Here is a 72,089-nt window from a genome sequence, read left to right as displayed (position 1 = left end):
GTGGTCAAAATTGATTTTTTGCGTATTTTCACTGCTAAAGTATAATTACATCACTTAGTTTTAAATTTTCCAGGTAAACAATCTGAAATTGTAACTTGTTCTTCATAAAGTAAGTTAATTGTATGGCTAAAAATAATGTATTAAGCATTTAAGAAGTATTTGATATTTAAGGAATGTTTCTAGTAAAATCCTGCGTATATATTCGGATTGTTTCTGTGTCAGTAAAGGAAAGGTCCAGCTAAAATGACTCCGTGAAGGGGCGTGGGACCTGTAAATAAACTCAGAACAACACAAGTCAGTAAAGGAGAAATGCTGATCGGTAATCTCCGTAGAGTGCGGAGGGAATTCTGAAACGTCGGTAGTTTCCGGATCGTGACTTTCCGTCGTCTAGGCGGCGCTCCGTTCGCCACTATATAAAAGCTTGTCTCTTGGTGAGTGGTCAGTTCCTCGGTCAGCTGCTGGAGCGTGCGCGTCGCGACCGAGGCGAGAGTCGCCCGCAGAAGATTCTCTCACCTGTACATATTTCCTTATAGAGGGAAACTTCTGCGGGTGGCTCTGCTAATCCAGCAGAGTCCGTCACCCTCGAGCCGGACGTCTTCTACACTGCTGGGATTGCTGTCTTCTCCAAGATGCAGCGGACTTGTCACCCGCTGTTTATCGTCGAGAGTTCGCCGGCTCGGACCTGCCAGAGGTCCCGTCTGAAGAGGGCCGGGGACGGCGGGACAGCAAGACCACCAGTGTGGGGGACATACGGGACGGACCTGGGTCTTGCGCTTCTGCGCGGGGGGGGGGAACCCAAGAACATCGAGGGGGGTGGCTTTAAAGAGGGACCCCGGGGCGGCGGTACCTAGTGCGCTCAACGCGCTGGGGAAACCGTCTCGGGGATGAAGACGACGGCTGATGACAACAAGTGGGCCATAAAGGCGGAGCTGTGTGCTGCAGCGGTGCTGCGTTCAGACATGAATTTTTCTTTTGAGATTGTCTAACTACCAGTGCACATTAAGGTCTCATTGGCCACCGTGTACTGGTCTATTTGGATCTAAATTATTTCTTTGGCGAATACCAGGGAAGCCGGGGTAAATTTGACCTACTATAGCTCTAAATTAATCTTTCTCCCCTGAAAGGTCACAGGGGCAGGTCGGGCTACTATAACCTCGTGAAGAGGCCAGTAGGACCTGTAAATAAACTCTGAAATACACGAGTGGTCAGTTCTCCGGTGTATGCGAGCGGATCAACATTTGAAGAAAAGGGACATTACTATAAAAGAACAGTATTCTGGAGCAGTTGGGTATTTACGTTGGCTGCAAGCTTTAAACGGTGCTGCCCGGGCTGCAGAGTTCCTGTTTCTTGGAGAGGGTTTTCAGAGTGTTGGATACTACGGACGTCGTACAAGGCAGTGACGAAAGCTTCACCTAAGGCCTTGGGGTGACGTGAGCCAGTGTCTTCGCGGTAGCCAGTAGCCTCACGGAGGCGATAACCAGTAGCTTCACGGAAGCCGGAGGACTCATTGAAGGCATCAGTCCCCTCTTTGGTCGCATTGTATATATCTGAAGCGACTCGATTATTTTAAGTTCATAATCAGAAGGCAGGTAGCCTAAGGAAAATTATAATTACATTGTTATTTTGTAATTGGCCTTCCGAGGGTTTCGGAAGGAACATCGGCATTGTGAGGCCGCGCACATAGCGCTCGGTGGAGGTCTCAGGTAGTCGGCGGCTCGCGCTACACTTTTATTTATGGATCAAAGCTACACTTTTATTTATGGATCAAAGCTTTTCTCAGAACACATCAATTAAGTGTACAGTATCTTTTAGCCGTAACATGTGTTTAAGTGTTTACATCCTTTTTGTCTCGAAGTGTATTCTAGTATAATATGTATTTCAATAGTTTTTACAGTTTCAGTTGATGGTTTCAATGAATAATGTTAAAAATGGACTAAATCTAAAATTATTGACAACTTCGTTAATAAACTTACATGCATACATATTTTATCAGCTTAACGAAAAGTAATCATCATCTATACAACATACATTATCAGACTTCTCAATGCAAAACTATGCTTGATATCACACTCGCATTTTCACATATTATCATTTTGTCAGGAAAAACGTTTAAGCTGATTATTTTATGGTTCTAATTGACAACCACCATTTAATATGACATTAAAACAGTATTATGTGACATTTTGTAATTGCTATGGCTATAACACGACGTATTTGTCTAGCTAGTTAATAAGTGCAAAATGCACAATGCCATTTTCTCAACGCTCTATTTTACCTCAACGTTAACGTTGCATTGGACACATAATGGTATTTGATGGCATTTTAGTATGGAAACGTATATGGTACACCCTGATACTGTGATGATGTCAACATTCTATGACGGCATAATATGAAAAAGGTGTCATGTCGCCAAAAATAACCCATCGTGTCGACTATAACTACAATGGCAAGTCATTTTCAAAAGAGCATGGCGCCTAAAATTATTATGATTTTTCGACATAAGATAAGTTGTCAAGACTTAAACAACCCGCATGTTGACATAAGAGCCTAAATCTCTGACGATATTTTAACCTTTAACCATAATGTAAATTTATCTATTTCTGTGTTGTTTACTGTATGACGGCATATATCTTGATGACTTGCAAGTAACATAATGTTGACATGGCGATATAACTGAAGGAGTCGATATAATTTATGTGGACAAAGGCCGTGGTTTAAAAATTATGGAAGCGTATATGGTGCCCAAATAATATGGTCATGCCGGATGAGTTTATATCGGCTTACTGTAAAATAACATTTCTAGTTCAGTTTTTATTGTGCTATATTGTTATGTTTATTTTTGCTCATTTTTAGGTCAGTTTTTATCGCAAATTTTCTATTGAGCGTACTTAAGTACTTTCAGTACGATTCATCCATACACTATATACTAGTGCTGTATGGCTTTTACATAGATAGTGACACTTTTGTTCAGTTCTTTCAGATAAACCAAATTGAGGGACACTTTTTTAAGTTAAAACATGATGTGTCTGTTGTTAATCTTGATTTTGTTATCCCCCGTAATAGGCGGAGGGATATTGTTTTGGCGTTGTCCATCCGTTCGTCCTTCCGGCACTTTTGTGTCCGGAGCCATGCCTTGGAAGTGCTGTGGCGGATTTTATTGAAACTTGGTATGAGTATATATATATATATGGATAAGAGGATGATGCACGCCAAATGGCATTGTACACCATCTGTTAATAATGGAGTTATGGCCCTTTTTTATCTTGAAAAAATGCTTTTTAATATAAGCTTAGAGCTTTATCTCCATTAACACATGAGTCAGAGCCCTGAAACTTGCCATAGTTGATCTCAATCATCTGAGGGTGTTCACATTCAACACCCATAATCCTAGGGTCAAAGGTCAAGGTCACACATTGAGGTCAAAGGTCACAAATTTGATTCATTATTAGGTTATTCCTTTACTATGCATCAAAGGATTTTGTAATAACTGCATTTTATTGTCTGCAAACCAATCAAATGAGTTATAAAAAATAATTGAGAAAAGGCACAACCCTTCACGTATATCTTTTCTTTTAGTTCTACACCCATCCATAAACACAATTTATTTGGCAGGGATATCAATTCAAGTAATTTGCTTTTCATCTTAATGTTTGTACGTTTATGATATATTATTCTTCAAATGATGGAGGTCAAATGTTGTTTATTTTATGCCCCGAAGGAGGGCATATAGTGATCGGACTGTCCGTCATACTTTTTTGAAAAATGCTCATTACATCTATGTCACTTCAGATGTAACCTTAATATTTGGTATGCATGTGTATATGAACAAGGCATTTCCATACGCACACAAATGTTGACCCCTTTGACCTTGACCTTGAACTTAGGGTCCGCGTTTGGGTTTTAAAATCAGTGTTTAGGTTTCGAAAAATGCTCATAACTTCTATCAAAGCATTTTTCAGGGGCATATGTCATTCCATGGAGACAGCTCTTATTTATTCAATTTTAACCATTTCTATAATTCTCAAAACATTTGAATGAAAGTACGAACACTGTTTTTCATGCCAATGTAATCATTCTGATGCGATGAGTAATTTCCCATAATGTTTGTATGTTTATGATATATTTTTCTCCTGATGATGGACGTTCAAATGTTGTTGTTGTGTTTTTTTTCAACTTTAACCATTTCTATAATTCTGAAAACATTTGAATGAAACTTCAAAGCAATGTTATTCATGTCAATGTTAACCATTCTGATTCGATGAGTTATTGCCCTTTGATGCCATAGGCACTATGAGGTATAACCTTTTAGTTTTCTGCACTCAGCAGCCACTTATTGAATTTATATTAAAAATATAGAAGTACCAAGATGCGCATATGGTCACATACACACATACATACATGCATGCATACATACATACATACATACATACATACATACATACATACATACATACATACATACATACATACATACATACATACATACATACATACATACATACATACATACATACATACATACATACATACATACATACATACATACATACATACATACATACATACATACATACATACATACATACATACATACATACATACATACATACATACATACATACATACATACATACATACCTATACATACATACATACATACATACATACATACATACATACATACATACATACATACATACATACATACATACATACATACATACATACATACATACATACATACATACATACATACATACATACATACATACATACATACATACATACATACATACATACATACATGCAGCGCTCCGTCCTTCAACAGCTATTGAACCTTTCAATGTCAACAAATTGGCTGCCCAGTGTTTAGCTCACATAAGCACTTTAGTGCTCATGGTGATATTTGATTGACCTGTGTCCGTCGTGAACCTTTGCATTATGAACACTGGAGACCGCATTTCTTGTCCGATCTTCATGAAACTTTGTCAGGACATTTGCCCAAATCATACCTCAACTGAGTTCTAAACAAGTCATGTGGGGTCGAAAACTAGGTCAAAAAAATAAAGACCTTGTGAATACTCTAGAAGTCGAATTGACTTTGCCTAAATGTTTGTGTAAAGGATATGTCACTTCTTGAGTTCAAAAATGGTTTTGGTCGGTTGAAAAAACATGGCCGCTAGGGGGCGAGACAGTTTTCCGGACATGGCTATAAAGTGTAGGTTCCAGCTGGTGTCAATGGATTTATGAACACAACAAGAAAATAAAGACTTCCAAAGCCCAAGAAGAAAGTGGTTAATATGGTGAAAACATGTTATTATTTACTTTTTTTGAAAGATTTCATTAGAACTGGTTCATGTATCACTGAAGTATATGTTATTTTAATTGTGCACATTGTTCCAAACTTCATAATAGAATGTTAATATATGTAATTACATTACCCCACCCACTTCTGACCATTTCATATGTCCTTTACTTTGTTTTCATTTGTCTTACTTTTTCTGAATAAATACTGAAGGACGGGTTGTAACTCATTAGCTGTTTTGTTGTTTTATAACTCATCTTTTTAAATTTGATATTTAGAATTAAAGATTTATAATTTAAATTATCAGTTTCTATGCGAAGATTTGAAGCTTAACTTTTGTTAAATCTGAATAAAGTTTTTATTGAATCGGATTTTAATGCTCACCATTATAGTATCTGATTGATACTTCACTGTAGCTATTGAAGTGTTATCTTGAACGCGCTTTTCGGTCTTTTAAATGTAAAATGTTCAGTTGTCTCTAGTTGAAAATGTGCATGTTTTTTTTAGTGAGGAACTAATTTGCATAAAGCCGAATTAAATACCAAAACTAACCTACTTACATCGATGAAGCAAAAAAAAAGAGCGTTTCAATTCTTATACATGTAATTGCAATATCATTCTGCATGTGCATATGTTTTCAATGGTTTGGCTAAAAGACAATATAATTTGGGATTTATTCGTGCATGAATTTAGTAAGCGCCTAATTTTCCAATACGCAGTTTCGACTGTGTACATGACGCATATGGCATAATTAATCCAAGTAGTCCCACGCTTGATTTCCTCGTGCGCTTCGTGGAGGCAACTCGCTTCATTGAATATTAAAGCCCAGTCAAATGATATACTATAGCCAATCAGAATAATGTACACTAGTGAAACATAGGGCACTTGTAATTATGTAATCAACTGCAAGAAAAATAAAATGCCATTAAAGTCAAGCGTTACTTTTATATTCGCCGTTCATTTTTGTCGTTTGACAATGATGACTGCACGTATAATTGGCGATTAAATGCATAATTCGCTTTCAATAACACATTTATAATCCGGTTGAGTATATATATATATATATATATATATATATATATATATATATATATATATATATATATATATATATATATATATATATATATATATATATATATATATATATATATATATATATATATATATGTGATATGTAGGGTCAGACCATAGACCGATCTAGTCAAAGGGTACGTGTATCACAACTCATACAAAAACTATACCGGCTCGTAAACAAATATTTCAAATTTTTGAAAATAGTTTGATAAATAATGTGCGATGTGGACATAATATGGAAATAAAAGCAAACTGCAACCTTACTAGCTTTATAGACTGTTCATGTTTTGGTATTATTGACACAGCCGAGTAGGTGAGTTCGCTTTAGTGAAAATTTTGACGGACGACGAAGAAAGACCGATCACATTAACTAACCCTAAAATTGATCTACAAATAGCCCAATTTTGTGTCACATTTGAATAATTTTCCATTTCCTAAAAAACGAATTATTTGACCATTCAAAAAAATAAAGATCGAATTGCAGTATGAACATTTATTTCAAACATGTACTACATACACTAGAGTTTCAGGAACAGCAAATCAAGTAAGAAAATACAAAATAAACATATCATATATCTGCACCCGTGTTAATATTAAATATAAGTTTAACAACAGTCGTTTCGTTCAATATATTGACGTTTGAAATGAAATGTTAATAAATCTTTTGAAAGAACCATATTTTGAAAGGAACATTTCACAATTTATGAGGATAGCATAACTAAATGACCGCCATGTTTTCAAACAATTAGTGACGTTTCATTCATTTTTTTGAAATCTAACAAGGAAATGATGAACATGATTAATCTGTGTTTGCCAAGTTTGCAATGTCTGTAAATGTGTACAACAATATCAGTGAATTTATTTTAGCGAAGAAAAAAAAACAACGTTTAACTACTCCATGATCAATTCCAATTACAAGAATATCAATTTTGTGTTTCTTATCGACACATTGTAAATAAAACTCGAAACGAAATTTACTGGAACGAAACTAACTTAACGATTACATTTGCAAAATATAACCAATTTTTAAGCATATATTTTTGCATATGTAATTAGTAAAGCCATCCAATATTTCAGTCAAGGCCAAGAACAAAGAAGTTGCACTTTCAATCGATTCAGGAATTGGCAGTTGCTCTCGCTGCATTTAACACACATGTTCTAGGACGGGTATGAAGTCATCTTTACATCCAAACTGCGGTTTCTTTACAAAGTATCTCTCTTGAATACGATCAATGGTTTCCAATACGCAAGGAAGCCGAAATAAAAAATCTCGGGTTCCATACGCCTTAGGCTGGTAGGACATTACTATCGGTATCCCATTTGGTGCTTCCACATGTCTTTGCTGCCGAATCCGATGAGAATTCTTTAGATGGGTGAAAGATTTCAGATCACGTTGTATTAATGGTATGAAACAGAATCCCAAGCATTCTAAATGCACAGGATCATCAATCCGAAGCAAGCCGCTGTCTACCATATCCTTAAAATAGTTCCTCCAAAACACAGTAAAACTGACTCTTAAATTTACCCAAAAACGTTCAATTCTTTGATTGCCAGTGGATCACCCAGTCATGTAACTGTTCATTCCAGACATGTTATCTCTGTCATTAAACCTAAAGGCTATCTGCATAGCTCGTACCCAAACGTTTTCTGTCCCTGCATCGCCACGAACCAGACGTAGAAGGCGACCAATACGTTTCACAAAGTTAACAACGAAGCCCGCGATAATTCGAGGGTGATTAGTCGAATAACATGCCTCCAGCCATAATATGCAACTGGAAAATCCATCCACCGCAACGTGTATAGCAATTCCAAAAGGCTTTAGCTTATCATACCCATCAATGTGTATAGTAAAGACTAAATAGTATTAGGACATTTATTGGTTTAGACTCTGCCTCGCAGGCGATGTGCAGACGTGAGAGCAACACCCTCAGGATCAATTACCTTGCATACACACCTTGTTGTTTCTTGGGTTACTTTGACATTTGTGGTTTTGTTGACCAGTTTCAATATAGTTTTATAACCACATACAGCCATCCCTCTTTTATATACTGAGCGAATTGCTCGTATAACGTCTGGAATAGGAGATGACGCGTTGCGTCTTTTGAGACCTTCGCAGTATCCGTTTCAGTTGACTCAAACTGAGAGCAGTGTTGTGTAGGAAAAGCAAGAATCCACATATACCCAGACGCGTATAGCCCTGTTTGTGATAACGTGAAATCCAAACATCCCTTTCTTGATTTGAAAGTACAGCTAACGATGAGTCAACATATATCAGTGCCACTAAGACAAAAATCTGCAATATAAAAAAGTTGTGAGTCGTTAAACACACGTTTTGAATGTATTAGTTAAAGAAAAATATCTAAATGAATCAATCGAGATTTAAGCTCTCTAAATGCACATAAAACCCAACGAACACATTAATATTTATTGTTTGCAAACACTGTATGTTATTTTTACATTTATACCAAGCATTCCTGCTGTAAAAATGGACTGTCTGAGGTCTTGCGTGTTTCGAAAGAATATACCAGAAACTAAATATCTGTTCGACGCCGGAAGTCATGAACCAATATAGCAATACTGTGATGATGTCAAAGTTCTACAACGACATGATATGAAAAAGGTGTCATGGCGTAGAAAATAACTCATCGTGTCGACTAAAACTATGATAGCAAGTCATTTTCACAAGAGCATGACGTCAAAAGTTATGTAGATTTGTCGACTTAGATCATGTCGACCAAATATATTTTCGGGAAAAGCCGGAAACATTTACGTCGAGACTTCAACTTAATGTCGTTATGACGAGTAAAATTAAGGTGGGAAAAGCTACAAAACTATGTCGACATACCATGTTATTTCACAGTAAGTCGATATAGATTATTCCGGCATGACCATATTATTGGGGTGTACCATATACGTTTCCGTATTTTAGTATGAATTATATAGTTGCAATCAATTATTTATCAAGATGCAAAAGGTTCACGTGTAAACCTTCTAAACAATCAGTTTACCGGTTACATCTTTCTTGTAAATTGTAACAAGAAACTTAATTTAGGTAAATATAATGCATGTTTCCCCTTAATAAATTAAACACATTTCATTTCTCGACATATTGCAAACAACATATCACGCCGACAATGGGAATCAATGATGCGTCAATAAAAAAAGTAAATTAGTACCTGTGATTTTAAAGTATAGTTTTGTCAATTGGAAGTATCGTTTTGTTTTTGTCGCCGGAACAATTTAAATTGTGACCTCTTAGGAAGGGGTTTATTAGCGGCAATTGACTAGTTTATTCAACTCGCGATAAAAATCAGAACATGACAGACTGAAAAATACTTGTTGTTTTGCTTTGTGCAAACATATCATTATGTAGCACCAATTTGTGATGACTTTTCATAGAAACATTTTTTGAACTTTGTGGTCGAAATTTAAATGCTCAAAAATAAGTATGTTTTATAACGTAATTTCAATATAATGTTTGTGTTATCCTCTTAGTTGCATTCTTAAAGGAAGGTTTATAATTGTGAACCGTGACAGTGTCGGACATAATTAAATGCTTGCCTTTGTAACAGATGTTGGATTCTGCAAATCAATGTCTACATGAAAACAACTAATGTGTATATTCTCTTATCAATCCCAACCGCCAACAAACCCACAGACGGTTGGTGCGAAGATTAAATGCAGTCCTTTTGGGTCATATTATAATATATTGCCCTTCCATAGTAACGTTTTGAATGTCTGGTATATGTTTTGCATGCAATACATCTTGTTATTATCAGTTATTTGTAAATTATGTTTTTCCTCAAAATGACGCTTATTATGTGCAACAATGTTAACAAGATCGAGTCAAGCAAATAAAAGTCTTATATGAAACCAAAATATGTGTCGGCTGAGGATGCAACACAAATCCTTTTTTTTTTTCAAATTAAATCATCACAAAATACAAACAAAACGTTATCGATAACACAAATCAGTAAAACATCTTAAGGTTCGTTGAGTATAAAATAACATTTTCAAAATTACAATAATCACCATCTACAGTTTAAAACAATAATTTACGTAACACAACGTAGGAAGCGATTGTGTGAGCAACTTAATTAAAAAGGTATGCTTGAGTAATTATTTGCTGGAAGCAATTATACAGCTTGCGCAAAACTATTATCATAGGTAAACTAATTGAGCCGACAAAGCAACATATGTTTCACATTTAAAAACCATCCATGTTCTGTTTCGTGGTTTAAATCGCGTAATCATGTCCGTGAATAAAAATATTTGTTCTCTTTTGATCTGTATAATGAAATCGAAAGAAATCTGTCGATTTGTTTAGGATTGCGGTTACCCCCAAGCTAATCAAGCAAATACGATCTTATATAAATTTGCATTTATATATTTGGAACCAATAATGAAAGCCATATCAGGTTCAGTATTTTAAAAATGATTTAGTATACAATAATGTATTGCTCACCAGAAGACAGAAGTTGGTCGTTTATTCGCTTAGAAGGTCAAATATGTGCAACATGCAAACAGCTTGTTTTATTATTTACGTAAATGATGATCATGATTTACCATTTCCATACGAAGACTATTCTTAACATAAAAATATCAAACGATTTAGCACATTGTTATTATTATCCAAGATGGCGGAAAATTCAGTTGCAATCGACTTCATCCGCTTGTTTATCGACCAAGCGTGAGCATTACCGGTTTTATCCCTGTATGGTTATTGACGGTTGTAGGTATTTCTTCAAGGGTAATATGATGGAATACACGCCCCAAAAATAACGTACTATGTTTCAGTTAAGGCTGTTATGATTGGATTCGACAAACAGTGACAATGGCTACTTCTACGAGCCATAAACAGACAAATTAGCGAATACTGTTTCTCTTATTAGAATGTTAAATATCAAATCATATTAGTGGCAAAAGCACAGCATATTTTGTATAGGAAATACTTTACATTGATGTAAAGAAATATGTTAAAGATAACGAATGCATGAGGAACGCTACGAATTACGTTGGAACGATACAGAGATCTTACATTAACACAGTGCTGTGATTCGTTCGGTTTGATTATGAACTACAAGTTGTAAACAGTGATTGTTTCATTAAGAAAGATATGGATTTTTAATTGTTAGTATTTTAGAAATCAAATGGCAGTTACGGAGTGTAATATTTCAGACTATAATCTATCAATTTCGTCAAAATCATGTACTACGGGGCTGACTTACAACCAATTCTGTTTGGAACGTTATTGTCTCCAATTTTAGTTCTTGGAATTGCTGGCAATATATTATCCATTCTGGTGTGGAATAAAGGTAAGTGTTGTGTTTTATTTGCAAATGCAAGTACTTGTAAGTTAACATCTGCTTTTTATGACATTTAAAAAGTAAATCGCGTTATTCACGAAAACAATCTGATTATCAAAATTCGAAATAAGGATTTAAGGCGTTAGTTGAGGCAGCGATATAACATCTCCTATGCAAAATCGAGTGGACTTTTAACCATTCTGAATGCATAAATGATACTCGTCACGGCGCAAGCAGACACAAAAAGCTTGTGGTATCCACGGACACAGCAAAATATAGAAGACTTCAAATGCGAACAATAATGCATTTAACAATAGCTTATTATGGTTAACTGTTCGAAGTTTTGTTTTTTATTTAGATGAAACGTTACAGATACCTTACTATAAAACCTCAAAGCTTTTTTTTTCGATATCATATCCTCTTCAAAGCAATGTTGATATGATGCTGCAACAATGCGTAAACATTATATTTAATATGTATTTCCAAATATATGTAACACCTTTATAAAAAGCACAATCATCATCAGGGAACAGTATCCAGATTAAGTTTGCAAATCCAGATTATTTGCAAACTTATTTTTTTTATTTATTGAACAATTGTTATGAAATTTTGCATATTTGTAGGGGGCATTGAGTACATACATATAATTGAAAAAAAAAAGAGTTAAAATGTTTTTGGAAAGTAGAGTTATTTGATGATAAAGTTGCCATCCCCCGTTGGATCCCAACGGGGTTTTGGCTCCCCCGTTAAGAATTGCAATTCTCCAACGGGAGATTTTTCCAGACGGGAGAATTTTACCTATATTTTACAAAAAATGTAATTTAAATATTATGCTTTGTTTTCTGTTTCAATGTTTACAAATACACATGTTTAAGTTATAATTGTAAGAAATATGTACTTTAATAAGAAAATAAAGTGTTTGTAGATTTTCTTTTTCCGTGGGGTTTTGACGGGGGATCCCGTCCATCTCCCATATCCATTAAACTCCAACGGAGTTTTCACGGGGGACCCCGTCAATCCCCCATTTAAATTAAACCCCAATGGGAGTTTGACGGGGGATCCCCGTTTAACTCCAATTTATAAAGAACTCCAATGGGAGTTTGACCAGAGAAGAGAGGGGGGGGATCAGACTTCAATAAACAGTTTATACCCATTGCAATATATTCCATTGTATAAAGAGTAAAAGACGCCAAACTTTATTAAATAATTGATGTTTTCTTTTTAAGGTTTCAAAATCAATTTATAATTTTTGAATTTTCTTAACTCGGTACGTTACGTTGAATAAAATGTCTTTTTGAAAGAGATTAGACCCACATATTGCTATTTCTGGAAAGATGAATTTAAAACGTTCCATAATTTTGAAAGACTGTATAAATAATATAGTGACTTATCTCGAAAATATATTACATTTACCTTTTAATAATCCAAACGTTGCTTTTATCCGTTTCTGTGATGATAAATACAATCCAGAAAGACAATAACATTGGAAGCATAATTATTGTCATTCGGAATTGTATTTCTTTTGCTGTTTATTCCCGTGTAACAGTTTTGGAGTTTTTTTTCCCTAGAAATTTAGCTTGCAAACATTTTCGGTGCAATGTCGTACCTTAGTGTACCGGTTACATTCCACAATTTTTTTTTTTACACAAAATGCCTGAATAGGGCAGTGTGTTAGGTTCATTGTTTTGTTATTGTAGTTGTTTGTTTTTTATCTTTAACAACACCGTGCACTGGTAGCGTTATTAGCAGAGACATGCGAGAGTCTTCTTGAAACATAATGTACTGGCTAGTTTCAATTATGGGACACACCACTTCTCCAATAGAATCGATGATGTTTAAATACATTTGAGTTATATTTGCAGTTTCAGTTATTAACTGTTTTGTTTTCTGATAAGGATATGATATCCCAGACGTTAGTTCCTGTGCTGTCTTTTTCCCTCTAAACAAACAGACATATAACACCAAGGACTTATATCACTTTTCATTATTGTGTATAAAATACAAAATACCACACACAACTGAAATATTTGATATAACCCATATAAGCAGTATGATTTCCTTTCTAAATGTAATAAAAACTTAATTTTCAATCATGAACTAGTAGTTTCAGGAAAACAGGAAACCAAGAAAAAATGTGAAACCAACAAAGGCATAGAATTGTGAAATATGCAAGCCAGAGTTCTCGACTTATGATTGTTGAACGCTGCACTTCTATACACCACAACCTACCTTTGTTCGAAGTTTGATGTAAATGGGTCTTATTGTAATTACGTTATGACCCGGACAATAAAAAAGTGAGATAAATAAAGTAATGAAGGGGCTATAGCTATAGTTCTTGTGCACTGAACTTCTAATCAGTGAGATCTATCCATATATGCATATATGAAGTTTCATGTGAATAGGTGATATAGTTAAAGACTAATACTCCGGACAAAGTACTGGAAGCTGCCCGACCCCAGGCATGACATAATTAATCCCTTAATATGGACTCCATTGGTCATTGTCGACTCCGGTACTACTTACGTGTACCCCGGGTACTCTTAAGTATACTTACACGTACCCCGGGTACGATAAATATACTAAATCGTACCCGGTCGATATTAGACTGTACTCGAGTTGTATTCCCGCCTAAAATCCTATGTCGTAAAACGCGCTACCGATTATCTTAAACAAACTTCTATTTAAAAAAAAAACTGCCTCAACATGCTTTGTGAGTATGAGTTTCGATAATATAGAGGCCATTTTACAGAAAATTGACATAAATGTGAATATATTTAATTAAAAACAAGATGTGTTTGTGAAACACAATGTCCCCCTATATGACGTTTGACCTTGAAGGATGACCTTGACCTTGTGAAGGATGACCTTGACCTTTCATCACTCAAAATGTGCAGCTCCATGAGATACACATGCATGCCAAATATCAAGTTGCTATCTTCGTGAAACACAATGTCCCCCTATATGACGTTTGACCTTGAAGGTTGACCTTGACCTTGTAAAGGATGACCTTGACCTTTCACCACTCAAAATGTGCAGCTCCATGAGATACACATGCATGCCAAATATCAAGTTGCTATCTTCAATATTGCAAAAGTATTCATAAAATGAGCGATTTGGGCCACATATATTTGACCTCTGACCTTGACCTTTCACCACTCAAAATGTGCAGCTCCATGAGATACACATGCATGCCAAATATCAAATTGCTATCTTCAATATTGCAAAAGTATTTATAAAATAAGCGATTTGGGCCTCATATATTTGACCTCTGACCTTGAAGGATGACCTTGACCTTTCACCACTAAAAATGTGCAGCTCCATGAGATACACATGCATGCCAAATATCAAGTTGCTATCTTCAATAATGCAAAAGTATTCATAAAATGAGCGATTTTGGTCACATATATTTGACCTCTGACCTTAAAGGATGACCTTGACCTTTCACCACTCAAAATGTGCAGCTTCATGAGATACACAAGCATATGAAGTTGCTATCTTCAATATAGCAAAAGTTATTGCAAAATGTTAAAGTTGGCGCAAACAGACAGACCAACAGACAGACCAACAGACAGGGCAAAAACAATATGTCCCCCACTATATAGCCGACAACGACAGATTAAGCTTTAAATTCCCGGGTACGTTTTAGTATATTTACCGTACCCGGGGTACATGTAAGTATACTTAAGAGTACCCGGGGTACATGTAATTAGTACCCGAGCCGACAATGACCAATCGAGCCTTAATATGCCCTGTATTTGACAGACATATAAAAGAGACAAATGGAAAGGATGAAAAAAACAACACAGCAGTAATTAGTTTTATCAGAGACACAGATAACAGAGATAACAGAGATAGGCAGCTCGCCAAATATCGGCAAACTCTCGCGCATCCAGTGGTTTTGGCGAGATAGGTTTAATTTTAGTCTGTGCAATAAAAGAATGCATGAACATAGTTTTTACAATTTAATGATATTTCATCAAAACTTCATCATTCATAAACACATATCAATACAACTGGCATAAAAAAAATAAGCAATTTATTACACGTATTAAGCAAGTTGTTGATATTACAAAATTAATAACATATCGGGAGAAAACAGCTATTATTCTGCAGTGATGCAGGCAACAAACATGTAAGCGTAAGAGCCATTATCGTATGAGGCAGGGTATTCATGTTGCTGAAGAAAATTCATAATCACATAAGAATTTTTCATCATGGAGATTGGACTATAAATGCGACTGAGAGTGTTAACATGTTTTTACCATAGTCATGTAAGGAAAAAGCCCCACCCCTTGGTGGCCATGTTTTTCATGATATCATTGGGACACTCTATAGAGGTTTTTCGAATCCCGGACAATCGCTCCTACGGACAATCGCTCCTACGCTAAATTTGACAAGGCGGACAGTCGCTCCTACGATGTTTTGACAGGGCGGACAGTCGCTCCTACGATGTTTTGACAGGGCGGAAAGTCGCTCCTACGATGTTTGACAGGGCGGACAGTCGCTCCTACATTATTTTGCCAACCCGGACAATCACTCCTACATTATTGTGTCAACCCGGACAATCGCTCCTACATTATTTTTGACTCCACGGCAAAACATATTATTCGCTGATCAAAGGCTTACACCTATAATTAACCAACAATTAAAATTGCCAACCTGTTAACAGAAAGCCAATTTAATTAACATGAGCCGATCAATTTGATTTTAATAAATTAATTTACTTACTGACAAACTATGTTACAGTTTGTCGATTCTGTAAATATAAGGTAGTTATAAGGGCACTTTGGACAATGGTTCCTACATTATTCCTATCAGGGACATTCTTTCCTATATTACATTTATTGGAATAAGTGCCATTTTGCGATTGGAATAAACCGCATTAAATCAATAATTGCTATAACAACAATGGTAGTATCAATCGATAATGACCACTTTGACACCTATGATGTGCGAACCGTGCATAAAGATTACAGAATGGCGTCACATTAAAGGGGCCTTTTCACAGATTTTGGCATGTTTTGAAGTTTGTCATTAAATGCTTTATATTGATAAATGTAAACATTAAATTTTAAAAGCTCCAGTAAAAAATCAAAAATAAAATTTAAAAAAGGAAAACAAAAGTAGCCCGCAGCAGGACTCGAAGTAAAAAACGCATTAGCCAATTTAGCTATCCTGCCAAGGATACATAAGATGCGTATTTTATACCTTATATCATCGTAGTTTCACAAATTTAAACGACATCACTAGAACTTTCCAAATTATTCAATCGCTTCAATCAATAATACATTGAATACAAAATTCATGAAATGCAACATAATGGCGAATTCAAATGTACAGACATTTTCGATTTCAAATTTAAATATCTGGCTTATTTCGCATTTTTCGACACAAGTTGGCAATTTTAATTGTCGGGTAATCATAGGTGTTAGCCTTTGATCGGCGTACACTACATTTTGCCGTGGAGTCAAAATAATGTAGGAGCGACTGTCCGGGTTGACAAAATAATGTAGGAGCGATTGTCCGGGTTGGCAAAATAATGTAGGAGCGACTGTCCGCCCTGTCAAAACATCGTAGGAGCGACTGTCCGCCCTTGCAAAACATCGTAGGAGCGACTGTCCGCCCTGTCAAAACATCGTAGGAGCGACCGTCCGCCCTATCAAATTTAGCGTAGGAGCGATTGTCTGTAGGAGAGATTGTCCGGATACCAGGTTTTTCTATAGCTATATATAGACATATAAGGAAAAATGCCCCACCCCCTGGTGCCCATGTTTTTGAACCAACCGGAACCATTTTTGAACTTGCCCAAGATATCATTTTGACAAATCTTCTGACCAAGTTTCATGATGACGGACAATAAACCGGAACAATTTTTTAACTTGTCCAAGATTTCATTTGGAAAAATGTTCTGACAAAATTCATGAAGTTTGGACAATTAATGTGGCCTCAAGATTGTTTACAAGGCAAATGTTGACGCCACACAACACGCACTCCACGACTGCCAAAAGGCGATCAAAAAAGCTCACCATTAGCACATTGTGCTCAGGTGAGCTAAAGGGCAAAAAGATAATCACTAGAAATTTGTTCCCACAAAAAATGGTTCTGGGCAACTTCCTAACCATGAACATATTCAGTAGTGTGTCCTGCTTCATTAACACATACTTTCATCCTTAAATATGTTTTGCCATGCTTTGATCTGAATGTAAAAAGCGAATGTCCAGGTCTCTAGCGTGCGTATTGACAATAAATTGCTTTGGATCACTTCGTTCAGTATGTAACACTCAACCCTGATAGGCACAGTGATCTCAACTTGACAGTCTCCAACGTCAGCTGAGTCTGGTTCTGTTGTTGACGATGACTAACCACACTGAGTTGCTTTGTCTTCATACAATGCAGTGTTGAGAGAAGTATCATCCTCAGTTCTCAGTTATGGATTCATCCTCATCGAGCAAGAAACCATCCTCAAGCGCTGTTGGGGATGATTCATCATGTCGAGATGGCTTGTGCTTCTTCTGCACCCCATAACTCAGTCACTCCCTCCTGGGCTTGGCCAAACTGAAAATACAAATGAGCATATCAGATGAACACCAAATAATATGAAATGTATTATATGCTATTCTAAATTTAGATAAAACAAGAGATGTGTTCATCAGAAACACAATGCCCACTACTGTGCCGCAATTTGACCTTTGACCTTGAAGAATGACCTTGACCTTGAACTTCCACCACTCAAAATGTGCGGATTCATGAGATACATGCATGACAAATATCAAGTGGCTATCTTCAATATTGCAAAAGTTATGGCCAACGTTAATTTTTTTTCGGACGGACGGACAGACTGACATACTGACAGTTCAACTGCTATATGCCACCCTACCGGGGGCATAAAATATAAAGGCCTCATGGAATTTATAAAGAAGGCACATAAGCATGCAATTTATAATGTTTCATATGTGAATTCTTTTTCTTTCTATCAGCATTTTAACCATTTTAACCCAACAACATTCAGGCTGTTTAGTTGACTTGTTACTGCATAATGTAATAATGGCAATTTCTCCATAAGATACAACAGACTACTGCAGTTGACGGCCAGTTACCTTTAAAATAGGATTTATGTGTGTTACATGAATATTGTAACTTAAAAACTCTTCCATTATACAAAATTCCTTTTCTTGTAATAGAATGAGCTTCATTTTTATAAATTCATTGTCATATTTCAGCAAATGAACACAGAAAGACAATAAACAACCAATCCACCATTTACACCACACAATAACTGGTAATAAGACAAAATGCTGTCTTATTTCCAGGTATTGTGTGGTATTTAATATTACCTGAGCTAAGACACCTTATTTAATTATCTTCCTATATTATAAATTGATCAACAAGCACCTGTTTTAAATTAAATTCTTAGATTTAATATTCCTTGATCAATGCATTAAAATTTAATTATTAATTAAATTCTTATCTTAATTATTAAATGACTCTTGTTTAAAAACTAAATTTATAAATTAAATCATATATTAAATGATTAATTTATTAAAACTTTCCTTAACTTATAAAACTGAAGCACTTTTTTAATTAAGCACATTCTTCGATGATTTTAACTACACAAAATAAACAAACCATTATTTATACTAATTTACACAAAGTAAGATTGTGAATGAGAATGAAGTCAAATTATAAATGTTTAAATTATTATAAAAAGTTGATTTAATTGGGGAGGGCTAATCTCTTATCTGGCACCATACTGTGTCTGCCATTATAACTTTGATATACATCAAATGATATACATCACCATTCGGTGGACGGACGGACTGACCGACATGTACAAAAAATCTACCCCCTCTTCTTTGAAGGGGGCATAAACATGGGAAACCATAAAACTATTGAAATCAGAAATTTGCTTATATATAAATGCATAATAGATTGATTATTAAATGAGGCATGTATTGATACGTCTTGCTAATTACAGCATTTAAACTTAGAGCAGATAATATAAAGATTTTTTAGAGAGTAAATTTTCCCCCCACAACTAAAATTGTGTACATAACATCTAACTGTATTTTTTTCTTTATCAATTGCGGATTTTAAAAATTCACTTAACTTTGTTAAAACAGAAAGAGCTTTCTCTTACATCACACATTCTCACAAGTCATATATTTGTACAAAATGCATAAACATATTTTTGGTGTTATTTTGATGCATGTGTATTGTGTATTTATTATTATGGTAGTTTGATGTTTAGCTGTATATGCTTATGTCGCAAATAAACTCGCTGTTCTGTTCTGTTAATTTTATAATATTGGGATTTATTGTGCTCGAATCAAAGTCAGGGGAAGTCTACACTGTGTATTAGCAACCTGCTGTGTTGATCACTATCTTATTAGCTCAATACACAGGCACCTGGCTACTGTACTGGAAAAATTGGATTTACTGCCAAAATAACTGATTTCATTTATTGCTAAATTGTTGTGTACCTTAAAAAAACTTTAATAAATAGTAAACGCTCTACCATTGTCTTATATTTATACCGTTTGAAAAAGTTAATGACAATTATTGCAAGCATCCGTTTTATTTACCATTCTTATTTTAAATACGCGTTCAATGGCAAATAATACAGGTAAAATCATTATTTGATGTGGATATCAGTACAGTTAATAAATGTTAATAAATGTCTATATATTCTAAGCATAGCATACGCAATTGTATAATTCAGAACTAATATAATTTACTTAAATATGATCTAGCTAGAATCAACATCAACATGGATCAACATCACCGTTGTACTTTTTATTTAGTTTTCAGTAATCTGTCCTTGAAATAGAGGTAGCCTTATTAAAGACAGCGCTCAGTGTGAAAGTGGAGATTAAAAAATAAGATCTATTGCATCGCACTGGCGGTATAGCCTGTAGTCTTAAATAAGACACATTTAAGACATGGATAAAATACAAATATGACACATATGAATCTTTCATTTCTTCAAAAAATAAGCACGTAGTCACATATAAATAAGACACATTTAAGACACAGAAACAATATGAATAAGACACATTTGAATCTTTCATTTCTTAAAAAAGCATGTGAATCTTTAGAATACAATATAAAATAACATGTATTACTGACACATTATTCTCAAACAACATGTTTAATTAAAAAAATGTATCCGTACAATACTCAATATCCTTTTACAATGAATTTAACAAGTTTTCGTTAATGACCGATTCATCAAAGAAACACAAATTCCCAACCATTAACAACATGTTCAATAAAAAAAAAATGTTTCCGTACAATACTCAATATCCTTAAAAAATATTGCTCAAAAATCTGTTTTACTATATAACGTCTGGCATTTTTACCTATGGCATTTTTACCACTTTACCTCTGGCATTTTTACCGCTGGCATTTTTACCTCTGGCATTTTTACCTATGGCATTTTTACCTCTGGCATTTTTACCGCACACCATATAAATGGGTGTCAAAAAGTAAATTTCAGTAGCGTTAAAGATATCATAGCAAATTCAATAAGTATACTGTATTGATATGACAGAAATTTAAATTCAAGTATGAAATGTGTCCACTTTATCAAATATTATAGTATTTAATTGGGTCCATAAAACTTCTTGTATTGAAATGGGTATTGAAATGGGTCCACATTCTCAATGGTATCGTATACAAATGGGTATGCTTTAAAAAATAATCTTGTATATCAAAATGGGTGTACTTTATCAGAGTTCCAGTATAAAAATGGGTCACATTTCGCAAGTCTCAGCGGAACAACCCCCCCCCCCCCCCCCGGGTTTAATGTCCAGGTGTTTGTTACCCCTCACAGCAATTGCTAGGGAGGGGGGCTACATCTTGTTCGGATTTCAATAATTTTAATGTTTAAGTGGTCATTATTTTATGTTATTTTCTATTGATGCAAAGAAATACTTAAATTACTTCCCAAAATGTATAATATATTATAACATCATTATTTTTTTGCAAGCATTCCCCACACATTTGGCAACGTCAATATGGTGAAATAATCAAAAATAATATTTTCAGGATATTGTTGAAAACACAATAAGAATCTTTTATTGACATACCATATATATATATCGCTCAAATCAGCCAATGGAATAAATGAAGTGTCTTTATTTGTGTCTAGCCGCAGGAAATTTTATTGGACAGTCTGTCTTACAAAGGTCAGGTAAGGTAAAAAGCTGGCTAAGACAGCTTCCACGAGAAAGTACAATTGAAACATATACATGTAACTGTTAAGCATGTGCTAATTATAGCAAAAAACAAAACCTGCATATTTAATTGGCTCTGGAGATAATCTGTCTACTGGGGTCGGTGATGTCCCCCAATAGCTTATCTTATCAGTTAATTTATAAACTGCAGTGTGATAGCTCTTATAATGAAGTGAAGCAAAATGTCTATGTCACAAAAGAATGTTACTCTCAGTTGCAACTGGGCAGACATGTGGTCAATTACTCGAAAAAAAAAATCAATGAAATTAATGATTTTAACTTATTTTTTAACATGATTAATGTTTTTTTCATTGATATATTATTAATTGGTAATCTCAACCAAAGTGATCAAATTGATTACAAATGTATTAATTCATGCATTTAATAATATTTGGGCTTCTAGACCCTTTATCAACCACTGTTCATCTATATAAAAAAATCGTATTCTTATTAAGGGTGTCATGATACGCTCCCCTTCATTACTATACGTATCGCGGTACAGTGTGTACGATACAATACGTAACGGGATACGTATTGTCAGATGGAAACAACATACAAACCATTTTAAACCATTTTTTCAATTTTATTTAAAGACCTCTACATACATTCATTTCTTTAATTTGTAAAAATGTTATTTTATTTTAAATTCATGATTACAAAATTTGTCATTTAAAAATGTGATATGAGATGATATTGGGAGAATTTCCGTTAACATTTATCCAATTACTGTGCCACATATTTTATTGATTGCGCCAATGGAATCTTTCTTGCCGCGTATTGTTACAACATCCAAACATTTAAAGTTTACTTGGCACGTTGGCGCATATGAAAAATGCTGTACCGTACCATACGCACTCGAAGGCGTATCATGCACCGTTCTGAGAGGAGACTATTACGATATACCGTCCCACAGAGTACCGTGACACCCTTAATTCTTATCCTATTAACTTGCACAAAAAAGAAAGATGCATGGTACTGCACGATTATTGCATTTGATGTTCATGGGCATTTGAAAAGTGCGGTCACTCATTCAACTTCTATCAGAAAGGAAAGAAAATGCCAGAGTCTCTCCACTGGTGCAGAAGTTGCATGAATTGCTTTTTCAAAATGTAACTTGTATACATGGGTTAACATGGTTCACTAAAATTCTCATGAAATCAATTATTTGACTGATTACTTAACTGTTCCCACACCTAATTAAGCTCCAACACTTATTTTTTGCATAAATGCAGATCATCAATGCAATAGACTGTATTCGGAACTCCACTAATCGTTAGGTACAATAAACTTTTTACCATTATGACCCTAGTGTCACATGAATATTCTGGTACCGTACTTACTTAGTTTGAACAAGACTATTTCCAAGCAATATAAGTCCAATACTGATGAAACTCCACCATTTTCAGCAATATTTCTAGTCTATTTGTTGCCATACCAATCAGAATTATTGACATTGGAACACAATGAATTGACATGCATAATCTCCATGTTGCCTTCTATCCATGTTTCAAGTTTCATGAAAAAATATGTAGAACTTTAAAAATTATCGCAGGATCCACTATTTTCAGCAATATTTCTAATCTATTTGTTGCCATCGCAACCAGAATTCTTGACGTAGGAACAAAATGAAGTGACGTGCATAATCTCCATATTGCCATCTATCCATATTTTCAAGTTTCATGAAAAAATATGAAGAACTTTTAAAGTTATCACAGGATCCAGAAAAGTGTGACTGACTGACTGACTGACAGACAGAGCAAAAACCATAAGTCCCCTCCATTTTCACCTGTAGGGGGAATAACAATACGCATTCCCGTGGATCTAGGTCAATTTTATTTGTACCTCATGTAAATTAGCGGAAAAAACAGTTGTAGGCAAGTTCCAAATAAGAACTATTGTTCAGACTTAATCCCTTTAAATACCCCTCGGACCGAGAGCTATCAGAGATCTACACCACTTGAGTAATTAACTACATGAGAAGTTGGCAAGTGTCTGATGTTGTTAATGTGTCATTTGTCTTCATGAATTGAAATTGAATCTGCTTTTTGGTCAAAAGTAATCATAATCATAAAATAATAATGAGTAATGACCTCTTGTAGAGGTAATCTATAAAATTATTATTTAAGTAATACAAAAGCTATAATTAATGATCAATCCATGATTAATGAAAAAAGTAATCAATTAATAATCATGATGATAACAGATTAACAATTATGATTACCCCATGTCTGCTACTGGCAACTTATTGAAAATATAACCCCATTTCTCAGGTAAAAAGATTTATCAACTCATCAAATAATTATGAAATGGTATTTGTACTAAATACTTCAGGTAAAAATGAAAGTTAGATTATAATTTGACATTTGCACAACAGTAGATAGCAGCTTGTGCTTCAGTGATGTGAGACACAAAGAAACTATTATCAAGCATGTGCAATACCCTTAATGTTTTGAAGCATATTTAATTTGCATGAAATGTACAACTCTTTTATCTTGAAATAATTAATGAGAAAATCAGAGCTTCCCTTGACATACTTTTTTGTATCTTCATCACACCCTAGGGTGAATTAAAAAGAGACAAAACAAAAACACAATTTTTGATAGAATATTGGAAATCGTGTCACAAAGCATTTGGAGAGAATGTTCAAAAGAAATTGTAAATACATTTTAAATGTTTATATATGGATTATGATGAACAATTTAATGATCAATATAAAAAGTGCTTATGAAATGCTGGGAACAAATTAAAATGAATGTTGCCTGATTGAAATCCCATTGTGGTTTTTCCAGAGACTGTTTATCATCTTTGATGTGAGGTGTGAGCATTTAGAAGCCCTTAAATCAATTGAAAGTCTGTCACATTGAATCTTAAATTATGATACTGAATATTGAATTGTGTAAAAGGTCCCTTTTTTGGGCTGGACTAAATGACTGCCAACTTATGACATTGAACAACAAGTTTTACTGTAAAGTGCCAAATGAGCAGTACAACAATTGGCCCAGTGACACCCCATTTGCACAAATATTTGTTTGGTACTTTTTCAATCATTTTTAACCCTAGCATTATAACTCCTTAGTAAACTCCTAACAACAAGTATCGTTGAAAGCGATGGATTGCTCCCCGATGATGCGCTTTGTCAATCTATGTGTTAATAACCACCTAAAAAAATCTATTATTAGCCTCGGTGACCTTGACCGCAAATGACATCAAGCGTCATCAAAAGGTAGAGGTCTATATATGTAAGGTACCTTCATGCCAAATATGTAAGAGATCAGTAAAATATTGAAGGCGCTATGAAAAACTGTAATAAAAGTGTGACGGAAAAATATATAATTAGCCTCGGTGACCTTGACCTTTAACCCAGTGACCTAAAAACTCATCAAAAGGTAGAGGTCCATGCAAGGTACCTACATGCCAAATATGAAAAAGATCGGTAAAGTAGTGAAGGCGGATGGCCCGATGAGAAACTGTAACAAAAGCGTGACGGAAAATCTATTATTAGCCTCGGTGACCTTGACCTTGAACCCAGTGACCTCAAACCTCATCAAAAGGTAGAGGTCCATGCAAGGTACCTACATGCCAAATATGAAAGAGATCAGTAAAGTAGTGAAGGCCCTATAAGAAACTGTAACAAAAGCGTGACAGAAAATATATTATTAGGCCTCTGTGACCTTGACCTTGAACCCAGTGACCTCAAACCTCATCAAAAGGTAGAAGTACATGCAAGGTACCTTAGACATGCCAAATATGAAAGAGATCCGTAAAGTAGTGAAGGCCCTATGAGAAACTGTAACAAAAGCGTGACAGAAAATCTATTATTAGCCTCGGTGACCTTGACCTTGAACCCAGTGACCTTAAACCTCATCAAAAGGTAGAGGTCCATGCAAGGTACCTATATGCCAAATATGAAAGAGATCGGTAAAGTGTTGAAGGCGCTATGAGAAACCGTAACAAAAGTGTGACGGAAAGAAGGAAGGAAGGAAGGACAAACTGGCCACTATATGCTCCGCCAAAATTTTATTTCGGGAAGCATAAAAATATAACACTTGTTTAACCCTTTCCCACACAAAAGCAAAGTGGAAGTGGCTATGTGCAAACAGCATAACTTCAGAACAGCCTGTGAATAAAACGCAGGCTGTTCAGGATTTATGCTGTTTGCTGCTCATCAGTATCTAAGGGTTGGAAATGAAGCCTTTAAAACTTGGATCTAGTAAGAAAGGTCTTGAATTAAATATAACTTTCTAAGTGACTACAAATGCGTCAAAATACGTATCTAAGGGGTAAAGGGATAAACAAAAAGTAAGGATTTGAAGTAAAAAACTAAGAAGATTGCCAGTAGTATTAAAAACAAATAAAACTATGTATTTAAAACTGATAATATTGTCTTTGTGAAATTAATCTGCAGATTCATTAGCCCATTGTTCTCAATAATTAAATCAAATACAACTGATAGATTTACCATGCCAACACATTGTTTAAAACAATTATTATAATACTTGTTTTCCTCAATAAAAAAACAACTTATTTCGTCTTCATTTAAAATTAATAAAAAACCCTCAAATCTCAAGATTGTTTGACCTGGAGATAATAAGATAATTGTGTGGAGTGTGTCCTTCAGCTTATCAGTTACTGTGTTACTGATTGTAATCTAATAAACCGTGGGTGACTGTGCTCTCTAGGGGTCTAAGGTGACAAAATAAGATAAGACTGGATGCATGTATTTAAGAGGGCATAAGGCACTATTTGGATTTTTTTAATTAATAAATGACATTAAATAAAAATGGAAACTAACAAACTAACAGCTCATAGATTATGGGCATTCAATAGTGGTGATATTATATTGTTAGTAAAAAACAACTGCATTAATTTATCAAAAAGAAACTTAACACATAAAATTGTCTATTTGGTATCTGAAAAATCTTTTCTTGCTAAAATTGTGATGTGCACACCATCAATGCATTTGGTTACGTAATATCCCATATTTCTACGAATTCACTGATGGTATTGACACAACTTACATTTAACTGTAACAATAATAATTATAATGCGAAAAAGTTTCCACCGTAGATTTTCATTTACAAGTAATTGATCGCCTGATAATAAAGGCCAATTTGGTGCAGTCACACCAGCAACCAGTATTCAATTTCCATTCTGGGACCAGGGTCCATGTAAATTGTTTCGGAGGTAACAATACAATATAGGTGGAGCTAAACATAGGTACTCTGGTTGATCCACATGGCACATGACCATGTCAACTTTAAAATATGTTTTTCAGTGAGTCAGAGATTAATGCATAGAATTAAGCTCTTAATATTGAAAATTCTTCCCACATTTTGAGTCTTAACTGCAGGAGCTCCAGGTCAACACATTGTCATAAGCATGATAATACATATTCATCATCACACACTGTCATGTAATTATTCAGGTGAGGAAGGAACTAAAAAATAAAATATATGCACACATGCACACATTTGTTCACAACCTGCGGCTTTCAAGCCTAAAAGATGCAGCAGACGTAAACATCATCAGGTGTGAAAAAATGATGTTCAATAAATTAAAAATAATCTACAGTAGATACACTTGATTAACCACACAGACGAAATCTACAGTACTGTAACGACACTTAAGTATGTGAATAATTTCATCATTGTTCAATTAATTGATTTTTTTCAACATTTGACCAACAAAATTTTTGTTGTAGTAAATTCATTCAATACAAACAACAAAAAAATCAATTATAAAAGTGGATAACATTCATTAACCCTTTCAGTGCGGGAACCGAATTTTAAAGGCCTATGCAAAACGTGGCGTCTCATCAGGATCCAAACTGTTTGCTATTCTGATAGTATTCTTTGAAAAAAATCAAAGAAAATGCTAATTTTAGAAATTCAGCAGACGACATTTTAGCAGACGACAAATTTCCCAGCATGCAAAGGGTTAAGGGGGCAGGGGATATATTTTTGCCCAAATTTCAAGTTCCGAAAGGCAGCAAACAGTCAAATCCATTTCATAAAAACAGAAAGTGACACAAGAACTCCTATTTGTGTCAGTGTCATAACATAGCGCTATGGCAACATGCATTGAAAATAAAACCGAAGACAAGGCCAGCTTCTTCACTTGTGAAACTATTGCCCTTGATCTTCCCCCCGGTAGCGAGACAATTCACCCCCAAGACAATTGACATGACGCCTTATCTATGATCGCTCCGCCCACTAGAATTGATCCACCAATCAGCGATCGATTAATCGGGCGCACTCGTTAGCAACGACCTGTCCGCCATTTTCTAGACAAGCTACATGTTAAGGTTCACTTTTATTCCAACGAGTTTCTTTTGTTTTCCTCTTTAAAAAAACGATTAAAAATGGTTAAACGGTGTCAATGGGGATTATGTAACTCGGACAATCGATATCCTGACAGATTAGTTGGTGACATTGAATTTATTTCGTTTCCAAAGCGGAAATTTCCAACAAGGCAATGCGGTCTTGACAAGAGCGAGTGGAAGCTTCAAGAATTACCGAGATCCCCTTTATAGAACATTAATTTATTTCACAAACTTGAAATGTCATATAAGCAATAACTAAGCATTATTAAGTATGTATTATGTCACGTGTGCATGTAAAATAATTGAGAATTTTGGTACCCAATTCGTGTAACTTTACTACGAAATCCCCGTTAAAAATCGCGTTTCTGTGTGTGTCAGAAACAAGTGAAAACCATTTTGTTATTATTTTAATAAAGACGTATCGATAAATGCTATTGTAAAAGAGTTATTATTACTGATATTAGTTAACCAATAAATGAGGTAACTTCGGGGAAGTCGGTACCTGCGCGAGCGTCTGATATTGGTAGCCTTATTAATTTATAATAGCCTGACTGTATTCCATTTCGTACAACGCTAATTTTATATCAGACAATGTCCAAATTTACTGTGTTGTTTTTGCGCTTTAAATTATAGTGATTGATAAATGTCCCATAAGCAATGTTTAATATGATTAATATCACTTTTATACGCAATAACATGTGGGATTGAGGTACCCACCCGGCGTCAGAAAGCGCATAAAAACTTCACCAAATTCCCAGTTATAAAGCGCTATTTCGTGTCAAATACACGGGTAGGGGGGAATGTTTCGGTAAAAATTTTGTTAATAACACGGGTAAATACCGGTGAAGTGTTAATTTATTGCAAATTCCACCATTACACGTAATAACGGGTTCGATTTCGGTAAGCGTGCAAGTGTTTGGGAGCGTGTTTAATGTACCGATTTACCCGTTATAAATAGCTGATGTTCTCTTTAATCGTATATTTTTTTTGCATTTGCAGAATAACTAAATTGCATCAACCCCTTTACAAGTGTAATATGGTGTTAAACAAGTCCATAAAATCATCCGGAATATCGCGTAAATCTATATGCAGTCTATAGGCAAAGAAGCCATTTTGGTGAAAGCTTGTCTAGGTTTTCTTCCCGCTGAGCCACGTGATTAAGTGGGCGGAGCAATCACTGATAAGGCGTCATGTCAATTCACCCCGAGGAGACAATTCACCCCCTAGACAATTCACCCCTGCTCCTGGACAATTTTTTTTATCTTTTGCTGTTTGTTTAGGATTTAGTAATTACAAATATCTGTTTTCTAAGGATAGTTATTTGTATTCTTTTTTATTTTTATGAAGTTCTAATAAAAGCATATTAAGATGTTCTCAGAATTTCTTTCTTTTTTTCATAAAATTACTTGCAATTGAAACATAACTGTGCTTTTTATCTATTGATGTTTGTTTTTGTTATTAACAATATCTTATTATTAACAATATCTTATTATTGTTTTTATGTCATTAAATAATTTATTATGTGTTTATGTTTTATTTAAGATTGATTTTATTCATTAAAACAGTTTATATTTGTAAAAAGTGTATAAATAAATAATAATGGTATTGGATACATTATTTGGAAATAATCTATTTGTTTTATTTGATAAGTTATGCAAGATTTCGAAAATTTTATAAAATTACTATATTTATTTTTAAATGGGAAATATAATAATAAAATATTTGTCACATAATCAGTCAACAAAGTAACAACACCTAAAAAACAACCTTTTTCACACCCATAAAGGTATCAATAAACAGATAATCTGTCAGGCATTTAGAGCTGATGAGGGTACTGATTATCTAATGGTAGATAAGGCTATTACTGATTGGGGTTGCTTAGAGATAAGGCTGTAGTATGGAATGAGTTAACATACTGTATGATTGAAGTGGACTTGAAATGAGTACAATTTTTGTAAAAAGTACATTACATTTCAAACCATTTTTAAGAGGAGCATACTAGCGGTATTATAGTAGATTTAATAAATCATCAGGTATTGATGTATAAGAAGCATTTTAAAAAATTATAACATAAAATGGTGTGAATTTGATACTGGCTTTGAAAAGAATACTGATAATTGCTGACTAAAATATGTTTCAATACACAACATTACAAAACACAACTTCTATCACTAATCCTTCAATGAGAGAAAATCCAACAACTTAATGGATAATAAGAATAAAAATAATAATTTTTTTAATGAAACACTTTTGTTTATAGGCAGTTAAATAAAAATAATAATCAAAATATCAGATGGACAACAATGGAATTTTTTAATACAATACCAGGTCTTAGAATTGCCCAGCCCAACATAATTATTTGTCAATGTGTGTAACTGAAGTCTTTGTTTATCTGTGTTGACACTTTGATAAAGCCTTGTCAGGTGTGTGAATGCTTGATTGTAATACCCATTAATAGCACGCTTCCAACCAGATTAAATTTCCTTTCTTTAATTAAGGTTTTCTTATCAATTAAACCAAAATATTTTATTAAATTAATTATCCCATCTAACATGAATAAATAAGTAATTGTCATAATGTAAAATTCTAAGAATTAAATGAAACTAATTAATCTACTTCAATATTTGACAAAGTTCTCAAATAATAAAATAGCAGTTAACCTAATAATATTATTTCAGTCTTCACGATAGTTCATTTTATCCACTAGCCATTCGGGCTACTTGAATTGTAAAGACAAGTAGCCCAGCAGCAAAATTACTAGCCCAAAGTAAATTTGTTAAAATATACACCCTTTTTAAGGGTTTCATCTTTCAATAGCAGTTAATCTATTAAAAGTAAAATTGTATCCAGGGTATGTTAACTGTAAAGCCTATTGCAAAAACAATTGCAACACAATATAACAAGTCAATGTAATTATGTCCTTTATTAATTATAAGTATTTAACATGTGATAAACAACTTCTTCGTTCATCTAATCATCACTGCAATTGACATGACGCCTTATCTATGATCGCTCCGCCCACTAGAATTGATCCACCAATCAGCGATCGATTAATCGGGCGCACTCGTTAGCAACGACCTGTCCGCCATTTTCTAGACAAGCTACATGTTAAGGTTCACTTTTATTCCAATGAGTTTCTTTTGTTTTCCTCTTAAAAAAAACGATTAAAAATGGTTAAACGGTGTCAATGGGGATTATGTAACTCGCACAATCGATATCCTGAAAGATTAGTTGGTGACATTTAATTTACATCGTTTCCAAAGCCAAAAAGAGATCTTGAGAACTGTAAGAGATGTATAAATACATGCGGTCGTCACCACGAACAACTGAACGTCAACACTGTCAAAGACAATTATAATATATTTTTATCGGATATACTAGCAGATTTAAATAGTTTATGTTATCGATCTGATTATCACATAATATTTCACTTTTTTAAAATAGTTTTATCAGTTACTAGGTCAGAAGCGAGGTTCATCTGCATTACTTAAAGAGAAATAAAACCCACCATGAAGCCTAATTCATGCTGTGTTTTATTACTCTGATAGTAATGCACTTAATTGACATCATACATGTTATTTGAAGGTGACATGTGATTTATTATCTTATTAACGGTATCTACACATTTGCGCTCATGTGGTGTCACCAATAAACGCTTTTAATCCACACTAGGAGCTCGAATGCCTAGATCTCATTTTTTAAACGAGTTTCTATATTTTGTTCGGATTAAAAAACGGAAATGAAATATGGCAAAAACGGTGTAAAAAGGGTTAATGCAACTCTGACATTTGGTATCCAGAAAGATAAGTTAGATGAATTAAATTTATACCATTTCCAACGCGGAAATGCGGTCTTGACAAGAGCGAGTGGAAGCTTAAAAAATTATTGAGATCCCCTTTAAAGAACATTTATTTATTTCACAAACTTGAAATGTCATATAAGCAATAACTAAGCATTATTAAGTATGTATTATGTGTGCATGTAAAATAATTGAGAATTTTGGTACCCAATTTGTGTAACTTTACGAAATCCCCGTTAAAAATCGCGTTTCTGTGTGTGTCAGAAACAAGTGAAAACCATTTTGTTATTATTTTAATAAATACGTATCGATAAATGCTATTGTAAATGAGTTATTATTACTGATATTAGTTAAACAATAAATGCGGTAACTTCGCGGAAGTGGGTACCTGCGCGAGCGTCTGATATTGGTAGCCTTATTAATTTATAATAGCCTGACCGTATTCCCTTTCGTACAACGCTAATTTTATATCAGACAATGTCCAAACGACTGTGTTGGTTTTGCGCTTTAAATTATAGTGATTGATAAATGTCCCATAAGCAATGTTTAATATGATTAATATCACTTTTATACGCAATAACATGTGGGATTGAGGTACCCACCCGGCGTCAGAAAGCGCGTAAAAACTTCACTGAATTCCCAGTTATATAGCGCTATTTCGTGTCAAATACACGGGTAGGGGGGAATGTTTCTGTAATAATTTTGTTAATAACACGGGTAAATACCGGTGAAGTGTTAATTTATTGCAAATACCACCATTACACGTAATAACTGGTTCGATTTCGGGAAGCGCGCAAGCGTTTAAGAGCGTGTTTAATGTACCGATTTACCCGTTATAAATAGCTGATGTTCTCTTTAATCTTATATTTTTTGCATTTGCAGAATAACTAAATGGCATCAACCCCTTTACACGTGTAATATGGTGTTAAACAAGTCCATAAAATCATCCGGAATATCGCGTAAATCCAGGGTTCCCTCTGGGCTTTCAAAAGTTGTCGCCACTTACTTTCGCCAAATTTAAAAAGTTGTCGCCACACTGGGGCTACATTTGGGCAATGAAGATCATGTTATTATAATACAAACAAAAACTGAGCATTTACAGTATGTTAAAGGAATTGATTTAATAACAGTAGTATTAATAATAACAACACATTTAACATTGTTAATTAAATAAAGGCACATTCAATCAGTTGTAACTCTTGTTGATTGACACCTTCTTAGCAGCCTGAATATGTTGCCACAGTTTTGGTGCTTCAGAAGCTTTGTGGTATTCTGAAAATACAAAAAGGGAAATATAATATTAATATAATACTAATAATAATCAATGAATGTGAAGTATATAAATAATATAAATGAGTGCTAGCATATGATCTACTACATAGAGCCCTTAACACAACAGTCAAATAAAATAAGCATTTGTGTATATCAAATGTCAAATTGATTTCCATGTGCTAAACTATGTTTACCTTTTTTTTTAAGGTACATCCGGTAGTGAATGAATTGATAAGTGTTGAGGATATAAAGAGTTCACACAGCATAGATTATGTATTGGAAATCATATTGAAGGAAATGAAATTCTGATAAACAACTGTCTTTGTTTGGTTTTTGTTTGTTAGCTGGTGAACAATAGCGGTGGGAACGTTTGCATTTTGAATGAGTCTCAAAATAAGCAGCATCTAATGTTCACTTTCTAAAAGTCGTTTTACACTCTGAACTTGCCATTTTGACGAGTGAAACAGCAATATGTCACCGTTTAAATAGAACCAATAGATGTAAAATGTTTTACTATTTTCTATAATTACACCGATTTTTCTAAAAACAATCGATACTTACCTTTTTGATTGTCATTGTTGTCAATTTAACGGTCTTGAATCTGCTTCGAACACTGTGACAAACACTTCACATTTAAGCGCAAAGTCGGTATATTTCAATATTGCCTTATCTCTGAAGCAATAAAACTGCCGACCAATTAAGATAACTTGCAACAACACCCCAGATAATCGCAATTATCACCATAACATTCCACTTTGCGGTAGTCGGCAGTCAGCACCACGCTCCATTGATTACAGCTGTATCGCTTACACCATGGAAATCTATAGTATTACGACTGCCGTAAAGCGGCTGGTAAACACAGCGTCTTTTGTCATTTTAAGAAAATATGAACGCAGAAAAATGCCGATTTTTTTAAAATCGCCATTTACGAAATTTTGTCGCCAGATTTTTTATTTTGTCGCAATTGGCGCCAATGGCGATCGACAGCGGGAACCCTGGTAAATCTATATGCAGTCTATAGGCAAAGAAGCCATTTTGGTGTTAGCTTGTCTAGGTTTTCTTCATGCTGAGCCACGTGATTAAGTGGGCGGAGCGATCACTGATAAGGCGTCATGTCAATCCTGGAGATCCTCTTAGTCAGAAACCATATCCTGTAAAACAAGCAACCTGATAGTTATTTTCCAGAAGTTTACTTGACAAGTGAAGGCATAGATGGCATACTTTTATCATACATGTTGACTTTTTTCTTATGCTGTGTTTTTAAGGGTAGCTTATTAAACTCTGTCTTACAGAAGAAGCTTCTCCTTCATCACTGATTTTTTACCACTTTTCTTGAAATTCACGTTTCCGTGATTTTTCATAGTCATTTGTTGACTTACGATCAGAAGTGGGCAGTTTCTTGCCTGGCTTCGCTCCAGCTACGTATTTAAGCATTATGCAGTCTATGCGCGTAGGGACTTACAACTTTGGAAATAAACACACAAACAAGATTACAAAGTAAAACGATGTTTATTCCGGAAATGCAAGCCGCGTACGTTGATAAGTTTACTTCAGCAGAAAACACATCAGCATGACGTGTGCCAATAGTAAATAACCAGTCTAAATTGTTCACCACGTGGCCTGTGTTACGACTCGAAAATGACCGTTGAATGTATGGACCAATCGGAACGCGTTTAAATCTCGTATTTTAGGCGAAGTTGAACGAAGTTCTGTCGGAAATCTTCGCAAAGTACTCACAAAATAATGACTTTTATCACACTTAAAAATGAAACAATATTGATACACGGAATTTCTACTGGCCCGACGGGCGTACAATATGGCAATTTTAATAGGCCAGAGCTATAATTTACACGCCCAGGCCAACGGGCGTGCGCTTATTTCGCAGACTGTTATTTAAATCCAATGCACAAATATTATAAATACAAAATACTTAATTTGTTTCAATTTTATATGTTGTAACACAGTTTATAGAAAAAAAAGCATTGGTTGGATTGCATTTGACAAAAAACACTATTTCATCTTTCATTTACATACTACATTTATTATCTTCACATCAAAATTATGCTACAAAGTCAAAATTATAACCCCAAACATCTGTTCACAACTTATTTTAAAATATGACAAAAGCAAATGACAATACAATATCATATAAAAAATATGGCAGTGAATTGTCTTGGGGGTGTATTGTCCAAGGAAATCAAATTCTGGAGTGAATTGACCAGTCGCCAAATTATCGATCGCTCCGCCCACATAGTCACGTGGTCTAGTGATTAGAAAACTCCGACAAGCAGATCGCAATTATAGCGGATTACGTGAGGGAAATTCTATATTTGTAATGATGTATTATGCTCTTTTCTATAAAATGAATTATTAAAGGGGCCTTTTCACAGATTTTGGCATTTTTTTTAACTTATTCATTAAATGCTTTATATTGATAAATGTAAACATTGGATCATAAAAGCTCCAGTAAAAAATCAAGAAAAAAATTAAAAAAAGGAAAAGAACATTGCCCGGAGCAGGTTTCGAACAAGTGACCCCTGGAGTCCTGCCAGAGTCCTGAAGTAAAAACGCTTTATCCTACTGAGCTATTCCGCTGAGTACACATTCTTGACGTATTTTATACCTTATATAAGCAATCTTCGTAGTTTCGCAAAATTTAACGACAAAAACAGAACTCTCCAAATTATTCAATCGTTTCGCGTTGCAACGCTTTATAATTTTTAGGTTTTAAAATCGTCAAAAGATGCATATAATGGCTATATTAGAGCATGGTTAATGTTCAGTATTACTGTTTCCTCACAAATATCATAACTAAAACGAAAACTTACGAATCTGAAACAACTTTTTTCAATTTTGTCAATTTACCAAAGCGTGAAAAGATCCCTTTAAAGCCGCACACTAACCTAAACTGCTTTGTTAAACGTTAAAACAATCATAAAAACTTCAGAGAGAAATGGCGTAATCAAAATAAATGAGTTAACTGCAGACTGACTATCAGAAACGTTTCTTATACATATTATATAGGGAGGTGATGAAAAATCCGTTGTAAAAATGAGCATTTATTTCATATTGATTTTGAACTTGTATTCAACCGTCTGACAGTGAACCCGGTGGCTATTCATATATAATTTTGAAAATATTTTTATTAAATGCAAATGACATATCCATATCATGATGGGTTTTTTGTTTATTAAAAATGTTTAGATCTTTGTTTTATTGTGTTATTTTTAAAAAGACACCGATTTTTTTTATTTGGATATAAATTAAATTTTGATTGTAACCATAATTTAATACAGGCCTAATTTCGTGGTTTCATTAACAGATAGTCTAATATGCATTTTATTTCATGTATGTTTAATGCGAACCTGTTACATTTCACTATCAAAAAATGAAATGTTGGTATTACGGTGCTGTTCACGAACATTCGAATTGAATACATTTAGCATATTATGCATTTGCTTATTTATAACAAGATGGCCCTTATATGTTAATTGCAATGTTCACATTTCTCCCCGTACCAATATATGTTGTATTAGAAATGTTGTTGTTGTATTATAAGCCGTACATTTTACACTTGAAGTCGCTTTAAGCTGGCTAATTTAAGCCGCGTTGAAATCACCTTTGTGTTGTTTTTACTTTAGTTAAAACAATATTTAAGTTAACAATTTATAATGATTTCCCTTGTTTATGATCCACAGAAAATAAATATATAATTGGAAATCATTTAAGTAATTAAATAGTTTTCTTTTCTTGTGTACAGTACCTAACAGTGCCTAAATGTTCCTTCATTCTGAGATCCACGCAACATACTGTTATTTATTAATCATCGACAATTACGCTGAGATTAATAAGCACGTGTGGCAATTATTATGTTGCCCAAACTGCTTAATAATATTGTGCATCAAACGGTATAACACGTTTTATAGAACACACACCTGGTGTGGTTAAACTATTTATTGTGTGTTGTTTTCTCATTACTCGTTCATATGTTCAAGAAATAAAGATAAAATAATAACCTTCTATAAAGTATGTATAGCACATACAATTTTGAATAATGATCGAACAGTAATGATCATGCATTTGATATAAAATCTGTGTAAACTCTTAAAAATTACGTCCATTCCATATGTACAACACGCTTTGTTTGTCGGACCAAATGGCGGCCAGATAAGCGTTGCTGAGGGGTGTGTGAAAAATCAATATCTGATTGGCTGACCGACAAAATGTGGGCGGAGTTGGCGACTGGTCAATTGTCCAGGGGATGAATTGTCTTGGGGGTGAATTGTCTGACACCCTTTCCCCCACCCACCTACTTTTTAATGAAAAATTGAGAAATTTACCCATTTCATGGCATGCAAAGTACATTCAAACAGAATGCAATTCTAGTTTTGGCTACATTACTCATTAATTTCAACCATGTTCTGTGCTTATTTACCTAGAAGTCTTTAGATTTTTCACAATTTACCTTCTAAGTTCTGTTCTGTTTCTGCAGCGTGAAATATTGACCTTCGCAAAAACCTCCTTTTTGGAGATCCAAAATATCCTTGCAAGGGAGCTGTCGCTAGTTTCAATTTTCAATGTTTTTTTTACAATATTTTGAGACATTCTTTCTTAAACCTAACACAAGAAATACCTTTTATAAATTCCTAATCGATTTTTAAAGACCATAGGTTACCCATACCCTAAAGATATGTAATTTTTCCCCCTTTCACTGATATGTGCTCGGTACGACTAAAGAGCGTATATTACTATATTCGCGAAAGGGGCGAATATTAACAGATATCGGCTGTTTTAAAATGGTTTTCTAACATTTTTGATATGGAAATTCTTCTATGAATATAATTCTTCCTGATGTATTTATTCTGTTAAGATCGAGTGAACATTTAAGTGGTTTTTCGTGACATTTGTGAAATGTCTATGTAGTCTTTGTAGAGCTCTTTTTCAGCGTTCATGTTTTGTTTTTGTTAATTATTTGTATTCTAATTTCTATTTAATTGTTATAAATTTTATATCAGCTGATATGTTTTACTTTTTTAATAAGCTATGACAGATTTTGAAATGTTCATACGTTAGTATGTTAAAGTGATATTATAGGAATATTACAGTTTATAGGTGTCTATCGCAACCGTTGTTTATTTTTGGTGTTTTCACTTCATATACACTTATATTTGTTAATGCAGCATCAACATACTACAACAATATCCCGGAAAGAGAAAAATAATGCATTTGAATATCAACCGTAGTTTCGTTTTGACAACTGACGACACACAAGATTTGATTTACGAAGTGAATCTAAATCTAGTTTTAGTGCAGATTCGTTCATACGACACAAATACACTATTTTGTTTTACGGATCATTTCGGCTTAGAGGACTGGGTGAGTCATGTAAAATATCGACTATAATATATACTTTTTATAAACAACTGGCAGAAAGATGAGTTGCAGATAATTCGTCAGTAACCACATTTAAACTAACTCTTTTGACCTGTTAATTATGTTCAGCTCAATTCAACAGTGAAACATGCCCATAATATCACTTTAATTGTTAATTTGGAATTGTAATAATAAACCATATGTCACCTAATCAGTCAAGAAAGTAACAATACCTGAAAACACCATATCCTATTTCCCACCCCTAAAATTACAATAAACAGATAATCTGTCAGTCATTCAGAGCTGATGAGGGTACTGATAATCGAGGGGTAGATAAGGCTATTACTGATAGGGGTTGCCTAGAAATAAGGCTGTAGTATGGAATACTTAAATAAATATTTTAATTTGTCATGCTTTACAATTTAATATTTAATTAATTAATGTAGAACTGTAACTCATGTTCAAATTTTAATAATGCTGGGCAATTTTATTAAATTATTAATTAAATACACATTTGATTCTGTAAAATTGTATTATGACTGATTATTATTTTATGATTATGTTTCAATACATGTAGGTATGATAATCATATATACTCGGTTTATATGATACTAAGCTATACGTATTTGTACTCACGTTAACATTATTGTTATACGTTTTTTAATTATAATTGTGTGCGCAATAAGTTTTCCATAGGTAACGGGATCTTCATTAATAGTTTTATGACAAATATTAAATTCTTAATAATTCATAGTTCTATCAGTCTTTATGTCCTATTCATTAAATTACAATATTAGTGTACATATTGTAAATCTTTGATAATGTGTGTAAATATTGAAATAAATCTTAAAATAAAAGTATATCGATGTATGTCTACTTGTGTACATATTGTACAGCTTTGATACTGTATGTAAATATTGAAATAAATATTAAAATAAAAGTATATAGATGAATGTCTACTTGTGTACATGATAAAGCTTTGACAATGTGTGTTTCAAATATTTTAATAAAAATAATGGTTTAAAAAATATATTTTAAAAAGTACGTTTACTGTCTGTTATAATGTGCCGATAATGTAACCTGGTGTAAACACAATTTGTAAAAAAATGTGTTATTTTGTGAAAATATTGCAATAAAAAGTATTGAACTAAACTCTGAAAGTATTTCTCATTTGTGTTTATGCATAAATAACTCATTCAGAACCCATCAACACATCAATAGTTTCACTACCGTGCGAGTTGACTTTTAGGTACGAGTTGACTTCCGTGCGAGTTGACCAAACAACGTGCGAGTTGACTACCGTGCGAGTTGACTTAGGTACGAGTTGACTGTAAACCTTGTATTGTGGAGTCGTCGTGGTTATTGTATAGCCTAAAAACAATGTTCATATTCGCGAACATGACTTTATAGTTCGAAACATGATAATGGCTAGAGAATTGCTCTATTTATGTTAACAGTCTTAATTGTATTTTAAATTAAACTGTAATTTGTTGATAAAAACATTGCAGAAAAAGCATCAATATTGCAAATATTCGATCATATTCGTTCGTTTCGTTCATATTCGCGAAAATGAGTCATATACGCATTATAGACGGACTCAAAATTTCGAGCAAAAAACCTCAAAAACTGTTAAAGGGGAATAAACAACACAATAATACAATTCCGAATGACAATAAGTATGTTTCCAATGTTATTGTCTTTCTGGATTGTATTTATCATCACAGAAATGGATAAAAGCAACGTTTGGATTATCAAAAGGTAAATGTAATATATTTTCGAGATAAGTCACTATATTATTTATACAGTCTTTCAAAATTATGGAACGTTTTAAATTCATCTTTCCAGAAATAGCAATATGTGGGTCTAATCTCTTTCAAAAAGACATTTTATTCAACGTAACGTACCGAGTTAAGAAAATTCAAAAATTATAAATTGATTTTGACACCTTAAAAAGAAAACATCAATTATTTAATAAAGTTTGGTGTCTTTTACTCTTTATACAATGGAATATATTGCAATGGGTATAAACTGTTTATTGAAGTCTGATCCCCCCCTCCCTTCTCTGGTCAAACTCCCATTGGAGTTCTTTATAAATTGGAATTAAACGGGGATCCCCCGTCAAACTCCCATTGGGGTTTAATTTAAATGGGGGATTGACGGGGTCCCCCTTGAAAACCCCGTTGGGGTTTAATGGATATGGGAGATGGACGGGATCCCCCGTCAAAACCCCACGGAAAAAGAAAATCTACAAACACTTTATTTTCTTATTAAAGTACATATTTCTTACAATTATAACTTAAACATGTGTATTTGTAAACATTGAAACAGAAAACAAAGCATAATATTTAAATTACATTTTTTGTAAAATATAGGTAAAATTCTCCCGTCTGGAAAAATCTCCCGTTGGAGAATTGCATTTCTTAACGGGGGAGCCAAAACCCCGTTGGGATCCAACGGGGGATGGCAACTTTATCATCAAATAACTCTACTTTCCAAAAACATTTGAACTCTTTTTTTTCAATTATATGTATGTACTCAATGCCCCCTACAAATATGCAAAATTTCATAACAATTGTTCAATAAATAAAAAAAATAAGTTTGCAAATAATCTGGATTTACAAACTTAATCTGGATACTGTTAGGGCCGGATTTAGCTGTTTTGGGGCCCAAGGCTGCACACGTTACGGGGGCCCCCTTCCCTCTTGTCCCCTTCTGTATATTGAAATTCATACTTGGTACTCTCAAAACAAGTTAAACAATGTATAACTATTTTATGAACTGAACTTAACACACATGTTACATGTGACAGATTCCAGCCTATATGTTTTTTTCTACGACACTTCAGCTTGACAAAGTCATTCATCAGCTGTGAGAAGACTAGTTCTTGGAGGACTTGACATTTAATAGACAGTAGCCCAAATGGTGTTCTTCAGAATTTTTTTGCACGCGTGATACTGATGAAAATGACCTCCCACCTTGACAGTTTATAACTGGAATTGTTAAGTATATTCGAACAGCGATGGCAACGTTTGGAAAAATTGTCTGTAGTTGCAGACTTCCATCTAACTTAAGTAATTCACTCATGTGGGTGATGGTTCTGTCCTTTTCCAAATAGCATAGTAAATCAAAGCGAACTAAACGATCCAGATGTTATAATGACCATACGGACAAGTCGTTTAATAAATAGAGAAACTAATGATTCAGAGTGGATATACAACACAGAAAGAAAATTGAAAGCATAGTAAATCAAAACGAACAAAACGGTTACAATTGGATATAAATCGGGAAAACGGTAAAATGACACAAACAACGTGTACTGCAATCCCGATAGAGTCGTTATGGCGTAATAAAGAAAGGTATATATTGGGAAACTGGCCAGATGTTGGGGGCCTCCTAAAAACCTGATTATGATTATCATACTATTCGTTGGTGAACGTTTGTCATTCTAATCTCGGCCGAAGTTAATGTCACTGTTATTAATTATAATACTAGAAAGATCACTAAAGTATAACGCGACAGCCATTTTTACGTTTAATGTTATTCAAGATTTTGTAACATGTTCTGTGGTCAGAGCTCTCTTGTTGCAGTTGTTTGATTTATAAAAACAATACCTGAGCTCCTATAAACGAGTAGATTTGCTACGCAATGGATACCTTTCGTAATTTACACAGCTCACACTTAAATATCTGTTAATCAAGGTTTTACAATCACACAACTGCACCTCATTTGTACATGATTTATTTGTGTACTTTGGCTCCTAATCGCATATCTAAGAAAATGGGATCGAGATCGCTATGCATTATCTCATGTGTGTACATGCATGAAAGGGTATTATGCTTCGCAATTACTAAGCTCTTGGAATAATATTGATGGTATTGTATTATACTTTCGCAATAACTCATCCGACGGGTACATATGTGCTGGTACGTCGAACTACTTTATTTAATTCATGTGAGCATTTATATGAAATTGCATTATAGAGTAGTAAGACACCATCTCATGTGACCATATGTAAATGAAAACAGGTTCTGCTATCAAAATAACTCATCTTAAATGTCCTTATCAATTAATTCGGGTTATCTTATTGAAGTAATGCATCACATCAGTTCATATTTATGACATTAGGTTGAAATAGTGCAATTACTCATCTGAAAGGGCATATGCGAAACTCGATGCTGCTATAGCAATTAACCCGTGTGTAGTATATCTTAGCTTTCCAATTCCGCTTCTGAAAAAAACATGTATTAGCGTAAGTAGACTTACACGCGATGTTATACGTTGTTTGCATTCCATGCTTTATAACGCCATGGACCTTAGCATATCCATATAAAAAAAATTCATCAAATACGAAACATATGTGTAATATATCAAATTAATATATACAATAAATATTATGCTGCACGTTATATTAACAACTCAGTTATTTGGCGATTCTACTTCTGTTAACACACCTTTTTTATTACAGACTTATTGAATTTTATTTTTACATCTTAAATATAGGTAAGCGACGTATGACTACCACGTCGCGATACATGTCGGCACTGGCTGTTGTTGACATTCTAGTATTATTGATACCGGCTGGTGACGTATCGTTGAAATTTGTGATGGATATGCGGCTAGAAGGTACTATACAATTCGCATTATTATCGTTTCGTTCTGCCCGGGAAGTCAATATCAACAAAAGATAATAATGATGTGCAATATATTTTGCTAAAAGTATCATGTGTCTTAAGTAGACATTTCATTTATTAACAAAAGATAACCCATGCTGTATACATATACTATGTCCCACTCACATAGTCTAGTTGCACTTTTGAGTTGCTTAAAACTCAAGCTTTATTACGTCTTTTACCATGAAACAGGAATATGCGGATTGCCAAGTAATCAGAGCGCTGGGTTGAACCTGATATGCCCAAGTGTTGATCGTAGTTAAGGTCAAGTAACGCTATTTTAGAATGTTAGAGACACGCTTCTCTTGATTATTTTGTACATTTATATGACTTTTACCAGACATAAACAACACAAAAACACTATGACATCGTTGTAGGTATCGTTGCCCATTTAATTAGTGTCATCTAACTTCAGTGGTCAACACCAATGTGAGTTCGATTCTTGTTTTATGTTTAACCCAAATGCGCAATACAATGGTACTTCTTTGAGGCGCTCGAACTCTGTATTTTCATCATCGACATAGCATCACTGTCTTCAAATACATTTGTTTTCGGTGTACACTGGCATATTGTTTGGAAGCAAATATACAACGTAATCATGTTAGTATGGTTTTAACGATAAATGCGATAAAGAAGACTACTCTGCTGCTGCTACTGATGATGATGATGATAATATCATTATTTTGCTGCCTATGATGATTACTTTGATAAAGGCGATAATTTTAATGATTTTAAATGTGTATGAATATTTTGAAGCGAATTATTATGATTATGAATATGTAATACCGTTCCTGACGGTGGTTTGGGCGCTGGCGGATATGATTATGCTGCTGCAGCTGCTGCTGCTTATAATGATGGTGATGATGATCATGATGATGGTGATGATGATGATAATGATCATGATAATGGCGATGATGATGCTAATGATGATGATTACAGGAAGCGATTTTTGTAGGCGAGTTGGCGAATGCTAGGCTTGTTGGAAAGCCAATAAATGATCACGAGAACCAAACAAGAAAAGCTAACACATTTCGTTACACTTTTAACATAGTATGCATATCTTATGTAATACATTCTTACGAAGATGCACTAAATACACTCTGTTATACATCGGATTGTTAATCTATACTGAATGTTTTTGAACACCACTGACGGATTTGTAGCTCAAATGCGAAGCACAAATGTCAAAATCTAAAGCCCAAGTCTCACTATTGCCGGTAGAGCCCCGGCCCATCCCGTTTTGCATACGCCGGTCGACCGGCAAGAACCGGGATGATTCGTAGATTTTTTTACGCGGTCACACTATTTCCCGGTGCCGCCCCGGATAAAGCCGGTAAACAACCCGGCAGAGTCCCGGTCAACCCCGGACTAGCTACGGTTTATCCCGGTTAAGCCGCGGCAGAGCCCCGTTTGTCGCCGGTAATGCCCATGTGGTGCCCCGGTGAAAGCCGGCAGCGTCCCGGCAGAGCCCCAGTATACCGTAACTCCATCGGCACTCACCGGGGCAATACCGACCCCGGAAGAGCTACGGCAACGCCCCGGTTTAACCCCGGTCGTCGCCGGTAATGCCCATGCGGAGCCCCGGTGAATGCCAGTGGCGTCCCGGCAGAGCGCCGGTTTACCGATGTACCGTAGCTATACCGTGACTCTTCCGGCATTCACCGGGGCTCCACCGGGGCAACACCGGCGACAACCGGGGCGTTGCCGTAGCTCTGCCGGGGTCTGTATGGGCCCCGGGGGAGCTACGGTGCCTTCCGGGTTGTTCCCGGTTCCGTCCCGGTTGTTGCCGGTGCCACGCCGGTCCTTCCCGGTCCTTCCCGGTGACTCCCGGTTCATCCCGGAGATGTGAAACATTTTAATACTCTCCCGGTGGCGCCCCGGTCGTTCCCGGTCGTCCCCGGTTCATCCCGGTCGTCCCCGGTGGAGACCGGTTCATCCCGGTAGAGCCCCAGTTCATCCCGGTAGATCCCGGATCACGCACCGGGGCTCCACCGGCATCACAGTGAGACTTGGCCTTAAGTAGGAACACAAAGGACTGGTTGAAACCTGGGCCTGGCTTATGCATATTGTAGCTACTGTGTGACTGGGGCTTACCTCATTATAAACGCGTAATCTCAGTATTTCACAATGAGTTTCATTCCCGACTTACAGCAGGATGAATGGCGCTTAAAAAGTCATTTCGTTACTACTGCTTTTTAAACATAATAACGCCAATATTACACTTATGATGACTTATTAAACAGAATACTCCCTCGCGCTGTGTCGTGCCTGGGGGTTCTGTTTTTATGCGCCGAGGGCGATCTCGGCATGGATATTGGTCGTCGCTACAGTCGAGCGAGCAATGGGGAGTGGATGCCACATCGCGATAGACTGACGTGTGGTCCCAACAAAGCCGTTATCATAATCGGTATTTGAATTTTAATTTCGAATTTTTGAAAAAAAAAGTGTTTATATTTTTACAAACTACTCCAACGTGTTTTTATATATAGTATCCAGAGCTAAAATATGAGTTTTTATTACAGTTATTGTTATTTCTTTGAATGAATAAAATATACGTATATTTGTTGTTTCAGCACTCGTTTGTGGGCTTGTCTCAGCTGCATATCTTCCATTCTTTCCTGGTTTCAAATTTGAAGAAAGCAAAGGTTGTTCTATGGGAAATTCGCTATTCTGGAAACATCACTTAATCTTTATAGAATTTGATTTTTGCATGTTTTTTATTGGACCGTTTAGCATTATCATTGTATGTAATATGTCAATTCTTATTAAAGTATTTAAAAGCAAACAATCAGTTCAAGCTTGTGGAAGGCAAACACCTGGTAATAAAGGAGGTCAAAACATGCTTAAAACAGTTACATGGCGAATTATTATCTTGAGCCTCACATTCTGCTTTTGCGTTGGCCCTGGGCAAATATTTACCTTCTTACCGAAACGTTGGTCTTGTCGTGGTCTGTTGTGGGAGAAGTTTTCTGGCTGATTTTGTATTTGAACATTGGGATGAATTTTATTCTATACTGTATGATAGGGTCAGGATTTAGGAAGGACTTGATGGCAATTTGTAAATGCAGAACTCGGATTTAGTATTATTGATTCGTTTTTCATCCATTCATGTACGGATACACAAAGCTAGAAAACGGCGTATGGTATAAGTATTTGTTATACGAAGAACAGAGTTAACGTCTACTTAGAACGACCTGTTTTTGCGTTTGTTAAGCAGATTATTTATTTATTGTTAAAACATATTTTAAAAAAGTCCCAAAATCCCTGTACAAAGCTAGAGTTAAATGAGAGTGAAATGATCAGGTTATCATTCACTTTGATTCTCCGCTCATTCACGTCTTAGAATGAAATAGCTGTTAAGCATAGTACTATCCTCGTCAGATCTTATTTTATAACAATACTGTTGATCAATAAATGGATATCAGACGCCCAATTGCAAAAGAAACAAAACAAGAAAGTATGATATTGACATTTCTTTGTTTATGTGAATTGTTTATACACCATAATACTATTGTGCATTTCTCGTCCTAAGCTACTTTAGTTGCTATAAGATATCATTTATTTATAACTGAATAATCTAAGCGCTATATTTCATCAACAAATTTCTTTTCTTGAAGCCAAAAGTGCAATACTATGCTCAAACTTGTATAAATAAAGGTGTTAATGTTATATTTAGTGCTAATAGCTATATCTTTACCGGTAATTTACATGTTTACGTTCTGTTTTTCCGGTTGAAAGTATAATACTATAATACTTACCGATTAACATATTCAGGGTGCAGAATCAACGGGGTTTTCACACGGGCTGAATAGAATGTAAACACACCGTTAAGAGCTTTAATTTTGCTAATATCTCAAGTTATTGAAGTTCATTTGCAAAAATCTAGTGCATAAAAAAGTTTTTCTTTCAGTTTGTGCCGATATCTTAAGGTATAAGAATAAATCCTTGAAAACGTCTGAAATCGGTTACAAAATTTCACGTTGCGTGAAGCACAACCAGACGTGACGTATACTCCCACATGCTGCATTGTCACAGACTATTTTGCATGCTGTCTTCACAAAACAAGAGAAGCTCATTTATGGCGATCCTTTGAACTAAGTGTGACCTTGACCTTAGAAATATCGACGTAATTCTTTCGCGCGACACACCGTCCAATGTTGGCGAACAAATGTGCCAAATGATTTAAAATCTCATAATGAACGACATAGTTATGGCCCGGACAAACTCATTTATGGTCTTTTTTACCTTTGAACTCAAAGTGTGACCTTGACCTTTGAGATATTGACGTAATTCTTTCGCGCGCCACACCGTCAAATGATGGTGAACAAATGTGCCAAATGATTTTAAAATCTCACAATGAACAACAAAGTTATGGCCCGGACAAGCTAATTTATGGCCATTTTTGACCTTTGAGCTCAAAGTGTGACCTTGACCTTGGAGATATCGACGTAATATTCTGCCCCACACACCGTTCAAGGATGGTAAACAAATGTGCCAAATGATTTTAAAATCTCACAATGAACAACATAGTTATGGCCCGGACAAGCTCATTTATGGCCATTTTTGACCTTTGAACTCAAAGTGTGACCTTGACCTTTGAGATATCGACGTAATTCTGTCGCGCGACACACCGTCAAATGATGGTGAACAAATGTGCCAAATGATTTTAAAACCTCACAATGAACAACATAGTAATGGCCCGGACAAGCTAATTTATGGCTAGTTTTGACATTTAAACTTAAAGTTTGACTCTGACATTGGAGATATCGACGTAATTCTTTAGCGCAACACACCGTCCAACGATGGTGAACAAATGTGCCAAATCATTTCAAAGTTATAGCCCGCACAAGCATTTACCTTGGAACTACAAGTGTAACATTGACCTTGGAGATATCAACGTCAATCTTTCGCGCGACACACCGTCCCATGATGGTGAACAAATGTATTAAGTCATTTTAAAATCTAACGATAAATGACATTGTTATGGTCCGGACAAACTCGCTGTTAAAGACACACTAAGTGACCCGTGACCTAGTTTTTGACCCGGCATGACCCATATTCAAACTTGACCTAGACATCATCAAGATACAACTTCTGACCAAGTTTGGTGAAGATCGGATGAAATTTTCGGGACAGACAGACAGACAGACCGACAACGTGACTCCTATATAGCCCCCATTACCAGTAATGGGGGTATAATAATTGATGTTTAACTCGATTGCATCGAGATCCAAATGCTTATAAAAACGCTCTTGATTTCGTTTCTTGGTAGAAACAGTACTAAGTGTATATGAAGAGATCTAAAGAACTCTCCCTCGGTGATGATCGAACCAATCACCTGCAGGGCGCTAAGCGCATTCAATATCGTCTACGCCTCGGTGACATTAGTTTGTTGTTTTGAATAGTGTTGAGTTTACTGAGCCTTGTTATTTTAACTTTCATCACAATGTATCATAATGAATTTAGGAAGAATTTGTTGTGTGGAGAACGTTTTATTTTGTGAATCAAATTTAACAGTCGTAAACAACATATACTCAATCAAAATGAATAGAAACATAGGTATTATGAGAGTAAAATGTTGTTCGAGGATTGATAGAAAATTAGGGCAAAAGTAAAACAGAATATTGTCATTTAATGTTAAGATTTGGCACATTCTACAAATATCTTATTAATTTGTTTTCATATTTATGAGTTATGTTTTTAAAGAGATATGTTTTTCTTTAGTTATATTTTATTAGTCTTTAAAATTGTACAAAATCGTAATATTACCAAAATTTTAATGAAAGCTAAAAACCATTCAAATTTAATATTGACATTACGTTTTATTGCGAATTGAGAAGCAATAAAGCTGCCTTTTAAGAGAGCTGCTCACAACATTAAATCGCTTTTTATGGGCAATAAACAAGTCGGTACATCAATCGACTATGGCGGGGATACCGTATTTTACAGTTGAATGCATATAACATAAAACATAAAAGATGTTTTGAAAATGTCTCTCTCATAAAACCGATACCTTGGGTTGAGAGAAAAAAACAATGTTAAGAAGTTGCACGCACACCTTGCCGATATAATTGTTTACAGAAGATTGCATCCCAAATACAAACTTTGCAAATAAATCGGATGATTAATAACTTGCATGCAATGCATTTAGGCGGAACAAGCACATACAAGCTATTAAAAATCTTGCGTGCCATCAAAAACTCATAAGTCCATAGATCGAAAAAAAGTCTGGTTTGGGAATTTTGGTAACAGAAACATGGTTTCTGTACGTTAGTAAATTGATACACTAGAATTTTTTGTACTATTTACACGTTTGCGTTACGAATGTATACGTCACGTGACTTTATCAGCGTGGTAGTGAGTTGCTTACTTTACAAGCACGACGAAGCCAACAGTCTGGAAATCAATTTTTAGGGACCTTTGGATACAGAAATCGTGACAATCTACTTAATATGCAATTACAAGGATATACTTTCTATGAGACAATTGACAATTTGATAATTACAACCGCGCAAGTTTGTGTTTAGACGGCAAGTAACTGTAGCAGTTTACTACAAGCACGAGGGTTACAATAGAAATAGATTACACTGTTTAGGTCACGAAAATGCTGCGAATTTGAAAATTCTGATCGTGTAGGCGAGGTTATACTCCACAGCGATTTGTTCTGTAGCACCCAACGATGTAACGCATATTCTCATATATTAATTAACAATGGACGTTTGTCACCTGTTTTAATACAATTGTGTTGCTTTTTCTGTACTGTTAAGTAAATTATTTATTATTAGTGATTTCAATACTGTCCTGAAACCATTATTAGATAACAAAAAGGGAACCCCTTATACTCATCCTAAAAAAATAGAAACATTTTGAATAACATGTTGAATTGAACACTACAATATGATAGACATCTGGCGTACAGTAAATCCAAACGAAAGCAAATTCACCTGGCACTCAAACACAAAACCAACAATATTTTGTAGATTTGACTATTTTATAATATTTGAGTCACTTTGAAACATAATTGACACATGTAGCATTAAACCAGGATTCAACCAATGCGAAAGACGCAAAAATCTTGTCGGACACGAGGTCCGATAACTTTTAAAATTTGTCGGACCTCGCCAGATTTTATCGGACCTCGTTTTTCGTCCGTGCCGAGACAAGTATGTTTCGCCGTTTTATTAAAAGTTGTTAAATTTTAAATGCCGCTCACTTTCCAGCCATATCATGATATCAGTAAGAAAGTGATTAGCGTTTATTTTGTATTAATATTAGTTTCATATCTCGACTTGACTCGCTACGAATTTTATTCGCGGGAGCTGTAATTTTGTGATCCAGCTAAGAAATTCCGTAGCAAGTAAAGTCGATATATAGAGCGAATATTAGTACGAATTAAACGCTAATCACTTTCTTGCTGATATGGCTGAGAAGTGAGCGGCATACACAAATTACAAAAAGTAATAAAGGGTATAACACGGCAAAAATTGCTTGTCTCGGCATCAAAAAGTTATCCACGTTTTCGCGATCGTTGACACAGCCACTTCTACTTCTTCATCAAATCTTGACACGGGACAGGCAACGGTCGTGTGGTTCCCCGCTTTCTATTTACGATCATCACAATGCTCGAAACCAGTAAAATTTAATTCAACCATGATGTCATTGATGCGTCGCCTACGTCACGAAACAATGTGCAATATTTAACTGGTTCTAAGAATCGCGCTTGGAGTTTGTTACGTCACCAGCAAAGACAGCCAGTTCGACTGGTTGGAAAATTGATTTTAAAGTTAAATAATCTATCGAAGTAAATAAACATGAATTAGACCTTTTTTTAATATTCCTAGTTTCGTGTTCATTTTTAATCAAAGTTTTACATATTGTTTTTTTTTTTTTCTTGTCGGACACGAGGTCCGACAATTTGGGAAATATTATCGGACCTCGTCGAATTTTATCGGATTTGTCCGAGGTCCGATGTCTTTCGCATTGGTTGCCAGGATTCATGACCACTCTCTAGTTGAACTTAAACTGCACAAAATAAAACCTGAAAGAGGCCCAGGATACTTTAAAATTAATAACAGCATCTTATTAGATACAAAATATCAAACACAAATAAAACAGGAAATATTAAACACATTTCATACGTAACACAACAATTGAAACACTGTAAATCAAGAGGAAAACATATTGTGTGACGGATTACTTAATGAATATGAATGTCGACTAGCACTAAAAGAAATGCAAAATAACAAAAGTCCAGGATCTGATGGCATCACAATCGAATTTTATAAAATATTCTGGAATGATATTAAAACACATTTAATTAATTCACTGAACTATTCATTTAACAACGAAAACTTAACTAAGCTACAAAAAATAAGGTTAATTGCGCATTCCAAAATCTGGAAAAAAAAATGAAATCCTTGTCAAACTTGCGCCCGATTAGTTTACTGAACAATGATTATAAAATTGCCACTAAAAGATTATCAAACATAATTAAAAAATATTGCCATCATTTCATTTCAAGATCTCAATCTGGCTTCATTAAAGGACGTTAAGGGCGAAAATGTGCGTCTGATACAAGAATGCATAAATTTCAACCAACCAAACAAGTCTGGCCTAATTTTCTTTGCAGACTTCGAAAATACATTTGATTCACTAGAACATTCGTTTATGTTCTCTTGCTTACCAAATATGCATTTCGGTGAAAGTCTAATAAAATGGGTTAAACTATTTTTAGCAGATTTAACATCGTGCGAGGAGTAAGACAAGGATGTCCACTTTCATCCTCGCTATTTATTATATGCATCGAGTATCTATCACACTATATCCAATCAAATAAACATATAAAGGGAATATCGCTAGAGCCTGACGAGGAAATTAAACATTCCCTATTTTCTGACGATGCAACTTATTATTTTTAAAATGACAGTAGTGACTCATTTAATAATCTTATAGAATCGCTAATCATTTTTGGAATGGCATCGGGTCTTAAACTAAACAAAAGTAAATGCACTGTGCTACGAGTAGGTAAATTTAAACAAAGTAATATTCATCTTAAAAAGGAAAAAAAAATCAACTGGACATCAGATTACGCAACAACGTTATGAATAACCTTTACAAACAATGAAGATAAAACAATTCTAAAAACATATTGCCGAAATTACAAACATTTAAAAATGGTTCAAAATCATGGCAGCATCGTAAACTAACAATAATCGGGAAAACACCGTGTTGACAACGTTTGCGCTCCCCAAATAAATGTACACACTAACAGTTCCCCCAAACCCACCAATTGATATTATTGAAGATATAAAATCAGAAATAGTTAATTTCATATGGGACGGTAAACCTGATAGAATTAAGCGAACTCAATTAATTCAACCAGAAGAACATGGATGTATCAGACTTACGGACATATATCCATTCCTGAATGCAATCAAATGCAGTTGGGTTAAAATATATATTTAGATAAAACCAATACGAGTACATGGAAATTATTCTACCAGAAAATTCTAAAAACATATGGTGACTCCTTTCATTTTGAATGTTATATCGACAATAATATCTTAGATGTAATATCAACAAAAATCATATTTCTATCGCATGTTCTATCGGCATGGTGTAAAGTTACTCATAATAAAGAAACCAAAATAAACAGTAAAATCAATTTATGGAACAATTAAGATATAACTACTAACAATAAAACGCTTTTCTATAAACATTGTTTGAACAAAACATAAAATATGTAGATCAAGTGTACGACTACAGAATAAACTACTTCTATTCTTTTGAAAACTTATGCTACATATACGGAATACCTACAAGTAATTTCCTGATGTACTACACATTGATCAAAAGTATACCCATACATATTAAAGCTGCTACCAATACAAATAACACACCATGTACTCAAAAAACATTCGTGGAAAACATAACTGCAAACCAAAACAAAACGAACAAAATAGTTTATACGCTTCAAAATAAAAACCCTGTCGAAAACTCCAGAGCTCAAACTAAATGGCAAAACCTTCTTTGAGAAAAAGAATTTGATTGTAAACAAATATCTGTCATGCCATTTAAATCAACTACGGATAGCATACTGATAAATTTCCAATATAAATACATCCAAAGAATCATAGCTACAAATAAATATCTTTTTAAGTGCAACCAATCCAACACAAATCTATGTGATATGTGTAGTGAACATATTGAAACAATAGAACACCTTTTTTGGAAGTGTAAACATATTCAATCTCTATGTAACCAATTGACAACCTTTCTAGAGCAACAACAATTAAATGTAAAACTATCTCTCTAAGACATCAGTTTGGGGGTTAATACCTTCAAAATACAAGAGGTTTATAACGCTGTGAATTACATAATTATATTAATGAAATGTTTTATATTCAGCATGAAATACAGAAAACAAATATATACAATGAACTGTTTTATCAATTATTTAAAACTGAAGATTTAAATATAAATAGAAATAGCCCTAAACAATGATACACTTCATATATTTGAACAAAAATGGAAACACATTAAACTTTGATAAGCAACTCCAGTATGCTTTTTACCCACTTTATGCAACTCATCCTTATTCATAATTATTCTGTTGTTTTACATTCTTAAAAATCACCAAACGACCAAAGAAAACAATACATATTAACCTTTTTTAAATAAAAAAAAAACCCGCAGGGTCAAAAAAGTATATATCAGCATATCTTGTATAACATGTTTGAACATTATTGCTGCTACATGGTATCACTTTGTTTTATGATCATATACATGTATACATTGTATGTCTTATATTGAATAAAAAAAAACACACACTAAAGAAATAAAAAAGTATATTATTCCGTTTGTCGATGTTCTTCACTTTTCTGCCCTTTAGATGCTTTCCCGCAACATCAATACGATAGTCATATAGAATGATTATAACTATTATAGTTGCGATGTTATTAAAAAGCAATGCATGCCACGCTTAAATTTTAGATTTGTCGTTAATATTTCAACAGTTCATATCCAATGCCCCGATAAGTTAAAATAGGAAGCCTATACGTTTAAGATTAATATAACAGCTTTTACATTCACTCTCTGTCTCTGTCTCTGTCTCTGTCTCTATCTCTCTCTCTCTCTCTCTCTCTCTCTCTCTCTCTCTCTCTGTCTCTCTTCTCTGTCTCTGTCTCTCTATTCTCTGTCTCTGTCCTGTGTCTGTCTCTGTCTCCTCTCTCGCTCTTCTCTCTCTCTCTCTCTCTCTCTCTACTCTCTTCTCTCTCTCTCTCTCTTCTCGCTGTCTCTCTCTCTCTCTGTCTCTCTCTCTCTAGCTCTTCTGTCTCTCTGTCCTCTCTGTCTGTCTCTCTCTCTCTCTGTCTCTCGCGGTCTCTCGCCTGTCTCTCTCTTCTAGTCCTCTCTCTTCTCTCTGTCTCTCTCTGTCTCTCTTCTCACTCTCTCTCTCTGTCTCTCTCTCTCTCTCCTCTCTCTCTCTCAGCCGCTCTCTCTCTCTCTACCTCTCTCTCTCTCTCTTCTCTTCTCTCTCTCTTCTCTCTCTCTCGTCTCTCTCTCTGTCTCTCTCTCTGTCTCTCTCTGTCTATTGAACCAACAACGTAACGTTGAAATCACTCGATATCCGTTGGTGCAGTGCAAGGTTTTGAGTACACGTATTCCTGCATACTCAGGTATGATTTACGGTATTTTTCAACATTGTTTAACATTTCACAAAGCTTGCAATAACACTTGCAGTGTTCAAGCTGAGGTTGCGTTGACACGTACATGTCTTTTCTGCGAAGAATGGCTGTATATTCACCTTTATCGTTACCCAATCTTATTAGAAATTCCGCTAACTTCTTAGCATTACCAAAGTCAGCTGCATTTATAAACGTGCCTGGTGGGAAATCCTTCGTGTAGTTATTTCCTCCACGCACAACCAAAATTGTATCCGAATTAAATCTCTCGAATGACTTCATCGGTAACATAATCCTGTCAGATAGAGTTTTCAAACGCCAAATAAAACTTTGACTGATTAAGTACTTTATTGATCGCTTGATGGTCGTTTTTCGGAAGCGAACGTTTGCCATCACCGCATGATCCATAGATGTCAATTTGTAATCCATACTTCTTCATCTGTTCAACATACAAGTCGCGCCGTGATTGGACGTGACAATGGCTAACAAACCACGAAATTAATACCGTTTTTCCTTCAAATATTGAACTGTAGTTCTTCTTGTCCGGTATGGAACTGCTATTATCCCGAGGTTCTATTGTCCCATAAGGGTAGAAAATATCGGCATCTCTGTGATACATCATGGACCAGTTCATAGCATATGCCCATTCTGGCCCAAAATTGATTCCGTATAGTGTCTGGGGCTCGAGGTTGAAGAATATCTACCAATAAATGAATGCAAATGTGCAAAGATGCATCGATAGTTTAATACACATATATGCTATAATGTGAATATAATATATTATCAATAGTAATGATAAATAAATAAATAATAGTAAACACAATGAATTAATTAACCGCACGGCCATAACAAACAACGATTTGCTTATTGAACCGCACTCAAGTACATTACATGAAAGCTGCTGATATTGGCAAATGAAATTCAGGTTGTTTACGGAGGACTACACATACACATATCCGTCCACTGCATTTCTAAAGCACTCATCTTCATCGAAAAATGTGCATCTTGCGAGTAGTTTTTTATGGTGTGCAACTCTACGAGGCGGTATACTAATTTAACATAATAGGTGATTCTCTTTATACACATGGTGGAGTAGATGAATGGATAAAGTATAAAACGTAAGAGTTTCAATGAACAAATAAGATTTTTAATTTCTTATCGTAGATGTAATGCTATGAAATGGAAACATAAATATGGCAAATTGTCTACCCATCATTTCAAAAGAATACTGCTCAAAATAGTAAAAGTGCACCAAGGTCAACGGTGAGCAACGACTCTGAAGAAGAGCTAAAGCGCAAACGAAGAGCGTCCAGTGTAAGTGACTCAATTATACACGAGGCATTAACGAATGAAAAAAGTAAACAAAGAAAAAGAAGAAATTGAAACAGAGACGAATTGATAATAAGTGTGGGAAACATGAATTTGAAACAGAGGACATTATAGATGAAGCTTAAAAGATTATCATACTTAATAAAAAGCATGAGAAACTGGGTGAGATGATTAACATATTGAATAAAAAGTTAGAAAACTTCATCATGAAAGGGAACGGGTCGATCAGAAACGAAATAAGAGAATTGTTAACAGAAATAAAGACCATGTCCTTAAATCCGTCACACATAAGGTACATGTAATTGAAAGTCATCTTTTTGAAAACGATTAATCTGTCGAAAAACTTATAACCGACATTATCACCCTGAAGGGAGAATGGAACAGCCAGAAAAGCATAAACAAAGCAATTACACTATAATTGAAGACAATAAATAAAAAGAGAAAAAACTTTGAAAATAATATATTCCTGAGCCAATGCTATTAAAATCCAAGGCATACACGATACTAACTCGCGATAATCGGCCAGAGAATCAGCTTAAAAATATATTAATATACATTAAGTTATCATCATGTGCACTGTCATCATGGCAGTAGACATCGCCAATAGATTACAAAACAAGAACAATACTACCAGTTACATTATAGTTAGACTAGTTAGCCGATAGACCATTAGGCATATATAAGAAACAAGGAAGAAACGCACAGGAAAACTATAATACTGTATTGCCAAGTACATTGAACATGTAAATCTATTTTATACAGCAATGATACCAAATTTATTTACAAAAAATGCACGTGGGGACTATTCTTACGCAACACGTATTCAACTCAATATAGCTGCCTTATTTGAGAACTGATTTTGTTGAAATTGGACTCAGACTAGTGCAACACATATCTAATATTTTGTGTTAATTTCATTGAAATTTATCAACATTACAATATGAAACAAAACGACTTAAACATAACACTGAAAGAGTAAAATTTTCAAAGACGTTCATCGTAAAATAAAAATGTGAAAAGTAAAACGCATTAAGTTACTCATCTTGATGATCGACCGGCTTGCAACATTGCACTCATGAATATTTATACGAGCAAGATTGTTTTTTTAATTAAGTTTATGTTTTCCCGGTGTAAAATCCCACCGAGAATGATGATTTTTAAATTAAATTGGAATAAGTATATAGCGTTCTACTACACTTTATGACTTTTCGAACGCAGAATTATTCAAACTTAAATATCTCAGTTATTAGCAAATAATCGGATTTACAATTCGGGTTTATATCATAAAATGTTATTAACATTTTCTCTCTGACGGGCGTTACATAAAAACCAAAGTAAGTTATAAGGATCTTTTACACCCATTATTGCTGCTTCTTCCTGTATTTGCACGGTGATGATATGAACTATTAACCATAGGATGTTATATTCTGAAATATGTTTCTATAAAGAAGGCATATATTTGACAATTGTTCGTAATTTCATTTCATCGTTCCTCGAAATGTTTTAACTCTGTTGCTCTGGTATCCTACCATTTAGAAATTAAATGGTAATACAATTGAATGCATTTTAATTCCCTTTTTTATTGTTTAATTTGAGTTGCAATGCTATGAGGTTAAAAAAATTTGACGCTTATTATGTATAATGAATATTGCTGGGCAAATTGTGAGGTTGAGCTCTCTAAAACCGGTTTAAACCCAAAATATTATGCATTGCCCGTTCCAAGGCGTGACCCACGCGTTATTCTTCTAAATGTGTATGTTGTTTCATATTGTGCTGTTTCGTACTGTTTTGGCAATTTGTCACTTGCCTTATATTAAGGACCAACTAATTGTTTATAATGAGAATGCAATACTGCTCCAGCAGCTGGATTTTCATTTCTTAATATTGTTCATGTTATCATTTGATTCAGTGTGTGCAAGCAAACGGTTCAAACTATTCATCCGTGACGATCTGATGCTTCAGCAAGTGAGGAACGTAGTCTGTCATATGCCGATCGCACTGTTGCGCACCTGAAATTTTATACGAGACATATTGATTTTAAATTAATTTTGTTTTGCTGGTGTATAAACACATTTCACATGAAGAAATGGAATAATATTTTAATCATATCGCGTTTCACCGTTTTCACCTGCAAAATGATGAAACCATAGGGAGCAATCTTATGGTAGGACGCTATCTTAGGGATCGAGAGGCCCCGGGTTCGAATCCCGCCCTGACCACTAGAATTTCCTTGAGCAAAAAATGTATCCCACATATGCTCCTCTCCACCCAGGTGTATAAATGGGTACCTGTGAGGGAAATAAGCCAATGTGCCGTGGCTGCATACTGCACCAAGATGTAAACGGACGACTTATGACCCAGTGATCAGGGAACAAATGTAAAGCGCCTTTGAACGCACATATCGAGTATGAAAAGGGCGCTATATCAATGTGGTATTAAAAACACCTTCCCCACGTGCGAGAGCGCCTATTGTCACGGATGAATGGTTTTATCGTAATATTGTACAGAATATAGTCAAATGATCACATGCAAAATTTTAAATCAGAAACTTGACTCATTACTGAGATATTCAAGTTTGAAAAGTGTAGCGTTTGGAGTTTATCCAAGTGTATTGCTGTAATCTATGAAATGGCTACCATGTTACTATTAATCTCGCTATTACTATTGTGAACACACTTCCACTATTTATACAATCTGAAATAATACAAATTTAAAATTACAATATATGCGATATACACAATTAGCATATGGCTGATTATGTTTATTCAAATAAAAACGATTAAACATGGGTATGTTTAAAAGAATCTGTGTCACACACAATTCAATAACCTTTTTGAATACCAAATAACAAAATGTTTATTTTGTTCTAATGTTACGCCTCCTTAACAATTCCTTTAACAAGGAAATAAGAAAATAAATCCAATGTAGATAAGTGGTCATAACAGCCAACGTAGATTATTGCATTTCGCTTCGACAAGGAAATGATGCGACTACCCTAGTATGTGGATTATACAGTTAAAATATATATGTGTACCTGAATAGCGTTTTCAAGAATTTTAATTAAGGTCTCTATATAATATGTACTGATGTTACTTCTCTACGTCGTATTAATTAAATTGGTACATGTATATCGTGCTAAATATCGTCGTTATAGTAAATTAGTATTATGGTCATTGACTGTGTTATTATAATCATTGCATTAGTGATATGTAACATGAACAATCAACAGTTATATTCCAACACTAAAAGCCTTACACTTAAAACCTTACACATTAAATTTTTTACATATGTGTTGAAATGATGTGCTTAAATTATGATAAGAACACACACTTTTACGTATGTGCCTGTTTTAAATAACGTATCTATATGACATGTACGGGTATCGTTATTAACGAAATATTTTTCATTAGGTCAGTTATATGTTACATAGACCATGTCATGTATACATAATACAATACATTAATTCTACCCATTACCGTTAAAATAATGTTTGCTCTATTTCGGTATTTTTATTTTATCACAACATAGTTTTTTTTAATTAAGGTATCTATATGACATGCATCTTTATTATTGCTATTTGTCGTATTATGAAAAAGCGCATTTGTAATTCATTTTTGATACCATCGTCATAGTATTTATTGATTTTATAGTAAGAAATACAAAAGGATAAAGATAAGAATGTGATACTAATATTTTTGATTTTGTCAACCATTCTTCAATAATTAAGAGTACTATATCGCATCGACAATTTATATTAAAACAGATAAATAGAAATATTAAATTCTAGCAATATTGTGTATAAAACTGTTTGATTTTTTATGTTTTTGTTTTAATTGAGGTAGCTATATGGCATGTATGGATACCTATATTTATGCTCTTTGTCATATCTAGCAAACATGTTCTTGTATCTCAGTTTTAAAATAATCAATATAGTCTATGGTTCTATTATAATCAGTTCAATAACATGTAAACATTTTAATTATTAAATGAAATAGGTAATATTAAAATCATTATTTTTCCATCCATATATTTACAATTATTCTCACTGAACTCTTGAAAAACATCATTGTATTTAAGAAAATATATACACATAAATCATTATGTATATGTCGGTAATATGTTTTATATGTCGTGTTTTATATGTTTGACATTAATCTTTTTCGGACCAATGCAGACGAATATATTATATAATTTCGAATTATTTCGTAAAAAGCAACTCAACGAATCATTTCAACTAATCGATTATAGTGTTAGTTGTTACTATGTCTACTCCTGCTATGTGTACACAAAGTTTGTAATATGTGAACTACTTACTCCCTTCTTTTCTTACATCCATAAGGTCAAACAAACAATTCACTACACTATCATAAAACGGTCAAAGGCAATGTAATGGCTTATTTTTAGTGGGCGGAGGAACATAACTAAATATTCGCAAATGCAGTTTAAATGTAAAAGGCCTCTCCTTAAATAACGTCAGCATGTGTTCAAATGGTTATATAAAAAATCTGATAGTATCCTTCCGCCAATAAACTCATTTTACAAAGATATAAAATAAGTGGCAATAAAAATGAAAACAATTGGATTGCGAACTGTCTTCAAGCGGGTACTCAAACTCGAAAGGCGTTTGGATCATTATCAAGTCAAAATTGCGCTACGAGGTAATATGACATATATAATCAACATTGTGATGTATTCAATTTTTGAGAATCAAAATCCTAAATATCAACATCATTCTTATTAATATATATTGTCAAAACAAAGACTTTATTTTTTTTATTGGAGTACACCCATTAACATGTTATTATTGGTGGAGTCTTTTTCACGGTTATTGACTTTAAAATATACACAAACAATGGTAAAATAGATACAAACTTAAAATGTTACAACATTGTCAATGCAATTATAAAACACCACGACGTTCATGGCATTTTTAAATGCGCAAATCCTACCAATAAACAAAACCCATGAAACGTAACTATGAACACCAATATTTTTTGTAAACGTTTGTAGACGGTCTTATGGCATGTTAATACAATTTAATAGGCATGCATTCGGTCGTTCATTTCGTAGCTGAGTTACGTCTATAACAGACAAGTTTCACAATACTGCTGTTGTTTCTATTTTTTGTTATCACGTGACGCGTTGAATTTCAGAGCGAGGCTAAACGTGTAACAATCGTTAGCGGAGAATATTGATTTTTACATTCGGGATTTTCAAAAGCTCTTACACTGGTTACAATGACGTCAATCATATGCATACATGCATGTGTTTAGTCAATATTTAAAACTTCTGTCACAATCATTTGAATGCTGCATTCCGATTGGATAGTTTGTTCACGTGACCGGTTTTAAATTTTCCGATGAACCCACTTCGTATGCAATTTTAAACATAAACATTCATGGCGCTACTTTCTGGTCATAAACAAGTTGCCAAAATGACGTTATGTTTTTCGCGAAACATAATGGCGTTGTTTTATATCGGTCAACAGTTAAATGGCGTTATATTTAATGCGCGAACTTCAACGATATACCCGTTTGACTAAGATGAAACCACAACTGAAAATAGATTCATAGGCTAGATTAAAAAGGATGTTTATAACCCTTACCACGATAGAACTTCAGCTTTTAGATCATTTTGTGGCGTAATTTTGCCGACAGTTCATAAAGCGATGAAATGCAGAAAAATGTTATTTAATTCTTAAATAAATTTATAAATAAATAATTATAACACCTAAATAATAGTTCAATGACATATGTTTTAGTACCATTCGTGTATATTTATAAATTTTATTTCATTTTTATAAACATACACGTAACCAATGGCCATGAGGTTTAAGGAGGTCTGAAGACTTAACATCGACAATTAAACAAAACAAAGATATAACTAGGCCGTATAATACAACACATGGCATTAAATAACTATAACTCTCAAAGGTATGTGTACATGTATGTTTGCGCGCGATATTGTTAATGACCTATCGAACGTTTAAAAGGTGAGTTGAATAACCATAAGACAAAGCACTATAAAAGACGAAGTACAAAAATGTGTTACATCCGGGCATCGGCTCGTACAATTATAGGCAATACATAAACTGTGAACATCATATGTACATGGATATATAGTAATGGGCCACTTCCTCGAATTCATCCCCATCATGAAACTTTAAACGAACGAACACGGTCGGCCTGTGCTTTGCTTCAAGGATCGCACGTAGGCTAAGAAACACATGTCTAAGTAAACAGTACGGTGGAAATGCAGTAAAAGTCACCCCGATTTCCGCAATGTTTCGCAAATTACAGATATCCGTGTTTGTCGATATATTTGCAAACGTTTTAACGTTGTCATTCTAATGCTCATGAAAAGCTTAAACCTGAATAAAAATATGATACAAATATGAAATGTAGCACACAATTTAATTATGACATACTACGAATTCCGTTTAAAATTTACCAGAGTGTAATATTCATTTGGATATAATGTGATAATTATGACCAGGACAGCAATACTTTAAGAACAAAATGTCCGGGATGTCAAAACAATGTAGGAACCATTTCCCGGATTGCAAAAATAACGTAGAAATGAACGTCCATCTGTGTCAAAAGTAGCGAAGGAACGAATGTCCGTCATTCCCTTCATAACTATGATTTAAATGGCTTATATCTTTAAAGCATTAAGTTTCTTACAATATGTAAGGACAACTTACTTCAATTTAAGCATTGGGCGTTAAATTAGTGATATAAATGCCTAAGCATTACTACTACCAGAAGAAAACAAGTCTGCATGGTGGTATCATCAATTGTGATTAATGACCAGACATCTGCTTCCCGCGGCTTATGAAAACTTGTTATTTGATATGTGTAGGCATAGTATATGATCAGAACGAGATAATCGGTGTGTGTTGGACACAGAGGCAATAAAACCACATATCTATCAATAAACAAGATTATGGATCGATCTTTGATTAAACACCGCGATACAAATACTCAAACGCAGAGCGTCAAAATCTGCGCAAACAGTTAAATGAAACAAGTACTTCACCCAAGAACATCTATTTAATGCATTCACAAATTAAATTGGGACATACATTACTGCTAATTCTTACAATCTCATCTTGTGTTGAAAATATCATTACGTCGCAGAATCTTAAAATGATTGAATGGTTGAAATCAAATGCGGCGTTGCGTGGAACTATTAAAAATAGATACACGTTCAGCCTCGTTCTGAAATTCTGCGAGTCACCTGACGTCGCCCTTTTTTCAATTATGGCTGATTATGAAAATGGTCTATTAGGAGATACAATATGTTCTGGCTATCTGGCCTTTTGGTGTCTGTTTCCATTTCTATTTAAGTAGACACTATATTGAACGTTATGCAAAACAAATATATAGAATACATGGTCGGTGCCGAAATGGAGAAAGTTTATTCGTTGTGACTTAGCGAAAAAAAATAGGGCGAGCTTTAGCTTTCTCCATCTCGGCACCATACACCTATTATAGTTATCCTGCGTCATGCCGTTGACACATTTTGTCAAATACAAATGATTAATTGACATAACGATACAATTATTCTTGTCGAGTCTCCTACATGTACACACCATCTCAGACGACCGAATAACTACCGATTGTGTCACGTAAAACATAGTTCCACTTTAAACTGTTTCTCTTGCTATTAAAAATATGAGAAGAAATAAAAAACGAATCGAGAGTTTGATATATTTCTTGGTTTTCTTGGCAGCAGCAAAACAAAAAACACTAAATTGTATTTACCTTAATGACAACTTTAATACATTGCGTATAACAGTCAATTTACAATGATAATTATACAAATCCGTTTTCTGTTCTTCCATCCCTGTGTCAAATTTTTTTTTCTGTTTTCCGTTCCTATTATCATAATGCATTTTAAACCACAATATTATTTTGACAGCGTTTGTATCGAAGGCACACTACTCTGACCCAAAACCCGATTTACGAAATCGTAATCCTTCCGTAGCGAATATTTGTATTCATATCGAAGTTAACAATTATGAATGAGAAACACAAAATCCGAAATACGTTTACGATTTGTTCGATGCGTGAAAAATATAACAAAATACTGTTACAACCACCATGTCAAAATTGTTTTCCCTAAATTCCTGACAGAAACTAGATAGAATGTTTCGTCTGAGAAATGACGTCACACTAGATACGTCATAAATTGCATAATCAAGTAAATGAAAATGATAAATAAGGAAAGCTGGTTCTGTATATTTTAGAGAAGAAAAACAAGGATGATATGTAATATAACGATAACATGTATGATGCGTTCCAATAAATTTCGATGGTCAAATATTAGAACATATTTATCGTCACATCGTGCGTAAGAATACACTACTTCCTGTTGTCTGCAACAGAGGCAGGATAAAAATTAATACTTTCCTAAGTAACATATCTGAGACACTATGTGACAAAACTATACAGCTGGATGCTTACACCGCATGTTGGACAATTGTTTTCAAATGCAATATATATCGAACAGATGTTAAAAAACTCAGAGTCCCGTCAATATTTTTGCAATAGATTTAAGAAACCTGGTCTAAAGCAAAATATGACGAAAATATAGATACAATTTCCAAACAAATAATATTGAAAAATTTGCAAATGCAATTTAACAATCAAAGGTTATATTTTAAAGAATGGCATAACAGAGGTATACAATTTATAGAGCATTTTACGATTTAAAAAAAAATTAATTCATTCATTTGGAAAACTCCAAGAATTATATTGTATTAAAACAAAGTATGTATTACGCGTTTTCTCACTCGTTAAGAGCATCTAAGTAGAATGGAAACAATCCATTCCACTTGGGCATAAAGCAAATACAACATCGGAATACTTTGTTGATAACAGTTAAGACTAAAAAATGCGAAATAGTGTAAACACGTCTTACTAACGGTAATACACCTACACACATTAAATGTGTAACAAAGTGGATATAACTTTTTAACACAAACGAAAATAACAATATAAAGAATTGAAACTCCAGCTGCTGGAGCAGTATTGCATTCTCAAAGACGCAACTTTACTGTCAAATCCCATAAGTTACTGTAGATACTGAACCCAGAACGTTCCAGTACAACACCATCACACACGGTATACCAAAGAATTCCTATCTGTTTAAGTGTAAACTTGTAAAGTCGAACATGTGCGATATCTGTTCAGCTGTTACCAATTTTACACAACACATTGGGAATTTTGGGAATGCACTCACGTTCAACATTTCTGGTCGGAAGTAACAATCATGATACACAACAAATTTGGTTTGCACCATAACAGGCACCTTACCTTTGCACTAATTTTCCTTTTACATCGTAACAGCACACAAGTGCAAACCATAATGCAATTTATATTATCATTCTTTTAGACAAATACTTCATCTCTAAATGAAAATACGAAAGTAACGCCCCTTTATGCACTTATTATATGAGCTGCTTGACTTATAAACTAAAATAGAGGAAACAATATCACACATAAAACACACATACGAATTGTTTAGTCAACGATGGAACACATTCTTACAAGATACAGTCGTATGAACACGCCAATCTTTTCTAAATATATTACTTTTATTCGACTTAACTGAATATAGACCATTTACATCTTTTTCTCTCCATAACATTATACTATGAAACTTATTGAGTTACATGTGTTAGATACTCGAATCTCTATGTATGACTGTAACATGTTTGTTTTCAGAAATAAAATGTTATGAAAAAAAACGACCGTTTAAAAAAACTGTTGTATTAAATATCATTTGAACACCATGCTTGATATTTAACATTCAACACGTATTGTGAAATCGTGACGACTCGGTAAGAAAAATACATAATATTGTTTCCAGTATACGCAAATGAAAATCAAATTGTAGAACGTGGAGATTTGTTTTTATGTTTTGCGATATAAGTATGAAACTTAAAGAGATGAAATAACTGAAAAAACATATGTTATTGGTAGTGCTATCGATTTGTTACATAGTGAAATAATTTGATCTTTCTTAGAAATATTGTGCATTGGTCAATAAGACCGACCAAATCCGTTATATAGAGAATATATGGTTGGTGACTTTTGATATCATGTGATATAAGACGAGTCTGATATGGCGTAGGAAAAGGCGAGGCTTGCCGAGCCTTTTCACACGCCATATCGGACGAGTCTTATATCACATGATATCAAAAGTCACCAACCATATATTCTATTTATTATACCACATTTTAAAGTAAATAAGGAAATATTCACAAAAAAAACAAAAACAAACAACCGCTAAATTCATTGATAAATATGCAAATTAGTAGCAACCTGATTACATCCGCTAGCGTCTATGCATATATATTTACACATAAAAATAGTTCGAAAGTAAGCAACAATCAATCAAAATTAAACGCACATAATACAAAAACTGAAGCGAGAAATCGAAACTTAAAAGAACAATTTCTGCACTAAAAACACAATACCAATTTTTTTACAATAACACATTCGACATGTACTTCCAAGACTGGCAAGAGTACACACCAACCGCTATTTTCAAAGCGCATGTGTAGAGTGAAAATTTCAAACAATAAATACAATAATCAAATGGAACGGGATTTTAACGTAGTGCGCAATTTGGAAGTGATAAGAGTGATTTATTTTTCAACTTGTCCATCTCCGTAGTATACGTTTAGTTGTGAGATGTTCACAGTTTTCCCCCAAAAACAGGCCTTCACGTGCGAAGTCAAAGTGGGTGGGGAACGTGTATTTCGAGTCGCTGGAACTTCATAATGAAGCTGCTTTTGTGCAATATTCAGCGACGTTACCAGCTGTGTGTTAGACGAAACGAAAATGCTTTGGTTTTGCATCGTGTTTTGAGACTGTCAGGGTGACATGATGGATTAATTGCTGTTTGAGTGACAATAAATGAACATGTTTGTGTTTGGAGATTGCTGAGGTTAATATCTTTACAATTGGGAAATCCCAACATAAGTTGACTGCCAGTTTGACAACTGATCTGCATAATATCAGTGGGAGAGCATGCTGAATCCCGCAGCTTCTGCACCATATGTTTCCTGGCCGAGTGGTTGGTAAGTTTCATTGTTATGTATGCATGCTTAAACACACATGTTTCATTATTTGTGCCATTTTTTAACACCCATTCTCATGCTGATGAACCAATGATCAGTGCCAGTTGTTCTACTGTCGCGAACTTTTTATTCAAAATTGTGGAAAAATGAGTTGCGCACTGTTCGAAATTGTGAAAAAATGAGACGCACTGTACCAAAATTTGAAAAATAAGTCGCGCACTGTTCAAAATTGTGGGAAACATTAGTTGCCCACTGTTCATTATGATTTCAAAATTGTGGAAAAATGAGTCGCACACTTTTCATAAATAAAATTTTGAAAAAATGAGTCAAGCGCTGTACAAAATTTGTAAAATGAGTTGCTCATTGTCAAATTTTTGCAAAAAAATAAGTCATGAACTGTTTATTTAAAATTGTGGAAAAATGAGTTGCGCACTGTTTAAAATTGTGAAAAAATCATGTCACGCGCTGTACAAAATTTGGAACAATCATTTGCGCACTGTTCAAAAATGGGGGACAATTTTGTGGGGCACTGTTCATTCAAAATTACAAAAAAAATAAGTCACAAACTCTTTAAATTGTGAAAACACATGAGTTGCGCATTGTTCAATATTTGTAAAAATGAGTCGCGCACTGTTAAAAATTTGGATAAAAAGGAGTCGCGCACTGTTTATTCAACATGGTGGAAAAATGAGTCGCGCACTGTTCACAATTTTAAAAAATGAGTTGCACACTGTTCAAAATTGTGAACAAATTGAGTCACGCACTGTTCATAAAAAAATCACTGTTGAAAACTGTGAACAAATGAGTTGCGCACTGTGCAACTTTTTTAAAAACATGTGTCGAAAACTGTTCAAAATTGTGTCGCCCACAGATCGACATTGTGAAAAAATGAGTTGCAAACTTTTTTTAAATTGTGAAAATTTGAGTCACGAACTGTTTTAAATTGTGAAAATTTGAGTCGCAAATTTCTCAAATTAGGAAAACAAACACATATTCCCTTAATAAGCAAAAAAATAATCCATAATAAAAATATTTTAAGTTAAAAGAAATGCTTAATTATTTTTTTATCATTTTGTATTAATAATGTTGTGTCTATTAAAGTTGTAATTTGTTCAAGTTGTGCCATAAAAATGTTATTAAAACACTATATTTTGAAATGTTATCTCCTGTTGGATTTGTTTTATTTTATTATAATATGAAATGTTTTTCTTTTAATGGCAGAAAGTTGCGACCACACATTCCATGGGTGATATCTACCAAATTTCTTGGCGGCACAGTTCTACCCTCGTCAGTTGCACTTGTCCGAGTCTTTCTCTGCCTCTCAACCAACTCGAGATATTCCCCCCCCCCAACTGCATCCCGGCACAGCTTCACATCAACCCATCTAATTAATTTGTCGGAAAGGTAATACTTTTTTCTCGACAAATTTATTTTTGAGAGTATTTATGTAATTGTTTTATCTGAACATGTTATAAATCTATATGTCACTATATTTATAAAGTTTCAATTTTAATACAAATTATGTATCTGGATTTTTATTTTTTAACCCTTTGCATGCTGGGAAATTTGTCGTCTGCTAAAATGTCGTCTGCTGAATTTGTAAAATAAGCATTTTCTTTATTTTTTTCAAAGATTACTATCAGAATAGAAAACAGTTTGGATCCAGATGAGACACCACGTTTTGTGGCGTCTCATCTGGATCCATACTGTTTGTAAAGGCCTTCAAAATTCGGTTCCAGCACTGAAAGGGTTTAAGCAGTTATGCAATTAATGTTTTATGATGTTTTTTATTTTCTAAAGGAATCCTTATTTTATTTTCAGGTTGACCACACAAATTTCCTGTTTGGTTGTGGAGTTAGAATCATTTTTTTTTGTGAAAGTTTGATTTCAGACACTTAAAAATTGAAATTGTCATGTATTATTAGCAGGGATCATATTTTCCCGCAACATCAATCAGTCCGGATATAAATGAGGAAAAGTATCCGAAAATGTACATCCGAAATCATGACAAATTACGTTAAAATATATATACCATTTATTTTGCCATTCATGAAGGTGGTATAATACATGTACAAGTAAAATTCCCTTAGGCATTTTTTTGAAACGTAACGAGTTTTCTCAACTGGTTTTATCATTTGGTATTTCATTGTTGTTTCGTGTGCTGTTTTATCAGACTTTTATCATCGTTGTCAATATTATTTTTTAATATCTGTTTTAGTCTATACCGATGTTTTAAATTGTTGTCGACTCGATAATAGCTTACAAACATGCACTGAACCAAACAAATATCTGTGCGTAGGTTGGCTACTGACAACAACAAACCAAATAATTAAGAAATAATTTGTTGTCAAATAACCCACGACCGATAGTTTAGATGCGTAGGGATTTAATCACGAGAGCAAAGCATTTGAAACCACGCATCTAATTTTCCGGTCGTGAGTTATTCAACAACAAAGTATAAAGTACACGAATTATATCGATTCTAACACGGTTTTACTAAAGATTTATTCAATGTATATTATTGTTCTTGTGTACTATTTTATGTGAAGTTCCGCCCATATAAATAACTTTCGGCTGTTCTGTCGATCAGATCCGCGACTTTCATTCATAATTATATTACCGGATTATTACGCTGGTGGAAAATGTATCGGCATGTTTTGTTTAGTTACAAGCGCGTGCTTTCAGACGCGTGTTTTCGGATGCGTCTTTAATCCGCTGTTCACAAGTTTTTTATTCTTGGTCTGACGTGCAATAAACCGGCCCTGACCGGTTTAAAGCCTGCAGCGGATGGTTTATCACACCTAATCGAGATAAGAATGTCATTAGGGTGTGTTAGCATGTACACTGTGTAATCGATTTCATGACATGGGAATTTTAATAGCAAACAGAATCGGACCGACTGTTTGGGATTTTCAATCGGTCTTTCATGACCCCAAACGGTCTAGGACCGACAAAACCGAAAAAAATATGATCCCTGATTATTAGGCATGACAGGCATTCGCAAAGCATCTCAATCAAGTATTAATTATTTTACTTTGTCAATGATAATTCATTTTGTATGCTATTCACCTGTTTGCCCTGCTTTTTATATGAATGACACTAAAAAGGAAAGCATTTGTAAAGAATTAGTTAATTTTTTTTATATAATATTAGACCAGATGTTTAGTGAATATTTGTCATAAATTCTTCTTTAACTGATCGAATCTGTCATATTTTATTTAAAACGTGTTAAGTATATTTGTGTTACGTGATAAATGTTTATCATTCCTGTTTTAAATTGCAGCTTATGAATGGTAGCGGTGCACCTTTGTATTAGTTTAATTTTTTCCATTGATTAATGCTCATTTAATTTATATTTCCCTATAGATATATACTTAATAAAGTGTTAGTTTTGTTTAAAAAAAAACTTATTGTTTATTAATGTTCTAACTTCTTAATAAAATATGAATCGCTGTTTGTTTCCATTTAAATCAAAGAAGCGACATACCACGCCTACAAAAAAGTAGTTCTCAGAATGGGCGGGGCTAAAACATGGAACGCTAAAAAAATCATTGAGTAAACCAAATATGGGCGGAGTTTTAAAACGGATATTGATGGGCGGAGCTTAAAACTGTTATCGGATGGGTATCCGATAACAATTTAAAATATCATGTCAGCGTCTCCAACGTAAATGCGCTGTCGTGGCATAATAAATCTGAGTAATTGATACAATTTAATAGTATTATGGTTTGGTAACATGTTCTTGAGAAACGTCGCAATTTTACTGTGATTGTTTTGAATTAGCGTTTGCAAACTGTCGAATCGTCTTTATCTTCGTGAAATATGAACTTATTGTTTGGGCAGTATTTTGTAATTATCAACCCGTAAATAGTGTTGTTGCTTCATTTTTTAACGTATAGCGTTGTCCTCATTACTGTGAACAATAGTGTCGCAATCGTCGCATTTCGTAAAAACTTCTCTTTGTATGGTATTGTAGACATGATATAATAAAAATTTGCATCACATCCAATATGTCATAGTTACAGAACAAGTGTATAACACAAAAATATATAATTCTACACAAATAAAGCACACAATAACAAAATCATGTTCGAAAAAACACACTAGAGTTACCGTTGCAAGACAGAAGGAATAAACTAAAACATGTAACAAGGGTATTTTAAACCGTTTACTACATAGACAGTTGGAAGATACGACTTAGGCCTTAACAATGTGCAAGTTATAATTTAAAAACTTATTCAGCCTGATGCACTTTGGAAATAAGCTCCCGATTTGTTGTATCACTAAACATATGCATTGGTTATCACACTGTTAGCTAGACTTAAACAGTGGGTAACACGCATAATTATAAAATTAAGTTATACTATCTTAGTAGATTTTCCAGATTTAAATACTGTTGTAATCTAGTAAAAACGACTATTTCCTTACACACATTACATGTGATACCTACCCATGCCTGTTCTTTGTTCCGATGCACAGCGGAAACTGGTGGAACTTTTGGAGGGCCATGGCTGCTTATGAGGTAGATCACGGCTGCCGACTGGTTAAACAATGCCTTATTGTTGGTAGAGAAACAGTTGTTGTATGGACAAGTTCCTAGTGTCTTGTTTACAAGCAACTCTGAAACA

The 72,089-nt window shown here is 34.3% G+C and overlaps 3 long non-coding RNA genes across 3 annotated transcripts; 2 read left to right on the top strand and 1 right to left on the bottom strand.

Moving 5' to 3' along the window:
• Positions 1 to 33,139: 33,139 nt before the first annotated feature.
• Positions 33,140 to 34,313, bottom strand: LOC127863804 (uncharacterized). The gene is made up of 2 exons (XR_008041190.1): positions 33,878 to 34,313; positions 33,140 to 33,316 (listed from the first exon to the last, which is right to left on the bottom strand). It is a non-coding gene; the product is annotated as an uncharacterized LOC127863804 (long non-coding RNA).
• Positions 34,314 to 42,504: 8,191 nt separating this feature from the next.
• Positions 42,505 to 46,069, top strand: LOC127863805 (uncharacterized). Its single transcript, XR_008041191.1, has 4 exons — positions 42,505 to 42,612; positions 43,190 to 43,312; positions 45,603 to 45,766; positions 45,933 to 46,069. It is a non-coding gene; the product is annotated as an uncharacterized LOC127863805 (long non-coding RNA).
• A 20,890-nt stretch (positions 46,070 to 66,959) lies between these two features.
• LOC127863803 (uncharacterized) lies at positions 66,960 to 69,386 on the top strand. The gene is made up of 3 exons (XR_008041189.1): positions 66,960 to 67,461; positions 68,683 to 68,865; positions 69,283 to 69,386. It is a non-coding gene; the product is annotated as an uncharacterized LOC127863803 (long non-coding RNA).
• Positions 69,387 to 72,089: the final 2,703 nt, after the last annotated feature.

Source organism: Dreissena polymorpha, unplaced genomic scaffold (assembly GCF_020536995.1).
Source record: "Dreissena polymorpha isolate Duluth1 unplaced genomic scaffold, UMN_Dpol_1.0 chrUn040, whole genome shotgun sequence".
Taxonomy (NCBI): Eukaryota; Metazoa; Mollusca; class Bivalvia; order Myida; family Dreissenidae; genus Dreissena; species Dreissena polymorpha.
Note: the sequence above shows the minus strand (reverse complement) of the source record. Positions and strands in the feature narration are given on the sequence as shown.